A 59442-nucleotide genomic window follows, 5' to 3' on the forward strand; every position below is an offset into this window, starting at 1 on the left:
AGGGCCTGATCAGAGCCTGAAGGTACGGAGGTGCCGTTCCCCTCACAGCTCCGTAGGCAAGCACCATGGTCTTGTAGCGGATGCGAGCTTCAACTGGAAGCCAGTGGAGAGAGCGGAGGAGCGGGGTGACGTGAGAGAACTTGGGAAGGTTGAACACCAGACGGGCTGCGGCGTTCTGGATGAGTTGTAGGGGTTTAATGGCACAGGCAGGGAGCCCAGCCAACAGCGAGTTGCAGTAATCCAGACGGGAGATGACAAGTGCCTGGATTAGGACCTGCGCCGCTTCCTGTGTGAGGCAGGGTCGTATTCTGCGGATGTTGTAGAGCATGAACCTACAGGAACGGGCCACCGCCTTGATGTTAGTTGAGTATTTGTGGAGTTTCTCCCATTCTTCTCTGCAGATCCTCTATCAGGTTGGATGGGGAGTGTCGCTGCACGGCTATTTTCAGGTCTCTCCAGAGATGTTTGACTGGGTTCAAGTCTGGCTGGGCTACTCAAGGACATTCAGAGACTTGTCCCGAAGCCACTCCTGCGTTGTCTTGGCTGTGTGCTTAGGGTCGTTGTCCTGTTGGAAGGTGAACTGTCACCCCAGTCTGAGGTCCTGAGCGCTCTGGAGCAAGTTTTCATCAAGGATCTCTCTGTACTTTGCTCCGTTCATCTTTCCCTCGATCTTGACAAGTCTTCCAGTCCCTGCCGCTGAAAAACATCACAACAGAATGATGCTGCCACCACCATGCTTCACTGTAGGGATGGTGCCAGGTTTCCTCCAGACGTGACGCTTGGCATTCAGGCCAAAGAGTTCAATCTTGGAGAATTTTGTTTCTCATTGTCTGAGAATCGTTTAGGTGCCTTTTGGCAAACTCCAAGCCGGCTGTCATGTGCCTTTTACTGAGGAGTGGCTTCCGTCTGGCCACTCTACCATAAAAGCCTGATTGGTGGAGTGCTGCAGAGATGGTTGTCCTTCTGGAAGGTTCTCCCATCTCCACAGAGGAACTCTGTCAGAGTGACCATCAGGTTCTTGGTCACCTCCCTGACCAAGGCCCTTCTCCCCCGATTGCTCAGTTTGGCTGGGCAGCCAGCTCTAAATTTGGTGATTCCATTCTTCTTTCATGTAAGAATGATGGAGACCACTGTGTTCTTAGGGACCTTCAATAAATACTGCAGAAATGTTTTGATAACCTTCCCCAGATCTGTGCCTCAACACAATCCTGTCTCTGAGCTCTATTGACAATTCCTTTGACATCAGGGCTTGGTTTTTGCTCTGACATGCACTGTCAACTGTGGGACCTTATATAGACAGATGTGTGCCTTTCCAAATCATGTCCAATCAATTGAATTTACCACAGGTGGATTCCAGTCAAGTTGTAGAAACATCTCAAGGATGATTAATGGAAACAGGATGCACCTGAGCTCAAATTCGAATCTCATATCAAAGGGTCTGAATATTTATGGAAATAAGGTATCTGTTTTTTTGTAATACATATGCAAAAATTTCTAACCTGTTTTCGCTTTGTCATTATCGGGTATTGCGTGTAGATTGATGAGGAAAACATTTATTTAATACATTTTTGAATGGCTGTAACAAACTGTGGAAAAAGTCAAGGGGTCTGAATAATTTTCGAAAGCACTGTACATACATATAAATAGTGGAAAAACAAAATGGCAGCTTCACCTTATCTATAGCAGCTCTTGAGGACTGATTATACATCAACACTTCTAGCCTCATCAAAAACAAATGTGATCATTATTTTAGCTCGAAACCCATGCTGTTTTCGTTGGGAGGGAAACAGATTTCAGGAGAGAGTGTGTGGGCTGATGTCACACCTGCAATTTGTCTGTTTTCTGCATCTCTCTTATCTATCCCTATGCTTTTCCTCCCTCCCGTCTCCCTCTTCTTCTTTCACTATCTTCTCCCTCGCCTCTCTCTCTCGCTTTCCTATCATTCGCTCGTTCTCGTTCTCCTTCCCCTTCAACCCCTCTCCCAAGTGGAGAGGTTTCCAGTGGATGCTTGGTGCCAGGCTGAGAGGGGGCTCTGCTGCATGGACAGTCCACCTCCCTCTTAGATCATTGCAGCAGATGTTGCTGTGTATTTGGCCAGTTCTCTTAGCAACCGCACAGGCTCTATTTTGTGGAGCTGTGGCACATTGGTAGGAGCTGGTGTCGTGCACCGTCTGTCTGTCTGTCTGGACCTGGCCTTTACTCCCAGCCTCAGACCAACGGGCCATGAATATGGCGTTGTGAAACAGTTACTCTGTACTACGAATAAAGTAAGAAAGAAAGCATTTGCTTCTCCCAAGTGCTTCAGTTTAACCTGTGGCTGCATTCAACTATTGCCCCAAAACTGTTATGAAAGTATGTGAGCCATACCGTCTCTCACAGAGCCGTCGTGAAGGTACTGTGTTGCCTACTACACATACTGTACCACCTGATTACAGAAAGAGGATGCACACACCTAAAGAGGTTGAATGAATGATTGGACTTGTTCATTCATATCATTGTGTGATCATCACCTCCCCCGATCCTCCCATCAGCTTTCTAATGAACAGACCTCGGCCGACCCAGAGGGCGAGTTAGGACTCACTTCTTGACATTTCTCTGCTCCTACTGTTTCCCTGCCCCGGCCTGAGGACAGAAACCAACCAACCCACACAGACTGACTGTCTATAGCAGGGAAAGAAGAGAACACAATGAATGCAGTTTACACTCCTACTTAATTCATGGCCTTGCTTGTGTCTTTTAGCCATACAAGGCTTCATGACAAACCCACAAGCGTCAAATCATCTTTCTGTGAACAGATTGAGAAACAACACTCAAACGGTCCTATGCCTGTGAACTGTGACTATAGCTGGGAACTTTCCCCCTGTTCTTAAAGATGTATGTTCTTTATTGGGAGTTTATAAAAAGGAACAGCAACACTGCTTTCCTAGCTGTTTAAGGGTATATTGGTGTGATATCTCACCATAAGGTCACCGGGGACTCGGCTAACCTCTAAAAGCTGTCCAATGAACAGGAGGCACTCTGTCTCAGTCTGTGTTGGTGAAACATCATCGCCCCTGAGAAAGCAGTATCATTTGCCGTTTTGTTTGTTTGCTTTCAAGAACCACAGCCCTTAGAGGAGAGACCGAGAAAAGGAAAGCTCTTTATTTTATTGTCCAGTGACCACATGTCTGTATCAGTCTCTTAAAGAGATACTTCGGGATTTTGGCATTGATGCCCTTTATCTACGTCCCCAGTCAGATGAACTTGTGAATACCATTTCTATGTCTGTGTCCAGTATGAAGGAAGTTAGCTTGCGAAACTGCCTCTAACGCTTACTAGCGTTAGCATAATGACTGGTGTTCAACGTGCAAGGCAAGCGAAAACAATGTAAGCAAAGGCCTCCAGTGAGGCAGGCTGGGTTTGATCATAGTTTATTGTTCCTATGGCTGACACCCTTATTCACACAAACATTGAACAGTGATTACATTCACATGGCCTGGCTTCACATTAAGAGTCCTTAACAATAAGGGCTCCTTTTTAGAGCTTTAACCCTGTAAAGGCACACAAAGACTATAGCTCCTCCTGGCTCCAAGTAGATGAAAAGGTCAACTCCACACTAAAGTCTTGTGATCTGGGTAGACCCAAGACTTTTTCCTGGTCAGGTCATGTGGTCAAAAAAAAACCTACCCGACTGATAACAGATCACATGCATTCTATAAATGACCTAGCATGTGATGGTTCGTTAGAATCCATCTCATATTGTGATTCTGCACATGCTGTTATGGGCATCGTTCTGTTATTGTCCAGTTTTCCCTCAGTGGAATATATTGTTTTCCCTCCTATATCCAAAGCACTATGCATCAGAACAACAGTCACTATCCGATAAATAAAATGACAATGTAAAGGACCCAGACCTTGTTTACTTCAGCTGAATAAAAAAAACAACCCTGTCAAGATTAACATCTGTGATGAGAGCAACCGGGGGGCTGTAGTGTGTCTGAATGGATGTGTTGTTTGTTTGGGATGTGGGGGTGGGGTCCGTCCAGGCCTCATGACGAGAACCTCAGTCATCGGAGTATAGGGAGAGAGAGGCTGCTCTCTGCCAGGGGACCTGATGGAGCCTAGTGCCTGCTCAGCTCCCAACCAACCGCAGGGAACTAAAAATAGCTCAGCCTCACTTGGAGCCATGGAATCCCTCCTCCCCTCCCTGCTTGTAATGGATTAGAGAGGACACAACACGGCAAAAGCCTACAACACAAATCAGCCAAACAACAGCCGAGCAAACAGCATCCTCCACATTGTTGTACAGGACATTGATAATGAACAATTGGAAATAAATTAATACATTGGGTAAACTCTGGTTAATGTAAAAAAAGAAAGAAAAGGAATACAGACACTGTGGTGTGTGTGTGTGGTCAGATGTCTTCGCCGGGTGCTCAGGTCTGGTCTCAGTTAGGAAGAGACCCCAACACAGATCACCCATAGCTGAGGCCAACAGTACAGTACAGCATAGGGGGGAAGGAATGTTTACCTCTAGTTGCTCAGAAACACCCACAGAGAGAGGACAACATGTAGGGCCTGACACCTGTTCACAATGAAGACTGAAATAAATAAACCAGCATGCTCTCCTGGCACCAAATCAGAGAAAATGGACAGAAACAGGGAGGGACTAAATGAGAAACGTTTGCCTTTGCATTCTGTTGAAAAATGCTTTCCGTTACGTACCCTAATGAACACAACTCTGTTGTGTTCGATTAGCAACAAATGGTGGGATTCACTGGTACTGTACGGCTGTCTGTGTATGCAGTATAGAAGTGTGTGTGACAGATTGAAAACAGGCCCAGGAGTTAATGTAGGGTCTAATCCCTCTAGATTAGAGTTTGCTGTAACTTCCACATTTATCTCAGATTATACAGATTGATTCACGCTCAATTTCCACTTTGAAAATGTATATTTTTTAGATTGTATGTGCGAGCGTGTGAAAGGGACTCATATACACATGTAGAATTAGGTCTTCCCTCCAGGACTGAAGGGGGCTGAGGGTTCTATGGAATTGCAGTGATATCCAGATTGAGATACTGTAGGACTTCCTTGCCATGCAGTCTACCAAGAAAATAAACAAAGCAAAAAAAGAAACGTCCCTTTTTCAGGACAAGTCTTTCAAAGATAATTCGTAAAAATCCAAAATAACTTCACAGATCTTCATTGTAAAGGGTTTAAACACTATTTCCCATGCTTGTTCAATGAACCATAAACAATGAATGAACATGCACCTGTGGATCGGTCGTTAAGACACTAACAGCTTACAGACGGTAGGCAATTAAGGTCACAGTTATGAAAACTTAGGACACTAAAGAGGCTTTTCTACTGACTCCGAAAAACACCAAAAGAAAGATGCCCAGGGTCCCTGCTCATCTGCGTGAATGTGCCTTAGGCATGCTGCAAGGAGGCATGAGGACTGCTGATGTGGCCAGGGCAATAAATTGCAATGTCCATACTGTGAGATGCCTAAGACAACGCTACAGGGAGACAGGATGGACAGCTGATCGTCCTCACAGTGGCAGACCACGTGTATCAACACCTGCACAGGATCGGTACATCCGAACATCACACCTGCAGGACAGGTACAGGATGGCAACAACAATTGCTGGAGTTACACCAGGAAGGCACAATCCCTTCATCAGTGCTCAGACTGTCCGCAATAGGCTGAGAGAGGCTGGACTGAGGGCTTGTAGGCCTGTTGAAAGACACGTCCTCACCAGACATCACCGGCAACAACCTATGGGCACAAGGTCGCCTATGGGCACAAACCCACCGTCGCTGGACCAGACAGGACTGGCAAAAAATGCTCTTCACTGACGAGTTGCGGCTTTGTCTCACCAGGGGTGATGGTCGGATTCGCGTTTATCATCGAAGGAATGAGCATTACACCGAGGTCTGTACTCTGGAGCGGGATCGATTTGGAGGTGGAGGGTCCGCCGTGGTCTGGGGCGGTGTGTCACAGCATCATCGGACTGAGCATGTAGTCATTGCAGGCAATCTCAACGCTGTGCGTTACAGGGAAGACATCCTCCTCCCTCATGTGGTACCCTTCCTGCAGGCTCATCCTGACATGACCCTCCAGCATGACAATGCCTCCAGCCAAACTGCTCATTCTGTGGGTGATTTCCTGCAAGACAGGAATGTCAGTGTTCTGCCATGTCCAGCGAAGAGCCAGGATCTCAATCCCATTGAGCACATCTGGGACCTGTTGGATCGGCGGGTGAGAGCTAGGGCCATTCCCTCCAGAAATGTGAGTGGGGTAACATCTCACAGCAAGAAATGGCAAATCTTGTGCAGTCCATGAGGAGGAGATGCACTGCAGTACTTAATGCAGCTGGTGGCCACACCAGATACTGACTGTTACTTTTGATTTTGACCCCCCTTTGTTCAGGTACACATGATTCCAGATATGTTAGTCACATGTCTGTGGAACTTGTTCAGTTTGTCTCTCAGTTGTTGAATCTTATGTTCATACAAATATTTACACATGTTAAGTTCGCTGAAAATAAACGCAGTTGACAGTGAGAGGACGTTTATTTTTTTGCTGAGTTTATAATGAAGGGCTATCAGATTAGGATAGACTGATCATTACGCTGGATACTGGGGTCTATTTCATGATGTGAAACGTTCAGAATGTTGCAGACAGAAACATAATGAATACAGCAGACACGATTCCCTGTTCTATATAACAGGCAACCCCACAGAAGCCTTGTGTTACAATAAGGAGCAGTGTTCAAAGAATGCAAAAGACAAAAGCTAAACGGCTGTACATAACTTTTACCAACAGTGTACTTACTTGGGCATTGATGTTGACAGCAATGTCCTATACAGACGTCAAGGAATTGACTTTAATCAGGTACGACTCTCTGTATTTGTAAACAGGTCTTTCTTTAATGAGTGGAAAAGACAGCGGGATATTGGTGCATTAGTCTACTCTCAGATCAATTGGAGAGAGTTAAATGGACCACAACTTTGTTTTCCATGCAATAAATCAAATCAATACTCTCCACAAAGGCTCTAGCTGAACATTGAAATAGGTGATGTTCTTTCTCCAGTCCAGGCATGACGTAATCTTATTGTGTATACTACAGTATAGCAGTAACAATGGTAGGAATGGAACTGTGTAAATACTACTATTCAATACTGTGCTGAATAGATTGAGTGATATGAAAGACATGGTTTGACACAATGTAATTGTTTTGTGGTATTGTGGGCTCCCTCACATAGTAGAAACCTTATTATTGAGAAGAGGGAGACATTTTTCCACAACACTGGTAAATAGTGGGTTAATATGACTACTACCCCCTCTCGCGCCATCTACCTTTAGTCCCATTGTCTTGAGATTGAACAACACAATGTTCCGGCCACAACTAATCACACTTATATAACAGTATTACTGTACAACTCACACAGAAGGAATTTTGGTAATCTTCCTACATTTAAACAACTATTAAATGTTAGACATTAATCCACGCTAGACAGTACCTAACAGTACAGAGACAGATATCCATCCTACAGCTCCTGTATCAATCACAATGATTAAAAGGGTCATAATAATTATCCCCAGCGCATTACATCTCATAGAATCCTTAGAAAGAGTACATGATGAGATAGCATCCTACGAGAGGAATGGGGCGGGTTATCTGGAAATAGCCTACGAGTCTCTCACTTAATCATTTGAATGATACATTTTCCTAATCACTTAAGGGTTCATGAATTAAACATGAACTAATTAAATATTCATGAACATTTCAAGGACTTTGAAAAAATTGCAGCAGCTTGACCAGTCCTCATTGAAGTGAGCAAAATAACTACACAAACAAGCTTTGGTCATATTAATGAGTTGAAATATTTATTTTAAAAACTGAAAAAAGAAAACAAACCCACATACATAGTTTTTAGTATATCATAAAAAGACATTATTTCAAATGTTATTTTGAGTACTGTTTTTCTCATCGACTACAGTGAGCGGCAGTTTGAAAGGCTGGCTGAGCTGGTTGGACTACAGACACAAACCAAAGGGTGAGAGGTTAATAACCAGGAAGTAGTGACGGAAGTACACCGCTAAATCGTCATTAAATACCCAGTGTCACAACTTTTTATATAAAACAGCCAAAAGCAGAGCAGAATATTAAAAACTCAAAGGGCATTAAGACACACAGGAAGACAAACTCAAAGAGCATCACACACAGAGAAAGTATGCTATGATTAAACCAGATCTGGGTCCAAATAGGATTCATACATTTTTGAATTGCATTGCTTTTCATTGAGCCTGACTGGAGTGCCAGATGGGCGTGTTTGAAGCACATTTGGGACTATTTCATTGGTTCCATTGCGCCAGGCAAGCTCAAGAGCAGCTAAAGTATTTCAAAAGGAAAACAAATACTGGATGACCCCCTACTAACCTAACTCATTGTGTACTCGACAACATACGATGTTCCCATTTCTTTTCATAAAGCCAGATTGAAGAGCACTAGTGTCCACTGGCAAGAGAGAGGTGGAGGAGAATTCATGACAGTCTCTGTAATGTAGTAGCTCTGCTGTGGAACACTGCCCTCTTGTGGCAATGTAACTTATTGGACAGGTCTAGGTATACCCTCCCTGTTTCAGTTTTCTTCCGTTTGGTGCCTAATGAACACGGCCCAGGTGTTATTGCTATTGTAGACAGATGGTGACGGAAGTTGTCGGTTTCTCTGTCTAGGCTTTACAGCTACGTCGTCTGGTGAAGCTGATAAGAACCCAGCAGTGTGGGTGTGTAGGGCTGCATTCCAATTCCCTGCCTTTCTGCTTATTACTTGCTCACTCCACCATATTTCTTACACCATCTTTCTTAGGTCCATTCCCTTCAAATCAATGAGGGGGAGACCCTGGGGAAAAAATTGTAAATTATCAGACAGCAGCTTATGGAAGTCCATTTTCCAGCTACGTTACAGAGACCCGGAAGCTCAGAGCCACACAGCCAATCAACGGTCCAGCATGATCAGGGTCGTGTTCAATAGGACACGGCGTAGGATACAGTTTTGCAAAGGAAAACAAAAAAGTGTTTCTTATTGGACACGTTCAGGTAGTACCTTTTAGATTCACTCCGTTTTCTTCCGTGGTGTGCCTAATGAACACAACCAGGGGTTCAAAGCAGCCCCAGAGCATCACACACCACTTCAACTTCAGCAGCAGTCCTCTCTGGCTGGTCAGACACACCACACTAGTATCTTTAGAGAACCTAAACCCCATTCATTTCAACAGACAGAGCTCACTTCAGGGCCAGATCTATTTCTAGTGTATCATCAGGGTAGCTGGGTGTATAAACAGTCAACTCTAATAATAATAATAACAACAGTCATCATGGTCTTTAAACCAGGAGGCGAAAAGGCAAAAGTCTGTATCTCGGTGGGCGTATAGCTCAGACGGGGTTTGGGTTAGAGAGGTAAAAGCTCACAGTGAGAGGAAAAAGAGGACCCAGGAGAAAAGAAAACTGGCGAGGGCAACAACTCTACGACTTAGAATAACAACGCAACAACTGTTTAGTGGGAGAAAAACACACGCGCCTGTTTTCGTTGCACTGATGAGACATTGGGTGGGCAAGGGGTGGGGTCTAACTGACAATCAGTCAAGTCTCCCTCTGATGAGGGATTGGCCCTTGTGCAATGCATTGTAGGATGTCTGGTTGTGAAGAACTTGTGCTCGTGGTGGGTCGCTCCACACACACACTAGTGGTGCTCCCACTGGGACAAAACGAACCGTTGGTAGAAGACAAAGGATCCATCAGCAGGTGTGCTATTCCTCAACAGTCGAGGGGGAGGGGCCAGGGAGGTAGTCAATCCATCCCTCGTCACTTTCCCTCCTCATCACTGTCCCATTGGAAGCCACCGGGAGCTAGAGGAGCATTTTTAAAAAAGCACCTTTTTATTTGGCTTTCATAAAAATAAAAAAAATAGGAAGAGAAAGACTGAAGAGTGTATAAATGGGGCAAGAGGCAGAGCGAGAGAGAAGTCAGTCTTGTGGTTGAAGGAGTGGTGGGGAACAGACCTCAACCTGTACCTGTGAGGAGAGTAGAGGGATATTAGACTGGGCTTCAACACAACCAAAAGGCCAAAAATAAATCACACAACCGCTATTTCTGCCATAGTGCCTCTGAGTAATCATGTTGAGACACACATACGCACCTTCATCCTCCTCCCCCCAGCCCTCGGCCACCCCAGCCAGCTCGTAGTGCTTCTTCCTTAGCTCTCCTAGACGCTCTCGCTCCTTCTGCAGCTTTGTCTCCAGCTCTAGAACCGAAACCTGACAACACACACAAAAACACGGTTTACTTAGACCTGTAACACACACACACACACTCAGCCACCCCACATTGCTCTTACCTGTGAGTCCATCTCCTGCCTCTTGATCTGAGTGAGGGTCATACTGGAGAAATCCATGGTGTCTGAAGCACACAGTCATAGGAGAGAGAGAGGGGGGGAAAGGAGGGAGAGAGAGAGAAAGAAATTCAGCATTCAGTCACAATACATGTCATGTTGATCTCTCACTGTAAATCCATGGCCACACTAATGTTAATCCACTCACCTTTCTCCTCGATCTGGGACTTCCCGGACTTGGTGGAGGCTACAACTCCGGCGGTGGCCTGTGTGACCCCTTTGGATGCCAGCTTCAGGCGGCCCAGGTTGGCGTTGTCTTTGTCTGCCTTCACCTGCCCAACAGACCAGAGAGTGGCTGGGTTACCAACACGAATGGGTCATGGGTGTGTCTTAAACACATGTAGAGATATGGTTGACACACCAAGTGATGAGAGAGATGTAGGTTGGCATATGTACATCCGGTTGTGAGTGAGTGTCTCACGCACACATGCACAGTTTCAGTTACCACATGGTAAAGTGGGTGGGGTTTTATCCTGCCTGTTTGGCCCTGTCCGGGGGTATCGTCGGACAGGGCCACAGTGTCTCCCGACCCCTCCTGTCTCAGCCTCCAGTATTTATGCTGCAATAGTTTGTGTCAGGGGGCTAGGGTCAGTCTGTTATATCTGGAGTATTTCTCCTGTCTTATCCAGTGTCCTGTGTGAATTTAAGTATGCTCCCTCTAATTCTCTCTCTTTCTCGGAGGACCTGAGCCCTAGGACCATGCCTCAGGACTACCTGGCCTGATGACACCTTGCTGTCCCCAGTCCACCTGGTCATGCTGCTGCTCCAGTTTCAACTGTTCTGCCTGCGGCTATGGAACCCTGACCTGTTCACTGAACGTGCTACCTGTCCCAGACCTACTGTTGTGGACTCTCTCTCTACCGCACCTGCTGTCTCTAACGCTGAATGATCGGCTATGAAAAGCCAACTGACATTTACTCCTGAGGTGCTGACCTGTTGCACCCTCTACAACCACTGTGATTATTATTATCTAACCCTGCTGGTCATCTATGAACGTTTGAACATCTTGGCCATGTTCTGTTATAATCTCCACCCGGCACAGCCAGAAGAGGGCTGGCCACCCCTCAGAGCCTGGTTCCTCTCTAGGTTTCTTCCTAGGTTTTGGCCTTTCTAGGGAGTTTTTCCTAGCCACTGTGCTTCTAACATCTGCATTACTTGCTGTTTGGGGTTTTAGGCTGGGTTTCTGTATAGTACTTTGTGATATCGGCTGATGTAAAAAGGGCTTTATAAATACATTTGATTGATTGATATCATTACACAAGAAGTACCGCCTCACCTTGGATGCGGCCACCAGTTGTGCAGTGCTGGCTGCAATCTCATGCGAACACACCATCAGCTCCTCGTACTTGCCCTTGCCCTGCACCACAAGGTCTGCTGCATCTCTATGGGAAACATTACGCAGAGCATTATGGGTAATCTAGTACATCATGCTACTATTTCAACGGTTATAGGCTATACAGTAGGGGCTGGAGTCATGTAGTCAGGAAAAACCTCTGGCCTAAATGAGTGTATTCCAGAATACCATGGTGTTGTGGAGTAGTAACAACACTGCTGTAACAGGGCTCCGGTGCAGTAATACAAGGTTACGTTAGAAGAAAAAGTGTGATACTACTTACACCATGACTGTGGCACCCCAGCCCACGGCTTTGGAGGCTGAGATCAGGCCTTCAGTCCAGCGAGAGTTCTTGACATAGAACTCCTTCATGGATGCTGCCCCCTGGTGGAACGAATATATTATATTGGAATACACACTGAGTGTGCAAAACATTAGGAACACTGAAGTTTCCCCCTCCATGTCAATGAGGGGGAAGCAGCAGTGGGCGCACTGAGCAGAAGCTATATAGGCAGCAAAGAGGGCAGCAGCTACATTTAAAAAATACAGCACATGCGCATAAATCTCTGCATCAATAGCCCCGGCAAGTCAGCCACTCCGTCCGTATATTATATTATTATACATTATGATGCACATATGATAGGTTTCTGTTTCTCACCCTGCCACTATCCACGATGTCCCTTTGCAGATCTTTGGAAGACAGAACGAGCTCTTTGATGGCCTGCATCAGGTCTGTACAGGAGGCCAGGATCCTATGGGGGGCGATAGAGGACACATTCGTTCGGCAGCTCCACATCTTGATCTGAAACGTTTCACTCATTTGAAAGTTATGTGATTCTCAAAGCCAGGGTCGTGTTCATTAGGGCACGCCATGGAAACGTTTTAAAAGGGAACGAAGGAAAAAGATTTGCTTTTCTTACTGGACATGTCCAGGAGACTCACCTCTCGTTGACCTCCATCTTAACCCCTGTGTCGACTGCACGCGACTTGTTGAGCATATCCTGTCAATGTAATAGAACAAATAGAGGAAATTAGACACCTTTTGGTTGGTACTACTGTAAAATGAAACCAGAGGATTCTTTTCACACACACATTTCTGTTTTTGTCTGGATCCTCCTTGGTGATGATGGTGACACACACACACACACGCACACACAAATTGAGCTGGTTACCTCTATCCTGGCGGCTGCTGACTCCACGGCGGCTGATGTGGCAGCCATTTCCTGCTCCACCAGATCTCCCAGCTCCCCCTGCTGCAGCTCCAGACCCCGAGGACGCAGTTTCTACAGACCAGAGAGACGGTGAGAGAAAAAGTGTGGGGGAGCTGACCTTTGCCTGAAGGTCAACTTCTAGTGTTGTGATATCCCCTCCACGGGTCACATACTTTGTTGAAAGAATAAGAAGCACTGAGACTCATCTTATCATGATGACATCCCCTGGTTTAAATGTGCACAAATAGGCATTATGAAGACGTTGAGGTTCTCAGAATGATTGCAGGGTGTGGACTTCCACTAAATTTAGTAGACCTATGTCACAACCATGTCAGAGAATTTCACAACCATGGCAGGTCAGCACTAATTCTTCTTATAAAGCATTAAATCATAAAACTTCCAAGTGACATGGCAAGCGAGAGCCCATGGCTAAGCCATAAAACAAACAAACAGTGGTGGACGCCAGTCCCCAACAAATGCTGGGACCTAACCAGTGGCGTAGTAACATTTTTCTAGGTGCCGCATCGCAAAATAAATGTATGACGTCACTGTTTCTCAATCAAAGTTTGTACGGACGTAGACCATTGAATAATACCATTTTAAAATATGCAGAAATGCATCATCTGCCTATACCAACACATATTGGCTCAAATACATACTGTCAATTGTGAATGATAATTCCTCTGGTTTTATCGGCTGCATATGCATGCCAACCATTTGATCTCAATCAGTTTCATGGGAATATGAATTTAGATCTTCTACTGTTTGAGCAAATATACGAGCAGATCGTGTTAACGTGCTACAGCATACACTATACATACAAAAGTATGTTGAAACCCCTTCAAATTAGTGGATTCGGCTATTTCAGTCACACCCATTGCGGACAGGTGTATAAAAATCGAGCACATAGCCACGTAATCGCTATAGACACATTGGCAGTAGAATGGCATTACTGAAAAGCTCAGTGACTTTCAAAGCTCGTCAAATGTTTGCCCTGCTAGAGCTGCCCCGGTCAACTGTAAGTGCTGTTATTGTGAAGTGTAAACTTCTAGGAGTAACAACGGCTCAGCCACAAAGTGGTAGGCCACACAAGCTCACAGAACGGGACCATCGAGTGCCGAAGCCCATAGCACGTAAAAATCATATGTCCTCGTTTGCAACACTCACTACAGAGTTCCAAACTGCCTCTGGAAGCAACATCAGCATAATAACTGTTCGTTTCCATGGCCAAGCAGCCGCACACAAGCCCAAGATCACCATGTGCAATGCCAAGCGTCGGCTGGGGTGGTGTAAACCTCAACGATACCTGCCCCAATGCATAGTGCCACCTGTAAAGTTTGGTGGAGGAGGAATACTGGTCTGGGGCTGTTTTTCATGGTACGGCCTAGGCCCCTTAGTTCCAGTAAAGGGAAATCTTAACCCTACAGCATACAATGACATTCTAGAAGATTATACGCTTCCAAGTTTGAGGCAACAGTTTTGGGAAGGCCCTTCCCTGTTTCAGCATGACAATGCACACGTGCACAATGCGAGGTCCATACAGAAATGATTTGTCGAGATCGGTGTGGAAGAACTTGACTGGCCTGCACAGAGCCCTGACCTCAACCCCATCAAACACCTTTGGGATTAATTGGAACGCCTACTGCGAGCCAGGCTTAATTGTCCAACATCAGTGCCCGACCTCACTAATGCTCTTGTGGCTGAATGGAAGCAAGTCCCGCAGCAATGTTCCAACATCTAGTGGAAAGCCTTCCCAGAAGAGTGGAGGCTGTTATAGCAACAAAGGAGAGACCAACTCCATATTAATGCCCATGATGTTGAAATGAGCTGTTGGACGAGCAGGTGTCCACATACTTTTGGTTATGTAATGTAGCTGTATTTTGTTTCAATTAACAACCATTCAGTAAAATCATCCTAAAATGTAATAAGAAATGACATGTTGTTTTTGGTCTAACACTAACGTTAAACTATGCTATTAAATTGGGTCTGTTGTGTAGAACACTAATTAATCATTAAGTGATCTTGCCAAAACATTTATTTACCTTTGATCTAAACTTTATTAAACAACCCCAATTCTGAGTAGTGGCGGCGTTTTGCTCCGGTGCGGTACGGCAGCACTAGAACCCTGGACCTAACATTTTCTGGAACTTACACTTACGGGAAAGAAAACAACCCCCCCCTCATTATTACCAAGACAATAAACATGGGATCAGCAGTTTCAGCAGAATAGCAGAGTTTGCTCCTCATCTCAATAACAGTAACTGATTGAGTAAGTACTGTTGTGACATACCAAAATTCTTCTATAAAATGGTGAGTTGGAGACGAGATTTGTACTCCTGATCATCCAGATTCCAGCATCCTCCAGCTATGATTCTAGCTACACCAACATTCACCATGGACAGAAAAGGCCTGGTCTGCTCTGTCCTCCTGTTGCTGTCCCTGCTCCAAGTATCTTCAGCCATCATCAGAGAACTCCAATCAATCAATGAACTGAGAACCATAGAGTTTAGCCACAGCTATACACGTCACGGTCTCAAGCTGCTCTACTGGTTCGCTCAACAGCTGACCATCCATGCCCGCACAGACGCCATTTCTGTTGGTTTCAACGCCGGCTGGAATATGGCTTCCATTCCTTTGGGAACACCGAGAGGCTACTCCCAGCAATTAATTTGACCACACGACTCTACTTTGCGGTGGGCAACCTCAATACAATAAGCAACCCCGGTGCTAGTAGCCTGCCAAATGATGTTGTTTATGATAACAGACGACCCTTTACTCCCGAGAAGAACATGATCGGATCATTGTTAAGATCCCCTGTGACCGGCTCGTTGTGGAAGACGTGTACATAACGCAGCCCCAACCGACAGCCATCCGGGGAGACGAATTCTACGACCAGGCAAATACCTACAAGATCAGTGTCGGCCTCTTGAGAGAGATAGGCAGACAGAGATATCGCAGCTTTTTTGCGAGCGGCAGGTTATGTTGCTAGAAACCAGGGCTGAAAGCAGATTGATAAGAAATCTTTTGAACATGTAGTCAAATTGTGATTGTTTGAGTGTTCTTTTTCAATTGTGATTCTTCTGATGAGATGCCAAGTGTTTAATGACAGCCTTATTGTTTACTTTCTGTAGTTCACTTTAAGATTAACTGGACATGTGTAACAGTATAACTTTAAACCGTCCCCTCGCCCCGACACGGGCGCGAACCAGGGACCCTCTGCACACATCAACAACAGTCACCCACGAAGCGTCGTTACCCATCGCTCCACAAAAGCCACGGCCCTTGCAGGGCAAGGGGCAACACTACTTCTAGGTTTCAGAGCAAGTGACGTAACTGATTGAAACGCTACTAGCGCGTACCCGCTAACTAGCTAGCCATTTCACATCCGTTACACTCACCCCCCTTTCAACCTCCTCCTTTTCCGCAGCAACCAGTGATCCGGGTCAACAGCATCAATGTAACAGTATAACTTTAAACCGTCCCCTCGCCCCGACACGGGCGCGAACCAGGGACCCTCTGCACACATCAACAACAGTCACCCACGAAGCGTCGTTACCCATCGCTCCACAAAAGCCACGGCCCTTGCAGAGCAAGGGGCAACACTACTAATAGGTTTCAGAGCAAGTGACGTAACTGATTGAAACGCTACTAGCGCGTACCCGCTAACTAGCTAGCCATTTCACATCCGTTACACATGTAGCCTATTCTAGTTTATACATGAATCCCTCCGTCCCTGCAGCCTGACTGAGGTTTTCATCAGTATCAACGTAAGTAACCTCCTCCTCCCTTTAACTCGCTAGTAATTGTGTAATAATCTCATGTTTTCATGAAATCAAATGACTGTAATTTGCACCTAAACTGTACTATGTACTCACATTTACTCTTAAGAATAAAGCAATAACAACAAAACTTGTATGACCATAAAGACTGGACTGACCTCTGCGGTGGCCAGGATGCCATCCAGTGCTGCCCTCAACGTTGCGCTGTCTGCCGTAGCCAGGCTTTCCTGCTCCTTCATCTGACCCAGCAGGGCCAGGGCTTCAGCCCCACACGCCTTCACACTGTCTGACAACGCTGTGGAAAGAGAGGGGGGACAGAGAGGACGGTCAGAGATGCACACACAGTACGGAGACTTAGAGGAACTGGGTGGCTAACTGCTATCCTGGTCCTTAATCTGTAGGGAACCAGGTAGGGAACCAGGCTATCGTTGCCTGTCTGCGCATTATCAGTACTTCTCTAACAGATGTATATAGGGACGTAGTGGTTTTTATAAGACATGGATCAAATCAAACTTTATTTAAAATCATGGAGCATTCCTGTCCTGGATGTGTGAGTGCACATTTCAGTTGAGAAGACACAGGGACAGCTCACACTCACCGTCCGCTTGCTCCACTGGCACCATGTGAGAGGTGGCACTGCCCTGAACAATGGTGTCGCCCACCAGGTGGGCAAGATGGGTCACTGCCCGCACCAGCTCCGACACACCTGGAGAACCAAGGGTCAAACTGATATAAAGTCTATATACAAATCAACAGGATATGCTACTTTTATATGAAGTACTTGAAGGCTGTAATGCTGAAAAACACTATTTGAATATAAATAAGCATTTTACCACAGCACCAGTCAAAATTTTGCACACACCTACTCATTACAGGATTTTTCTTTATTTTTACTATTTTAGAATAATAGTGAAGACATCAAAACTATGAAATAACACATATGGAATCATGTAGTCACAAAAAAAGTGTCAAACAAATAAAAATATATTTTAGACTCTTCAAAGTAGCCACCCTTTGCCTTGATGACAGCTTTGCACACTCTTGACATGTCACGCCCTGACCGTAGAGAGCTTTTTATGTCTCTATTTTGGTTTGGTCAGGGTGTGATTTGGGTGGGGATTCTATGTTCATTTTCTATGTTTTGTATTTCTTTGTGTTTGGCCTGGTGTGGTTTTCAATCAGAGGCAGCTGTCTATCGTTGTCTCTGATTGAGAATCATACTTAGGCAGCTTTTTCCCACCTGTGTTTTGTGGGTAGTTGTTTTCTGTTTTGTGTCTGCACCAGACAGAACTGTTTCGTGTTGTTCCATTTTGTCTCAAGTGTTCAGTTTAAATAAATAATCATGAACACTTACCACGCTGCGCTTTGGTCCGATCCTTCTTCCTCCGACGACCGTTGCATGGCATTCTCTCAACCAGCAATGATTGTCCCACTAAGCGCAAACCAGATGGGATGGCATATCACTGCAGAATGCTGTGGTAACCATGCTGGTTAATTGTGCCTTGAATTCTAAATAAATCACTGACAGTGTCACCAGCAAAGCACCCCCACACCATCACACCTCATCCTCCATGCTTCACGGTGGGAACCACACATGCGGAGGTCATCCGTTCACCTACTCTGCGTCTCACAAAGTCACGGCAGTTGAGTCCAAATTTGAGATTTTTGGTTCCATCAGACCAACGGACAGATTTCCACCAGTCTAATGTCCATTGCTCATGTTTCTTGGCCCAAGCAAGTCTCTTATTATTGGTGTCCTTCAGTAGTGGTTTCTTTGCAGCAATTCAACCATGAAGGCCTGATTCACACAGTCTCCTCCTGACAGTTGATGTTGAGATGTGTCTGTTACTTGAACTCTGTGAAGCATTTATTTGGGCTGCAATTTCTGAGGCTGGTACCTCTAATGAACTTATCCTCTGCAGCAGAGGTACCTCTGGGTCTTCCTTTCCTTTGGCGGCCCTCATGAGAGCCAGTTTCATAATAGCGCTTGATGGTGTTTGCGACTACACTTGAAGAAACATTCAAATTTTCCGAATTGACTGACCTTCATATCTTAAAGATGGACTGTCATTTCTCTTTGCTTATTTGAGCTGTTCTTGCCACAATATGGACTTGGTCTTTTACGAAATAGGGCTATCTTCTGTATACCAACTCTACCTTGTCACAACACAACTGATTGGCTCAAACGCATTAAGGAAAGAAATTCCACAAATTAACTTTTAACAAGGCACACCTGTTAATTGAAATACATTCCAGGTGACCACCTCATGAAGCTGGTTGAGAGAATGCCAAGAGTGTGCATAGCTGTCATCAAGGCAAAGGGTAGCTACTTTGAAGAATCTAACATATATTTGATTTGTTTAACACTGTTTTGGTTACTACATGATTCCATATGTGTTATTTCATAGTTTTGATGTCTTCACTATTACTGTTGTAGAAAATAGTAAAAATAAAGAAAAACCCTTGAATGAGTAGGTGTGTCCAAACTTTTGACTGGTACTGTATATATATACACATGTCCTTCCCGTTAATGTTGCCGAGGTTAATTACTGTCAAACTGCACAGAGACCGTCGGTGGCTACCTTTTGACCTGCTACACAAGAACGACGACGGCTTCAATAGGTGCCTGAAAGTAGATTGTGTGTGTGATGGCACAATGCTGTCTAAGGGAGTGAGGGAGAAGATCTGCGTCTGACCTGTGTTGTCTGCCAGGTAGCCGTCTCTGGCAGAGTGAAGTCTGTCCATACAGTCCAGAGATGCCTGACACCTGGACGCCAGGTAGTCTACACACAACGAGGGTACACAGTGAGGGGGAGGCATCTTCCACCATACAAACACACCACTATGAGGGGACATCATCCTACATCACACACACACACAGCACGGGTTTCACAATGTAGCATCATCTCAGACGGTCGGACGGACAGACAGGAACAAAGCTGGAGTCAGGTGTGCATAAGACAGAGGTTGGAGAGGGTTAGGGGCTGACCTGCAGAGCTGGTGCAGCTGATGTGTGCTGGGTCGTCAAGCTGGGCCAGTGAGTCCTGGACTATCCTCTCTGCCTCCTCCACAGCCCCCTGTAGGGTGGACCAGCGGGCTGCCACCAGCTGGCTCTCCAGGGCCTGCTCCCTGCTCTCCTATCCACACAGGGTCAGTGAGAGAATCAGATATCACACACGCTCACTGACAGGCTGAAACACAGGCGCACACGCACACAAACAGCTACCTCCCCTGAAACACACCTTCTCATTGAGTTGGTTCTGTAGGGCCTCGGCAGTCTTCACTCCACTTTCCCTCTCACTGGCCAGGCTGCTCTGAACACGCTCTAGCTCCTCCCCAAGGCCTGCAAGCTCCTCCTCTTTCTTCAACAAGGATCCCGCTAGCGCCACCTTCTCCGATTCCACAGTCGAGAGCTGCGAACTGAGCTCCTCACTCGACTGAGATTGAGAGACAGAGAGAAGGAAAGTGAGTGAATTGTCAATTGTCAAAGATCCCAGCCACCCCAGTCATAGACTGTTCTCTCTGCTACCTCATGGCAAGCGGTACCGGAGCGCCAAGTCTAGGTCCAAGAGGCTTCTAAACAGCTTCTACCCCCAAGTCATAAGACTCCTGAATAGGTAATCAAATGGCTACCCGGACTATTTGCATTTTGTCCCGCCCCCCAACCCCTTTTACGCTGCTGCTACTCTCTGTTTATCATATATGCATAGTCACTTTAACTATACATTCATGTACATACTACCTCAATTAGCCCGACTAACCGGTGCCCCCGCACATTGGCTACCCGGACTATCTGCATTGTGTCCCACCACCCGCCCCCTCTTTTACGCTATTGCTGCTCTCTGTTTATCATATATGCAGTCACTTTAACCATACCTACATGTACATACTACCTCAATCAGCCTGACTAACCGGTGCCTGTATATAGCCTCGCTACTGTTATAGCCTCGCTACTGTATATAGTCTTTTACTGTTGTTTTTATTTCTTTACTTTGTTCACCCAATGCCTATTTTTTACTTAAAAATTGCACTGTTGGTTAGGGCCTGTAAGTAAGCATTTCACTATAAGGTCTACACCTGTTGTATTCGGCGCACGTGACAAATTAACTTTGATTTGAGTGGGGGGGAAGAGAAGAAACAGTATGATACACATACAGTATTTTAGGATCGTACCTATCCCTGTGTTTACCTGCTGAAATTAACACCAAGGCTCACACACTATACACTCCTAATACCACCTTTTTAATGATGACTACGCCCTAAGTGCTATGAGATATGGATATGACAACTGCCATTCTTCTACTCTCCCTCACCTGTTTGTGGGCACCCTCCTGAGCATGCGAACAGGAATGTGAATGAGAAAGGGGAAGAAAGAGTTTGTAAGTGAAATGTGTGACAGAGTATGTGTCTGAGGACAGGAGGGAGTGGTTGTGTGAGGGAGAATGAGAAAAGAAGGGGGTAGGGCGAGAGAGAAGTGAGTGTGTCGATTCAGAAATAGGGTTGACAGGAGTGAAGAGTGGTAGGCCTACACACTGTCGGGATCACGCTCCACACAACCCCCTCTCCACACACACACACACAGATGGGCAGAAGAGTAACATGGAGTTGGGGAATGTAAAGATAGAAGACAGAGTAAAGACGATGTGAAGGTGTCAGGGTGAGGTCAAGTGGAGTAGAGTGGAGAGGACTGTACTGTTGGGTGAGTGTTTTTGGCTAGAGAGTTGGCCACCTGTTGGGACGAGGCCATGGTGCTTTTCAGGGTGTCTAGCTCCGCCCTGCTGGAGATCAGCTCCCTCTGCAGCTCCTGCAGCTGCTCCACCTGTTCCTGCTCCTGAAGGGGGACAGAGGCGGGAGAGATGGAGAAAGGAGGGGGAGAGGGAACAGAGAGCGATGTGGGGGGAGAGAGATGTCATCTGCTAGGTCTCCATCCCTACATGTACAGCAAGGCATCTCAGTTACACAACGAGATAGAGAGAGAAGGTTTAAATATAGTGTAGTATAAAGAAGTTAAGTATATTACATTTGAAGTCATCTGTGTCCATGAAAGCGAGTGAGAGAGGGGGAAAAGAGAGCGAGAGAGGGGGAAAGAGAGAGAGAGAAACGGTTGAGAGAGAGAGAAAACAAAGAGGGTGATACAGTATTTCAGGACAGTGTGTGCCTTGCCCTCACCCGTCTCTCCGCGGCCTCCTGGGCAGCCTTGACCTTCTCCTGCATCTCTCTCCTCACGCTGTCCACCTCGTCCTGAGCCGCCCGCGCCACCGTCATCTGACGAGTCACCTCCGCATTCTAAAGCCACAAACAGAAAAACACAAGACGTTTTAGGGGAGGGAAGAGCTTTTAGAATTACAAACAAGAAATCTGGAGGAAACGTGTGAGCATTGCTGCTAGAAGTGTATTCTCCATAGAAATGTTGTAGTACAGAATGGATAGGGGGTCCCTGTTCACACCCTACTCCTGGCCCCTCTCCCTTGGCCCAAACACCTCTGATGTTTGCAGATTGCTAAGTTGGAAGCAATATGGTGAAATCTCCACCACTACACTGTTCATACTTATCCAGACCCTTCAGATCTGCAAACAAGGGTTCGGGCCAAGGGTTCGGGCCAAGGGAGAGGGAGCAAAAGGGCACTGGCTGAGAGGGGTAGGAGTCAGCCTGCACCATGAGTCTGAGGGTTGAGGTTCTTCGATCGTAAAGGGTCTGGATGGGCCTACCTTCCTCAGCAGATCAGCGTGACTCTGCACCAGCTCTGTGTACTTCTCCTTCAGCTTGACGTAGCGCTGCTCGTTGGCCACCGCTTTCCCTGAGACACACGGACAGACAGCGCTGTTACTGTCACAACAGTCAGAGGGCTGAACACATGTAAACTAACAAAACACATGTCAAGTGGTATAGATTGGTACTGGAGTGTCGGATGGTAGTGGGTAACTGCTAGAAGGTGGAGTTGTGCAGATGTGCCCGGGTTGTTTCTGGACTCACTCTCGATCTCGGTGAGGCTTCGCTGCTCTTTCTCCGTGTCCTCTTTGACCCGGCGCAGGTCGTCAAGCTCCGCCCTCAGGAACTCGCTCTCTCCCAACGCCTGCATCCTCAGGTGGCTCTGCTCTGCTAGCTCCGCCTCCAGCTCATTGACCCGCCCGCGCAGCGCCTGGCACAGACGCCCACTCTGAGAGAAAGAGGCAGAGCGAGAGATGGAAAGAGAGAGGGACAGAATGTTATGGTTCAACAGTGTGTAAACACACTGCCTCAGAAGTTCAGGCATTATGGAGAACTGGCTCTGTAGTGGCTCAAGTGCCTCATTAAACCTCCTCCCCCCTCCTCACCTCCAATCTGAAAGACTCCAGTTCCTCCCTGAGGGCCTGGATCTCCCGTGTCAGCTGCTCGATCAGGCGGTCCCTAATGGAAACAGGACAGGACAAGGTCGTGTTCATTAGGCAAAGAAACGGTAGAAAACGGGCCAAAACAGAAAAAGGACTAACTGGACGTGGCCAATGATAAAAGCGTATTTTCTGTTACAAAACGTTTTGGTACGGTGTGCCCAGGCCATACCTCAGCTGCAGGGCTTTCAGTTTGTCACACAGTTCAGACCAATCTATACAGACAAAGGATATCCTACAAATGTCAAATTCGGTCATCCAGAGTGCAGCCAGTTTGGTTCTGTTGTCTTTCTTACTTGTCATCCTTGCGCATCCCGTTCTGATTGTTGAAATTGAAGGGGTCCGTGGCGGCGGACGTGCCAAAGAGGTCGTCGAACCTGGGCTCTACCACAGCAACCTAGTCGGAACCAACACAGCAAGACAGACAGTCAGCCAGCCAGCCAGTCGTTCTATAGGCTTTAGGTTTCATTAGGTTAAGTTGACAGACACAGATATTGTACAACTAAGACTGAGCACAGAAGTGGCACCGTTTGTAACATGCCATATTCTGTAAAAAAAAAAATATATATATATATATATATATATATATATATATATATATATATATATATATATATATATATATATATATATATATATATATATATATATATATATATATATATATTACATGCCACAGGAATGGGATAAGTTTGAGTCACCGAGCGCACAAAATTCATCTTTCACACACAATATGGCATGTTACAAACGGCGCCCTATAAGAAAGCAGTAATGGGACATGTTCCGATGCGCTACCGGCTGGACGGGGACGTCGGTATCCACCAGGTCCACCATGTGTTCCGTCTCGGGGGAGGACGACTCAGCCGGGATGACTACCACCGGACTGATGTGCTCCGACAACGCCGACGCCCGCAGGAAGTTAGGTGGGTTCTGACAGCGGAGAGAGAGAGAGGGAGAGAGACACACACACACACAATTAATCAAATTGTATTTATATAGCACTTAACCCAAGTAGCTGAACAGCAACCTGGGCCCAAATTCCTCAAGAGGAAGCAAGGGCAACAGAGAAAATGGGAGCCGACGTGCATGTGCATGGGTGTGAGCGTATGTGAATGATACAGTATTTACTTGATAATACACAGCAGAGATCCTGTCTAATCTACAGGCTAGTTCAGGAGGACTCCAGGCCTTACCTCGGGTAACTGTGGGATCTGAATGAGCCTCTTGAAGTACTGCAGGTTACTGGAGCGGTAGAACAGACTCTTCAGCCTAGCAGAGACAACACACACACTGATGAAACACTCCGCCTTCATCATCACACCTTCAGCACTGCAGGCGATAGAGCACTATGCGCCCTGGTCAAAACTAGTGCACCATATAGGGAATAGGGTGCTATTTGGGACGCTATCCATGACTTGTGCGTGAAATCACTTCTTGAACTGCTCCTGGAAGCGGTCTCGGTGGCCCTGGAGTGTGTCAGCAGGAAGGCCTGGAACAGACAAACAAACAGATCAGAGTTTTGGAATGTGTGTGTGTGTGTGTGTGTGTGTGAAACTACTGAAAATGTGTGTGTACTACAGTGCGTGTGTACTAAGGTTTTAGCCATTTCCTAACCCCATGATATGACCAGGAAAAGTATGTGAATGATGTGCCCTTGGAATAGCCACAGGTTTTCTGGGACGGTCACAGGAAAAACTGTTGGCCCTAGATTAGTAGTCAAGTATGAGGTATTCAGGCTGTCACTCTGCTATTTGTCCAGCGGGGGGCGTGTGTGTTGGACTCACAGGAGTGCAGCTTGAAGAGCAGCTTGACGGTGTAGTCGTACAGGTGGCTGCTGTCCAGGATGACCTGGATCAGGGGAGCCAGGCGACACTGGCCCGCCGCTGTCACCGACACAGACCGTGACATGTCCAGGGAGCTGAACACTGCAAGGGAGGACACACAAACATATCTGTAATCATCTCGCTCTATTACTCTCTCACACACATACACACACTAGTGACTGTCACACACACAAAAAAGGCACACACTGTTTGTGCACGCAGGTGGTTAGGAACCGCTGTTCTAGACTGAATCAACCAATGAATATGTACTCCAACAGTATCTCTTTCTTCCTCTTCCTCACTGCACTCCCTCCCTCCCGTTCTGATGCCAGTCCCTACAGACCCAGTCGTTCCCTCCACACAGAGGTGTGGTTTCCTGTGCAGCCAAACCCAGACACACACGCCTCTCAGCTCCTGGGTGACGTGATGCTTTAGCCCGCAAAACATCTCTCCTGATGGGAGGCAAAGTGTGTGTGTGTGTATGATGGATGAGAGGAGGAGGAGGAGACAGGGTAGAAATTAGTCCTACTGAGTGTTGGAGGAAATGGAGGAAGAAGGGCACTCATGTTGAGATAGATGGAAGATGTGTGTTTTACTTTGTGAAGAGCTTATAGTGGCCGAGAGACAGGAGAGTACTGTATAGCTCTGTTTTAATGTTCATACTAGTTTACTACTTTCAATTAAGCAATTTATTGGGCACACATTCTAAGTGGTATGCTAGTGTGGATATTGGGACGTAACCTATGAATCCAAAACCAGGGTTATGTTCATTAGACACCAAATGGAAGAGAATGGACAAGAACAGAAAGGGACTACCTGGACTTGTCCAATAAGAAACACTCATGTTTGTTTTCTGTTGCAAAACTTTTTCCGTTGACTGCGCGGATGAACATGACCCTGACATATAAAAGCTAGAACCAGATGGTTGTGTGTGAACACTGAGGGCCATGTTATGTCACAACATCTTTAGATAAGCGTGGTTGCAGAGGAGAGATGGAGAGAGAGAGAGAGAGAGAGAGAGAGAGAGAGAAAGAGAGAGAGAGAGAGACAGGAATAGCTTACCACCAAGGAATAGGTTGAGCTCACACTCCAGGTAGTCGAACATCTCTACTGTCAACTGGAAGCTGTAGTGAGAGGACACACACAAACGCACAGAGGGGTTGGATTGGAGTGTTCACAGCATGTACAAAGTGGAGGAGTAGCCTACACATCAAACATACAGAGGCTGTAAGACCTATGTAGCAATGAACCAGAGTTGGTTTGTCTACATATAACAAGAGTCATATGCTATAGAGTATCTAATAGAAGGCAATAACCAATACATTCTGCATTTTCTTGTCATTTTCAACACTTGTAATCATAATTAAAAGGGAACATTGGGGATATATTAGAATATGTATCATTATAGATCCAGCCCTCTGTGGTTTGGTGAAAACAACAAAGGCAAGCGACACTCACAAGTTGTTGACGTCGTTCTCTCCCGCCTCGTCAAGCTGCCTGTTTGACATCTGAAGGTTGCCGGGAAAACGGGGATTCTGGGAGGAGAGAGAAGAACGAGTCATATCAGAACGGGCTGAATCTCAATTGTATTTTCTTGCTCCCACGTCTCATCTCTCCTTGCGTCCTTCTCAAAACGTATCGGAGGAGAAGATTTGAGGGGAGAACCTCAGATCTTCTGCTCCAATGTGCTTTGAGAAGGAGACGAGGAGAGAGGACGTGAGGATTCAAGGAAATACAATTGAGATTTAACCTCTTTTTTTTCACTTCAGTAGGCATCTCCATCTCCAGGAACAATGACTAAAACCCCCAGAGCAACACCAAGTCTGCTGCCTGCAGTATTTCACTGAGCTTAGCTATCTATTAACTACTGATTCGTTTTAGAAAAGTGTTTCTGTGTGAGGAATATCCTTAGAGAAGTGTATATGCGAGAGACCGAGAGAGAGACAGACAGACAAGGGAGACTGGTCTGCCTGTCGTTCATACAGGCTGGGGCACTACTCACTTTGACGTGGAACTCCATCTTGGTGATAAGCAGTTTGAGGTAGATGCTGCACAACTTCCCATATCCTTCACTCAGGTGACCCTGAGGGCAGAGGGGAAAAGGGGAACAGATGGAGTCAGAGGCCTGAGAGAGCGACCAGATCAAAGTGAGATAGACATGGTCTTCTCCATGGCCTTGGGAGAGTTCCAAAGAAGTCGCTAGTTGCTGACATTGCAGAAGGTATTTTATCATTAAATAAAATGTATCTGCTTCTGCAATGTCTTGCACTGTATGAGTGCAGGCCTGTGTGTGTGTGTGTGTGTGTGTGTGTGTGTGTGTGTGTGTGTGTGTGTGTTAGTGGTACGCAGGTCAGCTTGTTGTTCACTTGCACCCGCTCGCGATTGCTAACCCATCCGCAACCGCCCGACTATATGTGATAACGTGAAAATTTGAGGCCCACACCTGACCCTAACCCCCTAATAAAGCAAATGCGCTGTAGGCTAGTCAGAGACGGCAAAAACGATTTGACAGGGGGTGCAGGATTTGTTTTGCCTGATTTATACATATTTCTGCTTGTAATTGTTATAATCTATAATTAGATACATTAAGCTTCTCTTCTGTCATTAAATGTTGGCCTAGAAGACTAAATAAACTCTTGCTCACCAGAATAATGTAATAAGTCGATAGAATGAATGTTTGAATCTAGTTGACATCGGTAAAGTTCTCTTTGTCATCTCTGCTCCTTTCATGGAGCAAAGACGTTTAGAGACCGGGGAGAAAATGCAATAATTATTATTTTTTTAAACGGGAAAGATTTTCTGTACATCAGTTTGACCGGTTGTAAGGAAATAGAAAGCTGTGAAAACAACCCAACATGTTTCTGAAAAGTTTTCAGTTCGGCTTGGATGCATATTTGTGTGGTTGAAATACTAAATCAGCTTTTATGACGCTGATCAGAATCACCTTTATTTGCCAAGTACATTTACACATACTCAGAATTGTACTTGGTAATATGGTTCTGCTAGTGAAAGACAACATTTAGAGACAGAATACAGACAACAGATTTTAAACACATTATATACAACTTTATTTAAAGATATATACCGTCTGTAGAGGGGCTAAATGCACATTCACATTCTCTCAAGATGCTAAAAGATCTAAATCTTGTTCCCCAGTCAAAATGTTGCCTACAATTGGTGTATCATTTTACTGTAAGTAATGCTTAGTAATACATTTCTGCGGGAGTTCATATTAAGGCTGCGAGATGTTATAGACCTACAGTCAGTGTCCAGATTTCAGTTACTATTGAACCCATCTGAACCATAGGTTACAGTTCCCTTGACATGCCATAGGCCTATGGCGTGCGTACAGTCAGGCCCTAAAGTTAGGCTCATGCACTAATGCCAGATAGCCTAAAATAATGAAATAAACATTTGATGTAGCCTATAGAATGATACATATGGATTTTTTAAGGTATTGTTTTCTCTTTATTCAACCACACAATATTTCATGACCCTAAACCCACCCGCCCGCAGATATAACCACGGTGACTGTGGGTTATGAGTCAACCCCATGCATCACTAGTGTGCATGTGTGTGTGTCAAAATGAATAGCCAGCTATAAAGTAAATTGCTTCTTCTCACTTCCCTTTCTTTGGGCCCTCAGTGTGTTGTCACAACAGGAAGGAAGCAGTACTGACTGGTCATCAAGGTCACTCTCCCAGAGTCCTAGTATATTTTGTACCATCAGTAAATACCAAGAGAGACCCAACTAAGTGTACTTCCAGGAAAAGGTTACTTGTCAGCATTAGCCCCTACTGCTCCCCCGTCCATCTGCTCACTGAATGCATGGGCAGTAAACGGTTTGGCTTTTCCACTGTACTGCTGCAACCCAGAGGCAACTCTTTTGTTGAAATGTGGTTATTTAATGTAAACGTTTTACGTATGTCAAATGAACAGTCCTAAATCAATCCTTTAACTGGATGGAAACATTTGTTTCAGTCCACAGTCAGCCCTCCAAAAGAGTGTAAAGACGTTGTCTATACACAGTAGCACCATTAGGATACCATAACAACAGTGTGTTTGTTGTTGAGTCTGACTCAGGTTTAGCAGGACCACATTGCTGTGTGACTGTCACCTATTAGAATGTTTGTCACTCAGATGGCGATGGCAACACTAACTGACAGCAGACCGGCATGGACGCACCACACTGATATTGCGTTGAGGGGAAATAATGAGGGTGATCATGATTTTACCCCCCAGTCAATGTACAGTAAATGACATGCGTGTTCTAAAAATCACACCATATTCCCTATATTAGGATTGTCCCCAACTAATAAAAAACATATTGGTAGACCGAAAGTTTGTTAATCGTGTATTTTTCCATATATAGACACACCCTATGTGTTTTTTTATAAAATCAACTACACTGAACTAAAGTATAAACGCAACATGTAAAGTGTTGGTCCCATGTTCCATGAGCTGAAATAAAAGATCAAATGTGCAGTTGTCACACAACACAATGCCAAAGATGTCTCAAGTTGAAGTAGCGCGCAATTGGCATGCTGACTGCAGGAATGTCCCCCAGAGCTGTTGCCAGATAATTGAATGTTAATTTCTCTACCATAAGCCGCCTCCAACATCGTTTTAGAGAATTTGGCAGTACGTCCAACCGACCTCACAACCACAGACCACGTGTAATCACGCCAGCCCAGGACCTCCACATCAGGCTTCTTCACCTGTGGGATCACCAGCCTCCCGGACAGCTGATGAAACTGAGGAGTATTTCTGTCTGTAATAAAGCCCTTTTGTGGGGAAAAACTCATTCTGATTGGCTGGGCCTATGAACTCCCAGGCCCACCCATGGCTGCGCCCCTGCCCAGTCATGTGAAATCCATCAATTAGGGCCTAATGACTGATTTTCTTATATGAAATGAAACATGTTGCATTGATATTTTTGTTCAGTACATATGCATTGAGCTTGTCTGATGCTTTAAGCGCACTGTTTGATGAAATGAGACACAAATGACTCAAAAAGGGAGCCAGAGATCAAGATAACCAGAAGAAAGAAACCTTAACTTGATGCAACCATCCTCCTCCCGCTCCTGCTGGCTTCGCATATTCTGACGTTATTATCCTGAATTGGTCATTAATAGGCTACACGAGGAGGCAACAACCTGTTTCATGTGGAATGCCAATTTATCTTACCATTTCTACCAATCTGTGTGCCAGTTATGGTTTTCATATGCACATGTGTGGAAGAGTTTAATTTAATTTATAATAACGTCTTCGTATATCAAAATCATTGTCAAGTGGTTAATCAAAATTCTATCTAAATGAAAATGATACAAACCTAAAAAAGTAACTTCTATTGCAATTGCCACCTATGTAAAAATAGCCTACATAAAGCCAACAAATAAAAACATTGCAGCCTGCAGGTCGAAAATATCCTGTTGAAAATAAATATCCTATGAATCACATTGGCTATGCATGGCCTGCCTGCAACGAACTTGAAACATTAAATCAACTATTAACTTGGGTCTAGGGCTGTTGCGGTGACCGTATTACTGACACACATGAAGGCAGTCAAATTCCACGTGTCCGTTTAGTCAAGGCTTCTCCAAGCTCTGATGCTGCCGATGGTCATAAGTAGCCTACCAAACTTGCTAACTGCCTGATAGCTAATGCTCGACTAAATAAAAACGTTGGTCGACCAACAGCCTATCGACCAAACAATCGACCAGTCGACTAACTGGGGTCAGCCCTACCCTATATAGTGCACTACTTCTGACCAGAGCCCACATAGGCCTCTTGTCAAACTTAGTGCAGCATAGGATGCAATTTCCAACGCAGCCAATGTGTCCATGCCAGCCTGCCGGTTAAGAGTGGTAGACATGATGACTGGGGCTCAGAGTTTTTCCTGGTCTGGTTGGGAAGGGCCTTAAGACCGTAATGCCAACCATCAGTGCTGTGTTCTGATCCTTACCCACATTCTACTCATGTCACTCAGGTCAGCCTTGTTCCTCATCGAGTCCTTTATCACCTGAACACACAGAGACAGAAAGAAAATTTAGACAAGGCTGAAACCACAAGCCAAACGTTCAGAATCTTACTGATACAACAGAGAGAGCACTACACGTGAAGTTGTACTGTATGCATTGTGTGGGTGTGTTCTAGAAGGCAAGTGTGTTGGGCAATTACCTGGGTGCTCAGAAGTGAATGAATGTGTATGGGGGTGCTGATCATTTGCATGGTGCATGATGCTAGTTCTTGGAGGTAGTAGCTACTGTGACTAAACTGGTGGTTGTCATCTCACTGTACAGTAGGATACATTAATAGAAGTAGAGGCTATGTAGCCTGGTATCCAGATCTGTTTGCGTTTGGCATGACAACACAATACGACTTGGCAAGGCAGCACATACAGATCTTGGACCAGACTAATGGCTATTCTGAATTAAGTGCAAATCTTAAATTACATTCCCTATGGGCCGGTTTCTTGGACACAGATTACGCCTAGTCCTGGATTTAAAAGCATGGTCAATGGAGAATCTCCATTTAAAAATCGGTTTTAGTCCAGGACTAAACTTAATCTGTTTCCTGGAAACCACCCCTATATTTAGTTGACCTAAACCTTAATTTACCAGGAAAATTAACTGAAAACACATTCTCATTTACAGCAATGACCTTGGAAAGAGATGCAGGGGAGAGGACAGGAGAGGGGTTGAAATTAGCCAATTGGAAACTGGGGATGAGGAGGGCCAGATTAGGAATTAAGACAGGGCGACCAGGGTTAACACCCCTAGTCTTGGGATAAGTGTTGTGGGATCTTAGTGATCACAGAGCGTCAGAGTCTCCCATTCTAGCCCTACCCTGCTTGGCTTCAAACCAAATCCAGCAGAGTAATAAACAGGGAATATTGTATCATTCGAGACTTCTTGAGCACAAGTCTATGGAGAGATGGGCATGTCCCTGGCGTGCAGTATGTTCAGGGTTGTGTTCATTAGGGACCAAAAAAAAACATAGTGAAACAGGAAGGAACTAACTAGTCTTGTCCAATAATAAACGCTCATTTCTGTTTTCTGCTGCAAAATATTTTCTATTGCACGCCTTACAGATCGCGACACAGGTGTGTGTCCCATCAGGGCTGTGGTGGTGGGTTCAGACTTACGTTGGGATGGCCGTCTCGCAGCAGCTTGTGGAAGACGTGGCAAAACTTCCAGCAGAGCACCGCATTGCTGGAGAGCGGTAGCCGGTTGACCGCCGCCCAGAAAGTGTGGGCGCCCTTCTCATGGTGGGTCCCCAAGATACAGGGTGAGACAGACCAGTCAAGGAGAAACACAAGGGAGATGGCAGAGAGAGCACACACATACTCTGACGAACGCTGCTGGGGGGGGGGGGGGGGGGGGGGGGGGTTAACATAGAGAGGTGTTTTGCTTGCCTATTCAACTTCCATTGTTCTCTCAAGAGGGGCTGAAAATCTCCCACACATCTCACAAAGACCGTACAGAGCAGTCTGTCTCTTGGTTTCACACACACACACACACACACACACACACACAGGTCCCGGCAGACATCAGGGTCACGTTCCATTATTGTTTTGTTTTGCACGAACACAACCCTGAGTCATGAAGGAACAAGAGCTTGCACAAACACATGGGAGTCAACATAAACACAGCTCTCCTTTCTCTATAGTCAGAGAAAAACAGATTCTAACACACACACACACACACGCTACCACTATGCACACTGCGCAACTAACATCGACACTGCACACACAGTGCCACACACACACAGGTGACACACCCGGCTCCACAAAGAGGATATTCCTGGCATGCTTCTCTTTGACGGCGACCTCCTGCGTGTTGATGGCCTTGTTGATGCTCACAGCCTGTGCAGAGGAAGAGGAGAGGAAGAGAGAGGAAAGAGAAAAGCATTGCACTGATTGGTGTTCTCACACTCATCACTCGAGGAAGACACACGCCACACACTCAGAATTCTCTCTTTTTATATGAATTATCAGATGCCAAAGTGAATTACAATTAGTTACACATACAGTAGGCTACAGGTCTATGTGGACCATGATGTGTCAATCAAAGCCTAACCCTGATGTTTCCAACACCATACTCTAACTGAACCATTGGAACACACACACACACACGGCGATTATAAAAATATATGAATATATCAGTAACAAAGAGAATATTTGTAGCCTACTTATACTGAATATTCAAGAACGCAATCCTCAGTAAACTGGCACAGTGTGGGCTTCACTTGGGGTGGTGGTAGCCTACCTCCAGTAGAGAGGTTTAAACAAACAGGGCTGAGCAAATGCCAAGGACAAACACACACACACATCACAACCCCATCAGCCATATGTCAGGTAAACATCTGATTCCTCTCTCACACACACACGCATAAAGCCTAGTGCTTTCATACAATGGGCCCCAATAAAATACCACCAGCCACACAGAAGAAGAATTATTTCACTTCAGGGTTGTCATTTTTCAATTTAGGAGACATTCTTTTAACTTATGTGTAAAGAGCCACATTATTTTTCCCTTTTAGTGATAGGCCTATTAGGAGTATCCCTTTCAGGCCTATTTGGAGTATCCCTTTCAGGCCTATTTGGAGTATCCCTTTCAGGCCTATTTGATCTCGGCCTCCATCTGAGAGGAAAAGCAGCCCCTCTATGCACCTCCAACTCTTCTCTGAGCCTTTAAAATCAGGGATTGGCAACTTTGATGGGGGTCACAAAAAAATCTGAACTTATCATAAGGGGCCGCAGTGGCTCGCGGGTCTACGTAACCACATCCATACCCACACATGCAGTCAGAGCCGGCCCTAGTCTTTTGGGGGCCCTAAGCTACATTTTGTTACGGGGCCCCCTACCTTGAAAAAAACATTTGCGGCCCCCCACAGAGGAGAGAAAGTTTTTGAGTTAATTTCCTGCAATTCTACACATGTTGCCAAGGGGCAAAAAGAAAATGTGGCAGTTTTAAAGCAAGTTTGATGCAATTCTATACATTTTGCCATGGGGCGGTCAGAATTTTTTGCAATTGTTATGCTTGTTTCCTGCAATTCTACACATTTTTGCTCTGACTTATGTCATGTTAATATGATATCTGAGTGAGAGCGACTTACAAAATCAAAACGGGGGCCGCCCCCGGTCCATAATTCGACCATGATTACTACAAGTTTAGATAACTGGCCAGACTAACTTAGCAATCAAACATGGGCTGACATGGGCTAATTGAGTGACTATCATTGACTGACATAACAAGAGAAAAACTGCTGATGCACATCCACATTTTGAAATTGCACCTGGTGTATTCTACTATTCTAACTCTCAACAGTTGAGACCCCGACTGAATTCCTAAAACTTATTTTTTCTCCGTTTTTAGAAATTGATCTGTGGGCCTACAAAAGGGGGGTGGGGCCATCAGTTGCCCATCTCTGCTTTAAATGAATACCTGTGTCACATCTAGCATGTTGTCCGATAAAGAACAGTGATATTGAAGTCTGAAGTGGAGTGGCTGGAGGGACATGAAAGGACATGAATAATCTCACTTCCCCCAGATGTCCTGAGTCCTCTCTGGGAAGGGAAGCAGAGGGTGATAAATCATCACAGGTCCACTTCACTGGTGGTTCACTGGGAGCGCAGGCAGTGCGTTGGTCTCACACAAAGGAATAACTTGCTGACCATGGCATTCAGAGGAATAACCTAGGAGTAGTGCACTATACAGTCATGCTTGATTGGTGATTATTTAGACACCTTGTTCATTCGGACATGTAGATTGTTTCTATAATGATCAAATCAACAAAACTTTATACACACACTAGGGACGCAAGAGTCATGATAAGAGTAGACAAAATAGCCTGTTTCTGCCTTTTTCTCTCAGCCTCATTACAAATGGCATATTCACAGCTCAAGGTGACAAAGACAGGCTTTGTATTGACAAGATCGATTCACAGGGTGACTGTCTAATTAAGTCACAGCTGTGCCTTCTGAAGAGGAGAAGGAGGACAAGGATAAAGAGAGGAATGCAGAGCTGGCCAACATCTCTCAACACACACTGCTCCCTGGTTCAAATTCCACTCCATCCATGTCTCTGTGCTTAGCTTGTAGCCCTGCAGAGGATGAACCACAAAACATGCTCAGCTCTACTAGCCATGCCTTCGATCATTAAACATACATGCAGGGTTGATATGGACACTGGTGCTACAGGTGGAACACCTGTTGCTACATAATCAAGCACAAGCCAAGAGATTTGTGTGTATGCCATCATGTCAACACTGCACACAGAGCCATATATCTGACCAAAGTATCCTGTGGCTTCCTCTGTGTTTACTGACAACGACAGGCAAGCGAATGTGTGACCTTTTCAAGTGTCACCATTGTTTGTCTGAGAATCTACTGCGGGTTGGATGAGACGTATTGAAAACAGCTCAGCCGGAGTCTGGACAACGGATAATAGCTCATATCTGGATTTAACTTGCAAATACAGTTCAACACATTCAGCATCTTCTTTACTGAACAAAAAAAAAAACGCAACAATTTCAAAGATTTTACTGAGTTACAGTTCATAAGGAAATCGGTCAATTGAAATAAAATAATTAGGCCCTAATGTATGGATTTCACATGAATGGGAATACAGACATGCATTTGTTGGTCACAGATATATTTTAAAAAGCTAGGGGTGTGGATAAAAAAAATTAGCTGTCAGTATCTGGTGTGACCACCATTTGCATCAGAGCGACATCTCCTTTGCATAAAGTTGATTAGGCAGTTGATTGTGGCCTGTGAAATGTTGTCCCATTCCTCTTAGAATGGCTGTGCGAAGTTGCTGGATATTGGCGGGAACAGGAACACACTGTCATACACGTTGAGTATGCAGGCCATGGAAGAAATTATATATTTTCAGCATCCAGGGATTGTGTACAGATCCTTGCAACATGGGGCCGTGCATTATGCTGAAACATGGGGTGATGGCGGCAGATGAATGGCGTGACAACGGGCCTCAGGATCTCGTCACGTTATCTCCATGCATTCAAATTGCCATCGATAAAATGCAATTGATGTTAGTAGCCTATGCCTGCCCATACCATAACCCCAAGGCCATCACTGTTCACAACGTTGACATCAACAAACTGCTCGCCCACACAACGCCATACAGGGTCTGCGGTTGTGAGGCCAGTTGGACAAACTGTCAAATTCTCTAAAACGACATTGGAGGCAGCTTATGGTAGAGACATGAACATTCATTTATCTGGCAACAGCTCTGGTGGACATGCCTGCAGTCAGCATGCCAAATGGGTTGTGTGACAAAACTGCACATTTTAGAGTGACCTTTTATTGTCCCTAGCACAAGGTGCACCTGTGTAATGATCATGCTGTTTAATCAGCTTCTTGATATGCCACACCTGTCAGGTGGATGGATTATCTTGGCAAAGGAGAAATGCTCACTAACCGGGATGTAAACAAATTTGTGCCCAAACATTTTGTGAAATACAAAATGGCACATTTCTGGGATATATTATTTCAGCTCATGAAACATGGGACCAAAACTTTCCATGTTGCGTTTATATTTTTGTTCAGTGTAAAAATAGCACTACCATTACATTTCAGTCAAAACATTTCAGTCAAAACCCCACACCATTTCTTCCCGTAAAAAAAAAACGTTCAAAAATCCAAGGAACGATGGAAGGCTCCCAGCACTTGTGCAAGCAGTTCCCACACAGGAACGACCCAATTAGTCCACAGAGCGACTTTGTCGTCTGTCTGAAAGAGAGTGCCAGCTGCCCAGGACTCCTGGCAAGCCAATGGGACTAGAAGCTGGAGCGGCTCGCTGGCATAGACAGGCCTATTAACTCGTCTCGTCGCAGCATGGGCAGCCGATGAAGTGAGATGATGACTGCTAGAAAATTGAATTAGGAGGTGAGAAACAGACTGTGGTGGTGGGTGTGTTGCGGTTGGGGAGATTAGACAGAGGATGAGACTTGCCTCACAGACAGACTAGTCTGGACTGGGCCCACCTATGTAATGCACAGAGAACTCTAGAGGCCTCTCCTATTGCCATTGATATGCTAGTCCTCGCCTGGCTGTGTGGCAGTGACACTGTCAAGAAACAAACCCTAATGGCCTGCACACTTGTTGAGCTTAAAGGATAAATGCAAGCAATATGGTGAAAACTCCAACCAGCCTATCAGAAGACAAGGTGAAGGAATTACCATACTGCTTAAACCTATCAGATCTACAAGAGTGCCCAGGCTTTAGGCCCATACTGAATCCCAATCCACCCCTGTCTTGTCTAGTACTGAGCAGGACATAGCCGGTGCCTTAAAAGCCGCCCAGTCAGTGCCTGTTTAATAATGCAGCGATCTCTCATTGATGAGTCATTTTCCCAAAGAAAGCATTTGAATAATGGTTTTGACTGCAGACATATCGGTACTAGGACACTAGATGATTATGACGACAACGCAGTATATTTTTTATCACTACTCTAGGAAACCGGTTGAAGAGCAGAATAAAGTTGATGGTTGAAAAACATCTGCATTTAGAGATAGCACCCTCTACTCCTGTGCAACAAAAAGTTGGATCGATTGAATCAATCAATTAATGCAATCAATCCAATCAAAATAATAGTCTAAATTAAAGGAGCCTGGGTTCTCACGAGTTTGGCGAGCTTCTATCCTTACATGACCTACATGTCTGACAGGGAAGAAGAGTGCTTTTTGGTTAGTGGTCTTGATAGATAGCGTTTTAGATGATCTGCTGTTCACGCAGTGCTGAAACCACACCAGAACACAAGCAGGGGCCAAGCAGCACAAACTATTCCCACAGTGCTTTTATCAGGCACCGTGGACTGGAGATGCACGGCAGGCTGCTGCGGTGGTACTGCTAAGACTTGCCCACCACCTCAAGAGGAATGGGTAAACAGGGAAGGATGGGGGGAGGGAATGAAAACAGGAAATATGGATGGCTGCCTGTGAATGCGTCGCCACTGTACACAGAGGTGCTGTGGTGGGGAGAGGGTCAGTGGGTCTGGGGAGGTGGTAGAGAGCAGGGGGAGAGGGGTGCTCAGTCAGGCTTGCTGTCTTGGCACACCCTGTCCAGCCCATTTCCTGCCTGTCGAAAAATGCACCCAGCCCCTCCACTATTCCTCCACCTCCTCCTCAGGCCTAGTACCCGGTGCCAACCCAAACAGACCTCACAGCTCCCCTTTTATAATGTTTCCTTTGCCAGCATCTTCCAGGTGGCCCCAATGGTCAACTGGACATAGGTAGGGGGGTAAAAGTTTTAAACTTTTAAACTAAGGTCACGCACGCACGCACACACACAATTTGTAGCTGTTTGAGACCAATAGTGCTCTCCTGCTGACAAGGATTGCTTTAGATGGACATTTTGAAATAACTAAAAACACCTACTAGCCACTTCCTGAAAAGTTACTCACTTCACATTACGTCACAGTAGACAGACTGTGTGAAAACAACAGTCATCATACTATGCACTTAAAAACACACCTTTTTAGGAAGCAAATGTGAAAACTGAAAACCAAGTATATTACTAACGTCCCTCAAAGCAACAAGTTATAAAAGCCACAGAGCGTAAAAGTGAGAGGGTTAAGGTTATATTATTTCTTCAGGTTGGAACTCCACCCCTTTTAAAAGGTCAGCACACTGAAAATGGCCCTCTGTGTTACTTGTTTCGGTAAAGGAGCATTTTACAAATGTGCTCACATTTCTGACGTCGATTTCCACTCCCATGGAACACTCACTCTACACCTCTAAGAGCCTGGCACGGTAGGGAAAGGAAACATAAAAGACAATCCCTCCAGCATGGCCACTCTTCCTGTCTATGTGAACAGAGCCAACATGGATTAGACCAGGGTTGTCTTCATTAGGGCACACCGTAGCAAAATGTTTTGCAACAGAAATTGAGTGTTCTCATTGGACAAGTTTAGATAGTCCCTCCCCATTTAAGTAAAGAGTTTTTCCTGGTCAGGTCATGTGCTCAGAATAAATACTCAGGACCAAAGTATGACAAAATACTGTGAATATACTGTCCAGAATCAAACTGGTAGGCCTAAATATTTTGTACACTGAATAGGTATATACTACTGTATTGTCGCCCTACTTCTCATTGACTCTTGTCTTTTAAGACTCCATTATCAAATCAAATGTATTTATATAGCCCTTCTTAGATCAGCTGATATCTTAAAGTGGTGTACAGAAACCCAGCCTAAAACCCCAAACAATTCAGGTGTAGAAGCACGGTGGCTAGGAAAAACTCCCTAGAAAGGCCAAAACCTAGGAAGAAACCTAGAGAGGAACCAGGCTATGAGGGGTGGCCAGTCCTCTTCTGGCTGTGCCGGGTGGAGATTATAACAGAACATGGCCAAGATGTTCAAATGTTCATAGATGACCAGCATGGTCAAATAATAATAATCACAGTAGTTGTCGAGGGTGCAACAGGTCAGCACCTCAGGAGTAAATGTCAGTTGGCTTTTCATAGCCGATCATTGAGAGTATCTCTACCACTCCTGCTGTCTCTAGAGTTGAAAACAGCAGGTCTGGGGCAGGTAGCACGTCCAGTGAACAGGTCAGGGTTCCATAGCCGCAGGCAGAACAGTTGAAACTGGAGCAGCAACACGGCCAGGTGGATTATCAGTTCAAAACCGCCAGCATTGAGCTAGTCAAAGTCTATAACCTCACCGACAGCAGGCTTTTGTTCATGTGGGGCTTGGGCTGGAAGACGGCAGGTGGTTGAAGAGACATACTGGCCGGAGTGTGGACCCTGGCTAGTATTATAAAACCTAAACCCCATGGTCCATTTACGAGCCTCCTTTGACAAGACAGCTTTCTGCAACCTCCTGTGAGGGAGGCCTCCTATCTGCTTTGTGTAACTAGTGGAGCTAACTTCCTGAAGAAGTGCTGATGTCATAAAAGTACTGTAAAAGGGCAAGCACATCAGCCGCTGAATTAGTTTGTGGTTTCTCTATGGACATTTGCACTAATTTACCTTGATAAAGACACTATGACACTGTAGAAATGTTTTCTTACAAGACTAGGTTTTAGTTCATCTTAACAACAGTAGTGGGCCCTCTGAGAACAATTCGATATCTGCTTTTGATTCTTGCATCTGCCAAGACTGTTGATGTTTTCATATCGTTGTCTCTCAGTGCATGACATAAATAACCAAAGCAGAGGAGTCTGAGCTAAGAGGACACTGGCAGGCAGGTGGCAGGCAGGCCTTTATCTTCCTCTGGCCGAGAGAGAGGAACTTGTCTCAGAGAGCAGCCTTGAGGCTTCGTCTGTTTGATCCAGAGCGGTGAACATCGCTCCAATAACATATTTATAGCGTGACTTTGATCAACCTGTGTTGCTTCCAAGAACAACGGAGGAGCGTATTCCATCACAACCAGTGTTTGCCTCAAACAAACTGTTGTGTGTGCTCAACGGTTACCTCCACATCAATGAGATTTCAGGAGGAGCACAAAGCTTGGTATTGACCCCCTTCCCCCACCCCTCTATACAGAGCTAGAGTAGCCTACTACACCATGTTGGCACTGAAAGGGCAGTTTTGGTGCTTTGGCCCTGCTAGTGCACCTGCTCTGGAACTCTCACACCAAGTCCAGCCAGTGTTGAACTGACCCTGAGGGGATTTCTCAAGTGGGGATTCCCCTATTCACAGATTACTAAATCAATGCTCTCCATCTGCTGTTGTAGGCCATTCATGATCAATCATTCAAAACAGCATGCATAGCCTCTATCACTATCAGCCATGGTATTTGCAATGACACTCATGATGTAACAAAAATGTGATGGTTGTCTATCAATAAGAGGGATTATTAGTCCGAACTAATCATGTATGGTTTGTAACGATATATCTTATGTCCCTGGTGGTTAGTAAAATATTTGAAATGTATTGTGCAATCCAACCTATTTCGTAGATATGCTGCTGTCTCTAGTAGCCTTATAGAAAGTATTTAACTGACCCATGACACGCATTGCAAAGTAGCTGGGCTACCATAAGTCTGACTGACATCGCTTTCCTCCAAGAAAACAACACTACAGTCAGATAGCTCGTTGATATTCTAGTCACCGTGAAAAACGTGCGCGTGCTTACGTTATCTAATGACCATAGAAAACGGGCCAATGTGAGAAAATAAGGGGGAAACATCCGATCAGTCGGGGGAAATTCATTAGCAAACTATAGCCCAATACACTAGTTATAGCCTACACTAAAACATGCATCAGACTGGAGTCTGGACTATCCTATAACAATCCATAGCATACACGGCCAACTTAAAAAACACCACTCGATACAGTTGCATGATCAGCAAATTATTTAGAGCGACCATGAACATATATCCCGACTGCAGTATCCTAACTTGTAATTTCCTAAATAAACAATCCCGGTAACAAATTAGTACACTCTCACCCCGAACACAAATATTTGTTGCGCCTTTTTAACAATGTTCACTGGAAAAATAAATCGATATCTGGAAACCTACCATTTTACTAAGATCCATAGTCCCAGAAAAATGCAGGGTGGCTGTGAGCTCAAAGACGAATCCGGTCGATGGCAATACTTCGACAGAATAGTCTACAACTGGGAAATTAGAAATCTGGAATCGCTTATGAGGTAGACGGTAGAGGGTGGTGGAGTGGACCCGTTAACTCAACATGTGTCCCGTTTTGATATCAAATGCTCTCCAATTCCTTTCCTTCCGTGTCCCTTCTCCCGGTCCTACGTGCTCAGTTAACAGTGGGGGCTCCCAGCCACAGCATCCGACTGTCGAGAAGCGGAACAGAACTGTCTAGAAAACGACAACCTACCCCTAGAGTAGGCTACACACGGGAACATCTCCCTCTCGTGTATTTAAAAAAATATATGTTTCATAGCATTGTAGATTGCAATATTTATATTTATATTTCTAAACAGGACGGCAGGTGGTTCTAAACATCGAGAATTGAATATCTGTCCGGGGATTTTGTGTAAACAACAGCGTGCACTCTCTGTGAAACAATAGGTGCAGACTGGGGATGGCACAAACCCCCGCCCAAACTAACTTCGTACCTCACCATGTAACAAATTATACTATCCTGAAAAAATATCAAATACATGATGAGACGGTGAGACACCAGACCAGCGCGGCTCGGGCACACTGCAAATCATCATGATGGTAAACAATGTAACTTTCCACAACCAGTGTAACAAATAATCTGTGATTTGGGTACTACTTACATGTGGTCATAACATTACTCTCTGATGTAGGCCTTTGGTTTATCGGCCATATTGAAATAGGATGTGCTATACGAAAAGGGTAGCCTACAGTAGCATAATTGAAGTTAAATCACTGTCAATATCAAAGTTATACGGTGACACTGCAAAAAGGAGCCGTTTTCAGTCTTCAACTATGCTGAGGCAATGTGGTTATAAACTTTAGCTTACATCAGACTAATTTTAGGTAAATAGTGCCCTCCTCTGGTTACTCTCAGACAGAGGTTTATATCATAATCGTGAAATTATTGCACTGTCTGGAATCTTCACAAAAAAATTAAACAGCTCAGATAATTTCAGATAGCTAAAAAAACTACTTTGACAATGCACAAACAAGTCAATATTAGACTATGCATATCATTCTTTAGTAATAACCTCAGCAATTTGGTACTGAACACATGAAATTAAGTATTCTTTCTGAATTCATTGTGCGTCATGCATGAAAAGCACATTAACAATTAAAGTTACAATTATTATTATTACTAGGGCCAAGTGAGGAGCATAGTCCACGGTAATCAATATGTGACCCATTCTCCTGCTGGCAGACTGGCCGCTACACACAAACAGACTGTCTTCAGACAAAGCCTGCTCTTCACCACAGTCTCTTCACTTCCTGGTACGGTGTGGGCCAATGGTGTGGGTGGACCCATCGAGCACGGCTCTATGGAGAGGCTGCAATTCTCACATACACTACTCTAGGCCTTTATGAGTGTCATGTTTATATTGTAGTCAGTTGTAGAATATTGATTGTAGAATATTGATTGTTTGAACAACTGAGTTTCTCTTTTCGTCTGGGTCCCCGTACATTAATTCCGCCTTAGTGATGGTGGTGCCGAGCACACACAATCACACCACACACGCCAAGTTAAGGGTGAAAGCCTCTCTGTCTCAATTCTGTGGGCAAAGTTCATATAAATGGCCTTGAACACAGCTGAGACAAAACCGCTCCAGAACAAAAATCTACTTACCGGTATGTCACAACGACATTGAATCGCTGAGTAGGCCCTTCTATCCAGTTGGCCAGACATTAGGGCATAGTTAAATAAAGGTTAAAAAAAAATATATATTATATATCACTACTGTGTGTGAACAGTATCCACTAAGCTATAATGGATTTCCCCAATTATGAAGTCAGAAAGTTAGATCTAAAATCACAAGTATTATTGTAATGATGAACTAAAAGTCAATAATACAAATGTAGGTCCTTGTGATGATGTAACCTAAGCATCCAAAGTCCAATCAACTTTTTTTAGGTTTTAAAATATCTAATCCATCCAAATTAAAGCCAGAGTTAATGCCATTTTGATCTCATTTCAGCACTTTGTTCCAATGGCTGACCTGCCACTCATATCCAGGACTTTTTAATCTACAGCCGGTGCAATGAAGTCACAGGCCAGTGCCTGCTGTTTTTGCTGCCTCAGTGGTTTTAATGGGCCCGGGCCGCTTTCGCTCTCCCTTTGCGTGCGTGCGTGTGTGTAACTACCCCTCTCCAACTCACCCTGGTTATAATGACAGGGTACAAGCACAGGGTGGGGGTAATTTACAAAGGCAGGAAGAGAAAGGAAGACCAAGAGTGTGTGTAACAGAGAGAGATTAGAGAGTTCTTGTCTGGGTCCGCCATGCTGTGCTGCTTGTGCCCAAGGGACATGGTCGTGGATCCTCCTCCAAATTCCACAGCTGCCAGGGCACCACAGTGCTCCACTAAAGGGGGCACAGGCGGTGGGGAAGGCAGCATTGATTACCAGATAGAGACATGCTGTGGCACTGCTATCTCTTAGTCAAACTAAGGTACATCATCTAAGAAGCAAACTGTTAACATCCTCAAAAAGTGTCAGAATGACTCTCATACTCTCAAAAAGCACAAGTGGATTTCGACACCCACCATCTCAGATTGTTCTGAAAGTTTCTGTTGTTAGAAACAGATAAGATTAGCATTCCTGCAACATAATTTAGTTAAAATATAATTTGATTAAAGAAATTAAGCTAATTGATTGCACCTAAATTGGCAATTTTAATATATAGGATTCATATAATATTCAATAAATATAGTACCTGACATCTGATTTGGACCAAACCTTTTTCTAACAATGAGTAAGACATGAGGAATCCAAATAAATTGTCACTCACAGACCCTCCATGCCAATCCCCAACAACAAGTATACAGTATCAGTTCTCTATGTCTGACATGTAGTATGGTACTACGGCTCAGAGTATTGTTTCTACATCCTATGTAATGTATTCCCAGTGAATTTGGTGATGTTTTTTCCCCCCCTGTTCAGTGAAATTATTCATTGAATTTGTTAGGTTTATGTCCCATCCTACGTCCTGATATTACCAGGTTCTGGCCACTAGATGGTACTGTTCCAGGTGATTGCTCAATGTTAAAGGGATCGTTAACCAAAATTACATATTGGTTTCCTTACCCTGTAAGCAGTCTATTGAGAAGGTATGACAGCAATCCATGTGTTGGTTTTGTTGTCCACTGTTTCAAATGCTAACTTTTTTGCAAAAAAAAAGAAATGGTACCTATATTAGCCTTTTCACACGCCATGCTACTTGTCAGACATAGAGAACTGATTGGTGTGGGGTTTAGGCGTTCCGTGGGGTGCTTTTGACAATTTCTTTGGATTCTTTGAATATTATATTAATCCTATAAATTAAAATGGCCAATTTGGGTGCAATCAATTAGCTTAATTTCTCAGAGATCTAATTAGATTTCAACCAAATAATGTTGCAGGAATGCTAGTCTTATCTGTTTCTAACAGAAACAATTTCAGAACAATCTGAGATGGTGGGTGTCATGGCTTGCTGAAATGACAAGGAACGAACCGTACTGACTATCCAGAGGCAGCCTGCCTTGGAGAGCTGTGGGATGCAGGAGACAGGCAGGAAGAATCTGGATCTAAATTTAAGACTTAATTATGTAAGCCACATTGCTGTGTGGTGGAGTCACTCTCAGGATGTATCCCACAATAGAAAGCCCAGTCTGGGAGCTGGGAGACCCAGGAGAGGTTCTAAAGTGGGGTGCCAGGCTAAACGGAAGTAGCTTTCTCACAGACACAGCCATGTTTCTCTCATTTCAGACCACTATCCAGACAGACACGCTGTCATTGTAGCAGGCAGTCCTTAGCTATGGTTATGACAGATTTTTACCATGTCAGCTCTGGGATTTGATCCAGCAATCTTTCGGTTACTGGCCCAACGCTCCTACCCGCCAGGCTACCTGCAAAGTCGGGCCTGTCATTCCAGAAGAGAAAGAGTTGGATAGCAGCTCTCCCCTGGAAGTTAAATGGTTAATTAAAGTGGTACGGTGTTCAAGTGGAGGTGGACTGTTGAAACGACTAAAATAGTTTCTCTCAAGCTGGTCATTGAGGTCTTTTTTAACAACTGTGCCATTACGTTTCATGACCGATGGGAAACTGTTACGTAGCAGTACAACTGCGACTCCAGAGAGAGGCATGGCAGTCCTTCATAAACAAGCACACTGTAGATTCATCCATCTCCAATTAGAGAGGACACTACTTATTTCAGGTCTCTAAACATGTCATTACATGCATGCTGTATGTGTTATCTGGGCCTGGGCGAGGTATTTTTATAACTCTGCGGACAAAATGAAGTAGTGAGTACTCTGAATCTGAACACACCCTTGTTGTTTACCCGACTCTCGTGCTCTAAGAATCACCGAGATAGGAGCCCTGGGACGCATGACTTCACCCTTACCACGATCAGTCTACTCTAGAGACTTGTTCTGTGTCAATGCACATTTCTATACACCATAAAACTCTTATGGTCATTGGTGTAACAACACAAACAGATCTGGGACCAGTCTAGATTGTATTAGAGTTCTTGTGCCTGAACAGAGGTCTTAGAGCAGAGCCACTGGTGGTTTTGGGACAGTGGTGAAAGCCAGCAGATTCAGGCAGATCCAAGCCACAACAGATCAGATTAACTCGGGGCTAATCCCTGTATTAAAGCACAAACAAGATTTCATTGATTCTTCCCTCCGCTGCGGAACAGCTTTAGGACTGCCGTCAAAAATCAACCATAACAAAAACTACTGCTACAACCAGATTAGGAATCGTATCTGATTTGAGCAATTTTGAGAGGAATGTGGTGTGATAGCCTACATTTACACATTTAGCCTTTCATCTAAAATCAATGTCACAGTCACAGCACACTATGACTACAAGAGACAGCAAAACTCTGCTCTCTGGATCAATCTTCAGTCCCGCAAATGAGTGCTCAAAAGCTCATTGGCTAATTTGGCAGTGGTTGTAGTAGAAGATTGGAAAAGCAGGTTGCATCTGCTGCTAAAAAAAACAACCCCAGCAGAGCAGGGTAATTTAAAAGGCTTGATTCATTTGACCTACTTTTTGACTACCCCCCCATCTGGGAAGAGACTGCCAAGCAGGAAGTGTCTTGTCCACGCTGCTCGGCAGCGTGCATGAAAAATGAGCATGCGTTTTTCTGGACTACAGCTCTTGAGTAACAGCCTGTCAGCTATATGGGATATAGAATTCAAAGTACATTTAAACCATTAAATGGGCAATCTGCAGTCGCTGCATCCCATTTTTTATTTATAAATGAATGATATGTACCCATTGATTCTAGTAGAATATAACTTAGAAATGCCTCATGAGCTTAGTTTAACTGTCCTACCCCATCAGAACACAAAATATAAGCTTGCTTTACTCCAATGTTTGTAAACAAAGTAAATGTAAACAAACACTATATAGCCTCAAAACATGATTAAAACAAAAATGTTGATATCATGGATGGTCAGTCCTTGCATCCATAGCTCTGTCTATGAATTTGAGTCGTTACAGCCCCATCCCTCAGCTTTTTACCGAAACACTTATTGTTTTAACTGCGGATTGCCCATTTAAAGGGCATCAACAAACAGTGCTGCTCAGTCCCACCCTTTCTTCAAACTTATTTCCCTGGATAAAAGCAACAATGATAGTCCCACCCAGCTCTCTCTCACACACCCCAGTTTGTAGGCTGATTGTACTTTCCAGAACCCATCACAATATCTCTCAGGCCATTGGTTCTAGTGCTGTGTCCAGGATGCACTAAAAGGCATTTTATTGCAGTTCGATACATGGTAGTGGTTTTATGGATAGTCCAGGCAGACACATACGGCATTTTGCCTCTCTCTCTCCAAAGTTGTGGGCGTCACCTCTCCTGAGATATGGTAAATCAGACCTCTGTTCTTTATCAGGCAGAATTTCTCAAATAACTAAATCTGTGCTCTTAGGACTGACCTATTTCAACAGATTTTGATCTTGCACTGAAGACCCAACAATGATGTCATGTCTCTATAATCTTTGCAATATCAACTTTGTGACAATACTTTTTTTAATCTAGTAGAAGCTATTTGAGGCACAGCTATCAAACGTTCGTATCAAATATGTTACCCGCTGCTAAGAAAAAGGGATGATGATGTTGGCTTGCTGTTGTGTGGTGGTATAATAGTACTACATTGTATTACCAACATCGTAAACAATGCATTCCTGTAAACACTCGCTCATTTAGGTCAAGTTGGCGCGCACACACACACCTTCGCGCATAGATCATGAGCAATGTTCACAGAAAATTCCATGGAAATCCGAACCTGCGAGGCAGCACCAATCACTCAAGCTGATAAACCATGGCATGTCCGCAAGTTTTCACGCTGAACGGATCATTGCCAACTTCAATGCAACGGACGGTTCCAACTCGAAGCTTCACCATAACTATTATAATATCTTCACATTTCTTAGTCCCTTCTAATTCTGTACAAGAAATCCAGAATTCCCACTAAACAAGTGCTTTACCTGGCCGCGTTCAAAGTTCTCCTTTTCAAGTTCTAAACTGTTGGCACCACCGGTCCGACGAATCAGCGCTTTGGGAATTGGGTTCGGTACTTGCTGCATGGAGCTCTTCACTCGGTCCATTGTGTCTCTTTAGAATTTCCACTGAAAAATAATATTTCTACAAAGATATCGTCAAATTATTCATAAAATTGGACAATAATAGTTCCGGCAGTCGACAAATTCAGGAGGTCATTTCGCCTGTCCACTGCGTCTCCCTCTGTAGACGATGTCATGTTTTTAAGCTGCGTTCGTAACCAAGTAGGAGGTGGGAATTTACTAGTTGTGAAGTCGTAAATTAATTAATGTGCTTTGAATACGTTGAGAAACGCTCATGCCCAACAAGCTGTGTAAACCATAAACTCAAACTACAGCTATCTTGTAAACAAATGATAGTGTTCAGAAAACATATTAATAGATTGCTTTTTATTTGTTTTTTTGCATGTAACTGCCAAAATGCTGTTATCAAGGTCATTTTCTTAGTAGTTGACGTCAGAGGTCAGCATGTGGGAGAAATGGGTGCTCAGTATGATAGACGAGTTTCCCACTAGTAATGATCAATTGGAGAGCCGTTCAAGCTGATTTTTCCCAGTCGTATGTAGTAAATTCCCACTTCCCACTTGGTTAAGAACGCAGCATTAAGCCTGATGTACAGTGAGGTTGCTGGTTGCACTAAACTGATTTTAAAATATAATCCCAATGCTCTCATGTTGATTACCTTTCTCCCTATGCAGTCTAAATCAGCTTTTTTGCAAATGTGCTGCACTGTTTTGACACTGATGAACTAGGGCAATAGTTGCCCAAACCATAGAGATAGATAGAGGACTTATTTTTGTATCTGTGCTATTATAGCGTCTGTGACAGCATGGGCAGTGCCATTGAGGCTATCTCCATTTTGAAGTAGTCAATTTTCTTCTTCACGATTGGCTAAACCTTCCTGATGACCCGGTTGGACATGACTCCAGCAGTGTCACCAGAAGGGATCAGCCAATGAAGTTGGAAGTCCAACCTGGACTTAGAGGTCAACATAACATAGTACATGTAAATCCGGGACACGCCAATGTAACATTTTGAATGGTAGGTATTCATTTGTGGATGTCCGTCAACCATGTCGTATGATATGTTACAAATTACAATTTGTATGATATGTTATGAATTGTAATTCACACAATATGTTACAAATCTGCCAAACGTAAGATATGTTTCAAATTTCAATTTGTTGTGGCTAACATTAGCTAAGTTAGGGGTTAAGGTTAGGGTTAACGTTAGGAGTTAGGTAAAATGGTTAATGTTAGGGTTAGCTAACATGCTGAGTAGGTGTAAAGTAGCTAAAAATATATAATTAGTTGCAAAGCTGCTAATTATCTAAAAAGATAAAGTTGTCCGTGATGAGATTCGTACACACAACCTTTCGGTTCCTAGACGTTCACTAGATCTTTGCGTTATACCTTCTGTCTTATTTAACCGTTCCACTAATTTGAGTATCCCGGATTCACATTTACTATGTTACGTCTAGTCTATGAGACCAGACTGGAAAGTCCCAGCCAGTTGACTACATTAAAATTGTGGAAGCCCTCAATTGCGCTGCCCATGCTAACATGGTATTTTGGCCACTAGAGGTCTCTATCATTCTCTATGGCCCAGATGCAACTGTCACAGACTCCTCCCAGAAATGTCAACGACTGGCTAGAATTCTGCTGGTGCCCATCTACATCAATATTATGGGACCATTATTGATTTTGATATGATGCGCAATTACGCATGATTGAAGGCACATGATAGCGGTTGGGTTTTTGGTACAGACTTTATCACCATAATGTAAATATAGAAAAGTCCATGTTATGACTGTAGGCCTACAGTCAGTGACTAATTGAGTTTTTGCTACAATAGCCTACACAATAGAAATGCCTGTGGCCTATTCATTTTTGATTCAGAGTAAACAATTAATCTCCAGAACTAAATTAATAATATGGTGGTTATAATATGGTCTAATAATATGTGTTTTTATGGATATGGTTATAATATGTTATTATATTGGTCACAGGAGCTTGCAGGTCACCAGTCCACTCCTGTGGGCCTTGAATTAGATAATTTCCATGGTTTCTGCTGGCCCTCTCATATTTGATAGCTGGCAAGAGGCTGGTTTTCTGTACAGTACTTTGACAGTAGTGTGTGTGAACAGTGTGTGTCCATCATCTTAAAAATATCTAACAGACTCAGAATTGCAAGATTTGGGTTTTCAAAAATTCAAGGAGCGGGACACTAACCCGGATGCTTATAAGAAATACAGCTATGCCCTCCAACGAACTATCAAACAGGCAAAGCTTCAATACAGGACTAAGATCGAATCCTACTTCACCGGCTCTGAAGCTCATTGGATGTGGCAGGGCTTGCAAACTATCACAGATAAACCAGCCAGCCAGAGGAGCTAAATGCATGGGCACTCAGATCTTCAAAAAGTTCTACACCTGCACCACTGAAAGCATCTTGACTGGATGCATTACCGCTTCGTATGGCAACTGCTTGGCATCCGACTGCAAGACGCTACAGAGTGTTGTGCGTACGGCCCAGTACATCACTGGGGCCAAGCTCTATGCCATTCAGGACCTCTATACCAGGCGGTGTCAGAGGAAGGACCTAAAAATGGTCAAAGACTCCAGCCACCCAAGTCATAGTGTTCTCTCTGCTACCGCATGGCAAGCGGTACTTATACACCAAGTCTGGAACCAACAGGACCCTGAACAGCTTCTACCCCCAAGCCATAAAACTGCTAAATAGTTAGTTTAACCAAATAGCTACCTGGACTGTCTGCAATGACCCTTTTTGCACTAACTTTTTGACTCATCATATACACTGCTGCTACAGTTTACTATCAGTCACTTTATTCCTAGTTATATGTATACAGTATCCACATATGCTATCTACCTCCATGACCTCGTACCCCTGCACATCGACTCGGTACTGGTACCCCTTGTATATAGCCAAGTTATCATTTCTCATTGTGCATCTACTATTACTTTTGTTATTATGCGTTTTACTTTTCTATTATATCTCTATTTTCTTTCTCTCTGCATTGTTGGGAAGGGCCTGTAAGTAAGCATTTCACTGTTAGTCCACACCTGTTGTTTTCAAAGCAAGTGAGGAATACAATTTGATTTGATCTGCCTGGGTGAAATGTAAAATGAGGTGTGTTTGATTGAGTTTGGAGGATTTTTCCGTTGGTTCCGTTGTGCCACTCAAACTAAATCAAGCACAGAATCCAGGTTAGCTCTGCTGCTACGCTGTTCTGGGTCTTTTCTATAGCTAGTTGAGGTAATTAGCCACAGCTATAAGATCAGAATACATAAAGGTTACACAAAATATCTCACCCTGCTGATTGAGCCTGCCAATCAATATTTGTTTGCTCCAGTGCTTGACTTGGGCAGGAGCTCACCGGAACTGAGTACCAGCACCTAAAATGTTCTACTGCTTCAGTTCCTGCACCTCTGATATAATATTGGCTTAAAACTATTGCAGAGTTCCTGCACATAAATATAAACAGTAACGGCACACAAAATGAGTACTGGCACCAATTTCAGTCCAAGTCAAGCACTGGTTCGCTCAATTGAACTGAGATTACAAATGCATGCCATATCAGTTTTTATTGGTCAGTGCTACCCTCTGCAAGACATAAAAATAACATATTTGGCCATATGATTGATAGTAGGCAGGGAGGGAGCTCCAGCTGTGCATAATTGGATCTAATCACTCCCTCTCTATTGTAGTTTCTTCACCCCCCTCACTTCCTCTCATACCCAAGGATTATCAACCCTTTCAATCTGATAGTGAATTTTGTAAATCCTTTATAAACCAACTTCGTAAAATCAACACTATATCCAGTTTGATTCATTACATTTATGTCATTTATGGGTGTTAAAATATCAAGATATCCATAATTTCCATCATAACAACCTATTATTTTACTGTCAATGGTAATGTGATGACGTCGTATCAAAGATGATGGGGAGGATGAAGAAAACAGACAAACCAACCACTAGGAAAAGGGAATGGGTGTTAAAACCTCGCGAGAATATTAGTATATTGGAGGAGTAAGCACACTGCAAGATTGGAGTTGCAAGAAAAGACATCTCCAAAAAGTAACAACTAAAGATGTCCGGACGGTCAGGTCGCGCGGAGACACGAAGTCGTGCTAAAGATGACATTAAAAAGGTGCTGGCAGCAATTGAAAAAGTGCGTAAATGGTAAGTAAAACCGCGGGGATTATGTAAATGAAATGTAAACATCTGCAACGCCACACAACAAACTTCACTCGGAAAATATTAGAAGGGTTGGCGAGTGACTGAAACAACAGCCAATGGAGAGACGAAGCTGCCGAAGCCCGGCAATTCTATGGGCAGGACTAACGGAATTGTTCAGTCTGTCAAAATGGCTACACTTGTCCACATATTGTTACAACGTTACGCATTCTGATATAACTGTGACCCACATTGAAAATATCCGTTGTCCATCTGAGCAGTTTCCCTCAGCGAGGTTCAGGAATATTAGGCAAAAAAATGCACTTGCACATAGGCTATTTACATAGCCTAGCTCTGTGCATAGCCACCAGTAAATGAGCAGAATCTTTGGTTCATGCTTTTTATTACTGAATGTAGTAAATCTATTCTCTGTTCTATTACATTTCATTTTCAGGGAGAAGAAGTGGGTAACTGTGGGAGACACATCCCTACGCATATTCAAGTGGGTGCCTGTGACAGACACTAAACAGGTTTGGTATCTAATAATAGATGACTGCATCAGACCATCCTATGGTTCATGAATTGAATGAGTTTGTGTACAGAACAGCCTTACCACTCTGGCTCTATTTTACTCTCTCTCTCTTTTTTTCTCTTTCAGATATACCGGAGCAAATCCATAACTGGAGAGGTTCGAGGTCTAAAAGATGTGGTGTTGGAAAACACCAGCTCTACCATGGATTTCCTAGGTGAGGCACTGACTGACTGAGAAGCACAAGCAGTTTGGAGCAGGTTTTAAATAACTGCAATACTCTATATAACAGGGTTGGGGGCAATTCCATGGAAATTCACTGAATGCAGTTAAAAACTAAATGCAGATAAAAACTTTGACATACTTTTTAATTGGAATTTAAATTGACCTCCTCAATTGAAAATGATATTGGTCTGAAACTGTTCAAGAATGCTCCTGTTCTTGTCACCGCAGATGAATGCAGCAACCAGAGTTTCCTGTCTGATGTCTACCAGCCCAAAATGGACAGCAGCAGCTCAAGCTCCCAGCACCCCAGCGAGGCAGTCAGTCCTCTTCCTCACATCACAACACTCCGCACGGCCGAAGATGCTCAACCACCCATGCTGGGCCAGGAGAGTGTGGACGGTACAGTTGGCTTAGCATACTACACCATCACATTGCACAGTGCACCCATGTAGGGCCAGGAGCTTTTCCAGACCCTGTAACCTGACTAGGAAAAACTCTGGGCCCTAGCTATTATGTCACTCTTGTAACTGAGGTATACTATATTGGCTATATTACAGTTAATATCTCAATGCCTTTTAAGTGTTTCACTCAGTCTTTCACTCTATATGCAGAGCCATCCCAGCCAGCACATGAAGTTGCTGATGAGCCTCCCACATTGATCAAGGAAGACCTGGTTTTGCCTCTTGGTGTCCGAGTAAGAGTTCCATGCACAGAGGTAAGTCATTTCTATAGTAATAAAGGATATGACAATTTTTATTAGTGTTAAAAAAAATAGCTGCAAAAAAGTTGTGATTGGTAATTGCTTAAGCTCTTAATAATAACGTTAAAGAAATCACTACACTCAATTTATTTAAATACCAACATTTCTAACAGGAAGAAGAGGAGGAATCAGGAGCCCCTCCACTGAAGAAAATTTGCACTGAAAAAAAATCTGTACTGAGATAACTAGTTGATTGGACGGAACATGCATGCAACCCATGCACTCTATTGAAGGCTTCAAATGGGACATACGAGTAACTGCCAAAATAATGAAAACACTTGAGTAAATGAGGGATACAAAGTATATTGAAAGCAGGTGTTTCCACCCAGGTGTGGTTCCTGAGTTAATTAAGAAATTAACATCCCATCGTGCTTAGGGTCATGTATAAAAATGCCGGGCAGGCCATTATTATGGCCATTATTTTGGCTTTCATGAATATGCCCCCATAGTATGACAAAACACCAAATTATGATTTTTTTTGTGTAAGAATGATGTCGCCTTCCTCCAATAAATTTCCAGACACTTGTAGAAACTATGCAAAGGTGCATTGAAGCTATTCTGGCTCGTGGCGGCCCAACGCCCTATTAAGACACTTTATGTAGGTGTTTACTTTATTTTGGCAGTTATCTCTACATACGTTATCATAAAATATGCATTTCTGTTAATCAAGTCACTACAAATGGAATACATTTAAAAAGAAAGTTGAAGTTATTATTTTAAGTTTTAAGTTGTTTAAAAAAATACTATTTTACTTTCTCAGCTTTGAAAGTAATTTTAAGCCGTTTAATGCGTTACACTGTACATAGTTGTGCTCAAAAAAAGTGCCTATCGCTCTGAAATATACACTATATATTTATTTTCTGTCAGACAAGTGTCTCATTTGTTATGCTATTCGTAGAAATTGCACAGATCTAAATAATTATGGCCCCTATTCAATCAAATCGGTTTGTTAATTCTGAGGGATGAAGTTGAGCATATCTTAATAAATATTCTGTTGAGTTTCTTTTGTTTCACACTGTTAGCGCTGTTTTGTTAAATACATGTATCCAAGCAGCACAGGAAGTATGAGGGGAAACTCATTCCGGTCACTGGATTTGATTGAATATGGGCTGAAGTTTTTGGAATATTTTTTTACATTTGTACTTCGCTTTGCAAATACGATTAGACAACTGTTTGTCATGTCTATCCTTTTTGATATACTCTTATCTTGCTTGTTAAATTTTCATAGGGCATTAGATGTGACTGGTATAGCATGAGTTTGAATGGTGAACGAGGTTGAAAAGTAGTTAAAGAGCTTGTATTGTAATTCAGAGATTATTTCTTATGGTCAGGTGGGTCATGCTCTCAAGTGTTTATTTTCTGCTGCAAAGGTGATGCACATGCTGGAATATACCCTGCTCCATAGTAAAATATGGTTGTTGATATTGTGTTTTCTTTTTGCAGTGTTTTGCATCATTTGACTCCCACACTCTCTCAAATAATTATCCAAAATGTTTTTTCACCACATAGGATGACCACTTGACTTGGTTGCATCGTATCTTTCATGGAAATGATCAGATTGCAAATCCATGGCCTTGGGCCCTCAATTTATACATAGAAAGCTTGGGCCGTGACTGGCCATCCGTCTCCAGACTTAGCACTGTGGGTTTTTTAAGCAGTCCATTAAATAAAATCATGACACTTGATAGAGATGCTAGAATTATTCTTGATTGAATGTTAAAATCCATGGGAAGTAAGTAACTCATCACTATAGGACAGTGGTTCCTAAACTTTTTATAGAGCCGTACCCCTTCCAACATTCAACCTCCAGCTGCATACCCCCTCTAGCACCAGGGTCAGCGCACTCTCAAATATTGTTTTTTGCCATCATTGTAAGCCTGCCACACACACACTATACGATACATTTTATTAAACATAAGAATGACTGAGTATTTGTCACAACCTGCCTTGTGGGAAGTGACAAAGAGCTCTTATAGGACCAGGGCACAAATAATAATAATAATTTTGCTCTTTACTTAGCTATCTTACATATAAAACCTTATTTGTTCTTCAAAAATTGTGAATAACTCACCACAGGTTAATGAGAAGGGTGTGCTTGAAAGGATGCACAAAACTGCAATGTTGGGTTGTATTGGAGAGAGTTGGCTGAGAATTCACTCTCACATAGGTAGGTGGTTGCAAAGGGCATCAGTGTCTTAACAGCCAATTTGCCAAGGCAGGATACTCTTGAGTGCAGCCCAATCCAGAAATCTGGCAGTAGTTTCTGATTAAATTCAATTTTCACAGAACCGCTTGTTGCAATTTTGATGAGGCTGTCTTGTTCAGATATCAGTAAGTGGACTCGAGGCAGGGCATGAAAGGTATAACGAATCTAGTTGTTTGTGTCATCCGTTTCGTGAAAGTACCTGCGTAATTGCGCACCCAACTCACTCAGGTGCTTCGCTATATCACATTTGACATTGTCCGTAAGCTTGAGTTCATCTGCGCACAAAAAAATCATACAATGATGGAAAGACCTGTGTGTTGTCCTTGTTGATGCAGACAGAGAAGAGCTCCAACTTCTTAATCATAGCCTCAATTTTGTCCCGCACATTGAATATAGTTGCGGAGAGTCCCTGTAATCCTAGATTCAGATCATTCAGGCAAGAGAAAAAACATCACCCAGAAAGGCCAGTCGTGTGAGAAACTCGTCATCATGCAAGCGGTCAGAAACGTGAAAATTATGGTCAGTAAAGAAAACTTTAAGCTCGTCTCTCAATTTAAAAAAACGTGTCAATACTTTGCCCCTTAATAACCAGCGCACTTCTGTATGTTGTAAAAGCGTTACATGGTCGCTGCCCATATCATTGCACAATGCAGAAAATACATCAGAGTTCAGGGGCCTTGCTTTAACAAAGTTAACCATTTTCACTGTAGTTTCCAAAACGTCTTTCAAGCTGTCAGGCATTCCCTTGGCAGCAAGAGCCTCTCGGTGGATGCTGCAGTGTACCCAAGTAGCGTCGGGAGCAACTGCTTGCACGTGCATTACCACTCCGCTATGTCTCCCTGTCATGGCTTTTGCGCCATCAGTACAGATACCAACACATCTTGACCACCGAAGCCCATTTGATGTCACAAAGCTGTCCAGTACTTTAAAAATATCCTCTCCTGTTGTGCTGGTTTCCAGTGGTTTGCAGAAGAGGATGTCTTTCTTAATTGACTACCCATAAACGTAACGGACATATACCAGGAGCTGTGCCAGGCCCGCCACGTCTGTTGACTCATCCAGCTGTAATGCATAGAATTCACCGTGAAACGGTGTTGTTTGATGGAGGCATTGTCTGTATCGTTTTTTTGGCCTTTTCCCCCAGCATTGTCCCAACCATATCCGCGGCAGCAGGAGGAATTAAGTCCTCCACAATAGTATGGGGCTTGCCTGTCATAGCCACTTGGTAGGTTATAAGACGCTTCTAGACCCTTTTTATTAATGGTATCTGTTGCTTTGTTGTTTTGTTTCTAAATGTCTGCGCAAGAGTGAAGGTTTCATTAAGTTGTGAGATAGTACTTTTGCACATGTGCAACACACTGTGGCTGAGAAAAGGCACTACTCCCAATATAAGTGAACCCCAAATCAATGTAGTTCTCATCATATTTGCTCTTCTTCGAGGGTCCAACGTCCCCGTCTGTTGTTCAGTGCTTTCCCGGGTAAGGGGGCAGTAGCTCTTCGGCTGCATCAGATTCACAACTGTCAGTGTCAATGCTAGCTGGGCTAACAACAAATGTAGAATTACTGATGCTAGCATTGGATGTGCTCGTGGAAGCAGAACAACTTGTGTTGTCGACAGGTGCAGTACTGATGGTAGTAGCAGTACTACCAGTAGAGCTGGTATGTGTCTCTATGGATGCAGGCCTTACTTTTTTTAACCATTAATCAATTTTCGAGCAAACAAAATGAGCAGCAGCTATGTTTGGCTACATACAGACTGTTAGTGGAATTCCCGCGAGAGTATAATGGTTAATGTGATTGGATGTTAATTATTTGACTAGGCTACCTGTATTTGACATTGTGTTGTTATTTCGCTGAGCACTAGATGGTTGATTTTTATTTTTGGCAGTGAAACGAGGCTACTCAGGCGAGAAAAAAACATCACCCGTTGGAAAATCTAAATGGACTGTTTGAAAAGGTGAAGAAGATTTTTTGGGGGGGGAATACCTGCATAGGAATAATTTAATTTCAGTATAAATTGTTGTAAAAACGCGATTGTAGTGTTTTCATTATTTGTAAATAATACAATTTCCCTGTCATACTACACATTTTCATCATAGGACATATTTAATTGCTTGTAATTGAATGTAAAGGAATAGTTCACTCAAAATATAACCAAAAGTGGATTATAGGGGAATAAGGTGACTTTTCAAAATTCTAATGCATACAACAGACAGGGATACTAAATGTAAAGGGAAATTATGTATTAAAAAAACATGTTTCTTTCTTTTTCTGGGGGGGCCCAACAATGTCAATATATTTGAGTTATGGGGGTACCCAGCCCACTCAAACAACAGAGCCCCACAGTGGATGCATCATAATACCCATAAAACCTAGCGGTCAAACATGGAAATGGTTCCAAACCTTTTTTTCACCATTCATTTTTCCCCATAGGGCATTTTATATTCCGCTCTATTTACTCTCAGATTTGAAAATGCTAATTAGAATCAAAGTAGACATCATGCAAGACTACAAATCCCTACAAGCTCCTGCACTTCATTACTAGCTGACACATTTTCTGTCAGCTAGCTAGCTCCTACCCAAAACAAAATATATTTTGAACCTTTTAATTTACTGTTAGATATTTTATATAACTAATATTTGTTGTCTTATTTATGCATTTGGTCTTGTACAGAATACTATCCTAGTAGCAGTCAGATATTTACAATGTGCCATGAATACTATGCTATTTTTTTTGCAAAGAAGCTAGCTAGCTAGCTACCTAAATGATGCTAGCAGCATTCCCTTATTTTACCAGATCCTTTTCTCCTTCAGCCAGTGGAGGTCTATATTTAATCCTTTATCATTTCTGCCAACTAAATGAATGAGGAGATATCTATTTAAATTCATGGTGTCAGAATGCACGTCTGTATTAAAGCAATTCAGAACTAACTTGTGGACATGTTCTGTTAAGTCTTGCCGATTCAAAGCCAGATCAACTTTTTGCAGAATTTAAACATAATCAGGAATTACTAAGCATATTTATTTGACAGGAATGCTCCTAGTCTCCCATCAATCACGTCAAACACCTGAACTCCAACAATGACATTGTTTTAAAGAAATCAAAAGTGTAAACAATGCATACATACAGTATGCCTTTCATACATAACATACTGTATAAACATCCGACTTGAAGTAAAGATTAAATTATTTATTAATCAATGCTACAAACCTGGGACGTCGCAGAGCACCATATGAACTATTATTACAATCAGAGAGCCACAGATTCTTCTGATTTTCCATTTTAGGAATTAGACCAGCACAAATAACACAACATGTAAAACAGCATATTGTGATTTTTGGTGGGTGAGTTACAAATGGAGAAACAACTGGATGTGTAAGGTAGGTTATTATAAAATACTAGGTCAACTCCAGCAGAATG

The 59442-nt window shown here is 43.9% G+C and overlaps 2 protein-coding genes and 1 non-coding gene across 5 annotated transcripts; 1 reads left to right on the plus strand and 2 right to left on the minus strand.

Moving 5' to 3' along the window:
* Positions 1 to 7851: 7851 nt before the first annotated feature.
* On the minus strand, positions 7852 to 48260 carry LOC120028698 (huntingtin-interacting protein 1-like). Of its 3 annotated transcripts, none has more exons than XM_038973925.1 (31): positions 48031 to 48260; positions 32755 to 32818; positions 32099 to 32241; positions 30917 to 30973; positions 26954 to 27034; positions 26410 to 26486; positions 26014 to 26075; positions 24913 to 25053; positions 24560 to 24617; positions 24322 to 24397; positions 23924 to 24058; positions 23425 to 23525; positions 23075 to 23147; positions 22734 to 22917; positions 22469 to 22557; positions 21929 to 22045; positions 21489 to 21590; positions 20002 to 20196; positions 19749 to 19896; positions 19456 to 19542; positions 17358 to 17465; positions 16918 to 17054; positions 12942 to 13052; positions 12712 to 12770; positions 12428 to 12521; positions 12053 to 12153; positions 11713 to 11818; positions 10585 to 10708; positions 10383 to 10444; positions 10185 to 10302; positions 7852 to 10059 (listed from the first exon to the last, which is right to left on the minus strand). In XM_038973925.1, exons 1-31 carry the CDS (start codon positions 48148 to 48150, stop codon positions 10049 to 10051), a joined length of 3141 nt encoding a protein of 1046 aa, XP_038829853.1. In that variant the 5' UTR covers positions 48151 to 48260; the 3' UTR covers positions 7852 to 10048. The 3 variants fall into 3 exon arrangements, with proteins under 3 accessions (XP_038829853.1, XP_038829854.1, XP_038829855.1); XM_038973926.1 differs by lacking the exon at positions 48031 to 48260 and adding an exon at positions 41445 to 41855; XM_038973927.1 differs by lacking the exons at positions 30917 to 30973; positions 32099 to 32241; positions 32755 to 32818; positions 48031 to 48260 and adding an exon at positions 41445 to 41850.
* Positions 19273 to 19389, minus strand: LOC120029241. Its single transcript, XR_005473568.1, has one exon. It is a non-coding gene; the product is annotated as a small nucleolar RNA SNORA16B/SNORA16A family (small nucleolar RNA).
* A 3894-nt stretch (positions 48261 to 52154) lies between the features above and the next one.
* Positions 52155 to 55244, plus strand: LOC120028705 (B-cell CLL/lymphoma 7 protein family member B-B-like). The gene is made up of 6 exons (XM_038973932.1): positions 52155 to 52307; positions 52756 to 52831; positions 52960 to 53047; positions 53284 to 53454; positions 53667 to 53770; positions 53929 to 55244. The coding sequence occupies exons 1-6, from the start codon at positions 52216 to 52218 to the stop codon at positions 53998 to 54000; spliced, it is 603 nt and encodes a 200-aa protein (XP_038829860.1). The 5' UTR covers positions 52155 to 52215; the 3' UTR covers positions 54001 to 55244.
* The last annotated feature ends 4198 nt before the right edge of the window (positions 55245 to 59442 follow it).

This window comes from Salvelinus namaycush, chromosome 34, assembly GCF_016432855.1.
Source record: "Salvelinus namaycush isolate Seneca chromosome 34, SaNama_1.0, whole genome shotgun sequence".
NCBI lineage: Eukaryota > Metazoa > Chordata > Actinopteri > Salmoniformes > Salmonidae > Salvelinus > Salvelinus namaycush.

Coding starts and splice junctions, on each gene's coding strand:
- LOC120028698 (XM_038973925.1), bottom strand. CDS start 48,150: ATGGACCGAGTGAAGAGCTCCATGCAGCAAGTACCGAACCCAATTCCC. Junction 24,398..24,559: donor TTCCAGGAGCAGTTCAAGAA/GTGATTTCACGC, acceptor TGTCTCTGCTAG/GCTGAAGAGTCTGTTCTACC. Junction 10,445..10,584: donor GTCCCAGATCGAGGAGAAAG/GTGAGTGGATTA, acceptor TGTGTGCTTCAG/ACACCATGGATTTCTCCAGT.
- LOC120028705 (XM_038973932.1), top strand. CDS start 52,216: ATGTCCGGACGGTCAGGTCGCGCGGAGACACGAAGTCGTGCTAAAGAT. Junction 52,832..52,959: donor CTGTGACAGACACTAAACAG/GTTTGGTATCTA, acceptor TTTCTCTTTCAG/ATATACCGGAGCAAATCCAT. Junction 53,048..53,283: donor CTCTACCATGGATTTCCTAG/GTGAGGCACTGA, acceptor TTGTCACCGCAG/ATGAATGCAGCAACCAGAGT.